Here is a 53,711-nt window from a genome sequence, read left to right as displayed (position 1 = left end):
GATTTATAACCCACAGTCACTCTGGATGGGCTGCTGAACTATAAAGCAACGTTTAGCCCAGAAAAATAACCTGGACCAGCCTGCACCTACACCAGCAAACACCTGCAAAGCAGAGTGATTGCACACAAGCTGCCTACTGGGAACGGCCACTGCAAATGCAGCTAATTAAGTCTGATTCAGCTAGGAGAGGAATTCTTGCCCTACTTAAACCCTGTGTAAATACTCAGCCTGGAATAAAATGTGCCATGTGAAAATCTGGAGAGAAGAGGTGAGTACTATCAGCAGAGCCTGTGGCTGATCTGATCTGGCCTCCTTAGGGAAATCTGTAGCATAAAAGAAATCAAACTGAGTACCTCCAAGGAAAATATTCAAACAATTCCGGCTGTAGGCAAACCCACATCTAATGCTTCCTTCTGTGGCTGTATGTAATTACCTGCTGACACTTCCTGGGTAAACATGACCTTTGTCACCCAGTCCAGTGTGACACCTTTACCTGTTCATGTGTGTGTGCAAGTCAGAACTGAGAACAACAATTAAGGGCTGCCTGGGACGCACTCAGTGAGCTCAAAGGGAGGGTGGAGCCCTCACAGCAGCCCAGAACCAGTGCCAGTGAAAGCCTCAGCTTTTTCCTTGAGCTCACAGTCTGTCCTAACTGACTGTGAAAGCAGCAACCAGCTCTGAATTCTTGTCCACGCTGAAATGGGCTGAAAGCTGAAGTGACCTGATAAATATTTATGCAGCAAGGCAGCTATGACATCCAGAGGAGATGGAATACCTCTGGAATACTTTTATCATTCTCACCGCCACTTTCTACTAAAATCAGATGCTTAAAGCAGCCTGTTACACAACAGCAGACGCATCTCATGAAAAAGTTAAATATTTATTTCTAACTGTTAAATATTTATTTCTAACTGTTAAATAGCTCAGGAGAATGAAAATTATTCCCTAGAGGGAAACAATTACATTTATTGAATAAACACTTCCTAAAAAGTACATAACTTCTTTGCCAACAAGGAGATCCTGGTTTCTTTTCCACTGCTCCCATGACCTCGTGCCTTTGCAGAGCTAATGGTTCTTTTATTCAGCAGAACATTTCCAAGAGAGACTGCTGTCCTTTTTTTTGCAGTTGTGCCTCTCATTATTCTTCATTTGGAATAAATCCTTTTGCTCTGTCCAGTTTGTCCAGAACCTCACTATAAAGACCAATCATCTGGAGAATATAAGCACCAGAGTTGTCAGCAAGGATGGATAAAGCTGTATCATTCAACTAGATATAACAAAGTGACAGGGAACAGAAGCAAGGGAATAAGTGGGAGCTTCTAAACCTGAAATATCAGGTTGATGTAAAGATTTTGGCTCAGGTTTAAATACAATAGCTTATTAAAAAACAGTTAAATCAGTGCAACCTAATAAAGGTGTCATAAAGAGTAGTTTATATCTGAGTCTTACATCAGTGAATAAACCTATTCACCAAATCACAGAAGTTGGGAGTTGATGTTGAGGTTGGAAGGGAGTGATCTCAATTTCCTACTGTCTTGATTGACATTTAAAATGGTCTTAGATTTACAGCCAGCCCTTGATTGCCCAGACTGTGCATAAGAGAATGAAAGGTGACACCAGTCAGGCTGTGCAGTGTTGCAATCTAGACAGGAGCACCAGCCAAAAACTGTAGAAAGAAGCTTACTTGTGACAGACTAAAAAAAAAAAGTGTCATTGCAAAGTGTCATCTACAAAGGTACTGGCTCTGAAATTTCTCCCTCACACAAGTGGCTAAGCTACACCTGAAAAGATGAGCTTTAAGGATTTCATTCACATCAGCTTAAACCTCATTTATAAAACATTAGATTATACCAGAAACCAAGATTCAAAGTATTCATACAACAGCTGACTTAAGTAAGCTGGTACAGCACCTTGACTTTAGTTAAAGCAGGCAAAGGTACAAGGGTTCTCCCATGGCACAAATGAAGTTTATTTCCAGTCAGCCACTTAAATCATCCTTCCAATAAAAGGACATTATATTACTCTTTCTATTGTCTGTCAAAACCTTTCTGGCCTCACTTTGAAAAAATCTTCTAGCATCAGGCTCCCCCAAAATATTTAGGTACCATGCTTCTCCTGAAACTCTTCAGATGTCATCACTAGTGGTTTCTTCACCCAGATCCACATCTCAAATTCAGGCCAGACATCCAATCCCACATCCTCAGATCCCCCTGTGTACACTTACATGGCCCTCATAGCTCTTCTTCAGAGATCCTAAATGATTGAGGAAACGCATTCCCAATCCACACCACTGCTCAGCTTCCTTGTATTTACCAACAGTATACTGAAATATTCCTGTATTCCAGGCTCTTGTCATCAACCAAAGGATCTCCATCTCTGGGTAAGCATTCTGGGGTGGCAAACCAGAAACAGCAGCTCATCAGAAAATAGAAACTTCACTTTAAAACTGACAAGTCAAGAGTGTGTTAGAGTTCAGTTTCAGAGTGGGAAAACAGTCGGATTTTTTCCTCCTAAGCCAAGGGCAATTCCTTGGGTAAGAAATGCTTTTTGAAAGAAAGATTTTACTCTCCATACACCTGTCCTCACAGAAAACAAGGCAAGAGGTACCACAAGGACTGACAGCACAGGAATCCAGTTCTTGGTAATTTAGAAAAAAACAGTAACATAGTAAGTTCCCAAATACATTTAACAAAAAAGAGATTAGAAAAAAAGCAAGACTGGTATCCAAATTTTAGATGGTTTAAACTGATCTGAAAAAGTAATCTGCATTTAAAACACATACTCAGCATAAGAACGTAGAAAGCAAGAGGAGTAAAGATAGATCTTCTAGCTCAAGATGTTTCTAAAATAGCCACTGAAAATTTGGCCTTAAATATCTCTAAAAAACCCTTGCAAAATCCAGGGAAATTTGTAATGCAGTCATAAATATCCAAGAGACATTTCTTTTGAGGTAATTTTGGTGTATCTTTTACTGAAGAAGTCTTAGCAGCTCCACATGTAACAGTATAGAATGTTCATTTTACTAATTATTCTCAGTCTCATGAGAATTTTTTCCAGTGTGCTCAGGATCATCTCCCATCTCTTGGCTTCCTGTTCAACTTACTGTGCTGCTGACTACACTCAGAGCATCTTCAAAGTAGTCCCACACCTCCTGCAGGACACAGGTCTCCAAGTCTGTTAATCCAGTCGGCAAAGAAATATTAATCAAGCTATGTAAGCATTTGCTGAGAATTGAAAGAGAGCAAAAGAGGAAACATTCAATACCATGTGCACAAAACAGCTACTTTTTAGTATCAGCAGCACACTGTGTTATGGCTCTGTGATTGTCAGACAGACATGTCTACCTTGGTGCTTACTACACTCACATTCTTGTTGCAGAAACATCCATTTTCCTGTATCAGATCTCACTCAAACAAACTATGCAAAAACAGAGCCAAGAGAGGCAAGCAGTACTTAATTATTTTCATTGCTGGTCTCTAACACAGAAGGAAACCCTCAGAAAATCAAAACCAAACACATGGCTTCTGAAAACAGGTCTGTCTTCCTCAGTGTGAAGTGAGAAAGGCAACATTAACAGTTGCCTTTGCCCAGGGGTTACTGCAAGGAAACTGGAAAGGAGGAAAAAAATCCTTTGTGGGACACAAGTGAGAAAGAACATACACCAGGTTGTCTTTCAGATTGCATAAGGAACAGCTGTCAGAGAGCCAGGTACCCAGCAAAATAAATCTCAAATGTACTATGGCATCATATCACTAACTTTCAACTCAGGGCTCTCTTAACCCTTAATTTCTCTTCACTTCATTGTCTTTGAAATACCTAGTTCACTGCTGCAGAGTAACATTTGAAATGAACATCTTCCTTACAAGAAACAACCTCTTCTAGATCCAATTTTCATTTTTCTTCCTCAATAGATTTATTTCTTGGAAATAAGACTGTGCCAGAGAATATGCCAAGTAAGCAAGTTGCAGTTAACACATCTATGAGACAGTCATCCTTCAGAGCTACATTGCTTGGCCAGCAAGAAGTAGAACCTTGCACATAAACTACAGTCCACCTTTTTCAAATTGCAGGCTTAATTCCCTGTCAGCATTTCCAGTCACAGGCTCATGGCAAAGCTGTGTGATAACACTAACCTAAATTTCACAGCATCAATGACAGTCTGCTTTCTCTGAAGGTTTAGTGCACTCTTGAGAGCTTTCTTACACAGTACAGGATACCGAGCTGGAGATTCCATTGCTAAAGCTGAAAAGTACAAGAAAATAGAGAAGAACATAAAAAGGAATTACTGAAGTCAGGCTTTAATCTCATAAGGAACTAAAATAAATTACAGCACGTTGCCAGATCCCTTGTGATAAACAACTGAGAAGAGATTTGCTTAATACCTGGGCTGGCCACAAACCAGTGCTTCTCTACTTCTTTCTTACCATGCACATCATCAAAGAGGACAAGGCAGAAGCACAGCAGGTTTCATAATTTACAAGTACTCTCACTGCTGTTTACCTGCAGTGCAGTTATCCAAAAATACTGGGGTGGGGGAACTGTCCAAAGTAAAGAATTTTGTTTGCCTCCTTGAACATGAAAATCTGGAAAAATTAGGCAGGAGCAGGATGTCAGTTTGGTGTCTCCAAGGCTACTCCCTTAGGACAAAGGAGATCAGAAGGTGTTTATGCAACCCTACAGAACACCCTCCAAAGATTTGCCATGGTAGGTCTAAATGTTAATCATCTTTCTTGGTTCTACTCTAGATTCTCAAGGATTAGGGTCTAGAAAGGAAGATTGTCATAAATTTCTGGTTCGCCATCCACGTGATATGGTATTTCAAAATACAGATTTCCTAATGTTGTAGAGATCCTAAGCATCTTTGCTTCAGGACAGAATATATATATCATTAGACCCATTTTCTGCATGTTGGGCAATACATGATAATACTGGTCACCCCAAATTGATAGGAAAGAGAAACAAAAGCTTTTTCCTGTGACTTGAAGACCTATGAAAGTACAAATGCAGTCCTTACATGCAATGATTTCTAGTGTCTTGATCTCTATTTGTGGTTGCTCCCAAACTGACTCCATAAAGTTGTGAAGTGATGGATCATTCAGTTTGGATCTTGCTTCAAATTCATAAAGCAGCAACAATGTGTCTGTTGGGTCTTTACCAAAATCTCCTGAAAAAGAGACAGAGCAGCCTGTACGTAATGATGAATTTTCTCAAAGCCTCGTGGTGTACTATAAGGTATAAATTTTGCTTCCAACAGGCAGGAAAACCATTAAGATTTAACAACAGAGCAACTGCTGTTTTAAAACAGAGCAACAACAGGAACTCTGAAGCACTCTTGGACAAAAATTTTCATGTCCAAAGCATAATCCCCCCAACCACAATGCCTTCCCTCCCCACCAAATAATCTGAATTGTCTGTAATTGGCTAAATTAATACAACCCTCCTAGGCAAGGTAATAGGTACTAGGGGAGCCATTTTCACAGGCAGGTAAGAGAGAGAACAGAAGGCCACCAGCTCAGGTCAGCTTACAGAAGAAGTTACCATCTGCTGCAAATTCTTCTACAGGACTTGACCCCTTTCTGGTAGAAAAGCCCTCAGGAAATCCTTAAACAGGGCAGAAGGGTGGGAGAACAGCAGAACTGTGTCAAGTAAACCTGATACAAACACCAGGGTCTAGTGAAGAGGTGAAGGAAGCACCAGGCTGCCAACTCACAAATGTCTGTGGGAGAAATTCCACTGTGTTCCTGTTCCTGAGACAATCAACCCTTTGGGAATTTGAGGATGGCAGATTAAAAGGGAAGAAGTTTACTACCACAAAAAAAAAAAATGTGAAGCATGCCTCTGCTAGGCTAACTTGGCATGTCAGCTGAAAGCACGTCAGTCTCCAGTAATATCTAATTTAAACTGACATGGAATAGTCAGGGAACAGAGGATGGATTTTGGCACTTCAAAGTGTGGTCCAGGATCTTCTGCATTCTGAGATGCCTTATGTGGGAAAAGGGTAAAACCATTAGAACAGGGCAAGAGTGACTCCACTCTAGAGTAAAAAGCTTGGAATTTCTTAACATCTAAGCCAGAACCATCAACCCAACCTCACTCTGACAGACTGTTCCACACTTCACAGCACCTCTGCAATAAAAAGCCTGCAATGACAAACAAAAAACAGTCGTTGGCTTTGCCAATTCTTTTATCATATTGTCATCTATCTGCTTCCACACCCTTCAGCTGAGACAGCATCTCCCTACACCCTGTATTTTTCACAAATATAGTGACTAATTCTAAGAGTTACATGTGCTGAACAGCCACACTTCATAGCTTACCTGTTAATTTCAGAACCTTCCAGATCTCCTTGCATGTCTGAAGATGTTGAAGGGCCTGGCTAAAAAGCTCCATCTATTTTACAAAATTTAAGAAGACATTTTTTGTCACCGTTTTAAAAGCAAAAGGAATGATTATGTCACAACTAACAACACCTTTATATCTCATTATAAAAAAAAATAAGAATCAGCCTAGTTAGTAAATCACCTGTACCAGTTATTGTTTTTGGGGGGGGGGTTCACTTTTTCAAGGACCTCCACATCTCAGACAAACACAATGTTCCACTGGTCCAGAAAGAACCACACATGTTCCTATGGGGCCTATTTTTTTTAATCTCCCAAGCATAAAACAGTGCTAGTGAGACTGTGCATCCCTCTCCACAGGAGTTTTATAATCACTCCACACCAGACTTCAGTACTTCCTTCACAACCCCTGGACATTTTCCTTAATCTTCCTACCACAGGGAGCACAATGCCCTCCCCCCACCAAAGCATGTATGCATAAAACCAAAAATAAACTGTAAGCTTTATCACAACCATACTGGCTTTCAGCAACAGCAGTAATTGTCTGACCAGCCCACGTTTAGCAGCAGATTCCTCACATAATATACACAGTAAATTGAAATTCATGTAAGAGAAGGTACTGCCATGACCCTTTGCTGATATAAATCTGTTCAAATCCACTGAAGTCAACAGAACTGATTTACAGAAATCCAACATTTACAATTGTCTGGAAAGGTGCATTGATTCTAATTAACTATGAAATGTTCCCTTGCTTACATCCACAATATCCCATTCTGAATGAAAAAACAGACTCCAAAACCAAAAGAAAAAAAATGCTACACCAGCACACAGAGAAATATTTAACAGAACTTGCCCTACCTGTTCTGAAGGTGTTACTTGCTGTCTTCCCATTTCCAGATCAACTGCAGCTGCCATCAACAGGCATGTCTTCTGAGCAATCAGAACAGCTTTGTCAGAGGGACAAAACTGGGACAACTGACACCAAAAATAGGAAAAGGTAATGAGAATTTTACCCTTATAAAGCAATTTGCTCGTGAACAGATGACTGCTGACTCTTCTCTGTGACACTTTCTGGAGTTAGTCACGAGTTGTATATAGTTATATTGCAATTTTACTTGTGCAATTACACAAAAAGATTATTTAAATATAAAGTGTAAAGCAGAGTTGGAGTTTCCTCTCTACAAACACATGCAAAACTGACAGTGTTGGTAAGAAGTTCTGCATGGAGATTAGGATTCAAGTACTTAACATTTTGTATTAACGATACAGTTTCCAAACATCAGAATGCATTTATTTCAGAAAATTCTCATTGAAGTCTAAGTTTCCTATTACATTTTTAAGCAACAGAATGTAAAATTATGACAATAATGCACACATTTTGTATTACAAGTCAATCTCCTTCAGAGCATACAAGCATGTCTCCATGGAGATACCCAAAACATGAATGTGACTTCTAAAAGAATCAGACAGATGAAAATATTCCTCAATTAGAGACACTATCAGCAAAAGTACCTTGAAAGACAGTACAAAAAACTCCCTCATCTTTTCAGGGCTGTCCTTGAACTGTACAGCTAAGTTCCAAGCTAACAAAGACATAAAAAATAGAGACTAGGATAAAAATCTTCACTGTTACATGTGTGCCCATCAAATTCTAGCAATAAGCAGCTCACATTCTACAGTTCTATTTCTTAATCAAAATGTCATCAACAGCTCATTTAACAACAGTAAGAAATACTGTAATTAGTGATTTGTTAAAATAGCTTGTTCATGCTTTCAAACTTTGTCTTGATAATTTCATCACAACCAAGTATCCCACCTACCACACACCCTGCTCACAAGAGCACGAACTGGAAGAAGCATTTTCTTAAATTAGTAAACTAAGCTAGCATATCAATGAATGCAAGTGTTAAACAATATTCCCAAGACAAATAAAAAAATGAAAAAAACCCCACATCTTGAAACATTTTTCATTTTACCCCAGCAAGGTCAAATACAGGGCAATTAAGCACACAGCTCTTGAGTAGTAAATGGACGAGCATCTAAAGACAATCAAATGATTTATGTATGAGAATCTGACCCAATTAAATGCTCAGATTCTACAGTAACTCTCACATTAATTTATCCACTAGGACATGGTTTTGTAGTCTCCAGTTTGTTTATTCTGTGAGTAAGAATGCTGTCTTGGAAAGGTCATGGTCACCACAGATTCCATTCATGCTCATGGTCACTGTATTTGACCTCTGCTGCTTCTCTCCCCACTTTGCTCCTCTTTACTGGAGCACGGTTACATTGTGAGGATGTGTGTAAAAGCAGATGTCTTCTGTCATTGATTTCAGCTGTTTTCTCTCCTGTATGTTCTGATAGAAGAAAGACTCTGAAAAATTGGTTTTATTTATAGACAGCAAGCACACTGATTCTTTACCAAAACACTGTAACAAAGACTACAAAATGAGGATCCAGAGACAACACTTTGGATAAAGCTTAGTACAGCTCCATGGGAGCTGCATTTTCCACTAGAAAACACTTTATCTGTGATAATATTTGCTGTTTAGATTTCAGACACTGTACTGTAGTTCAAGGCAAACTGCAGGACTGCTGATTTAAAGGACAAATGAAGACTGTATGAGTGGCAGAGATAAACTCAGCCTGCACCAACCATACCAGTGCACTTATCTGAACTCCATAATTCTTATTTTGCCTACATGAGAATATGCATAGTCAGGATCAGCAGTAAGGGTTGTTTTGGGTTTTTTTTTTTATTGCTCTTAGCAGCATTTATTTTCAGACATTTAAGAAAAACATTATTCTTTCTATTTTCCTGATTTTAAATTTTACCCCTGTAACAGAGTCTTGGTAGAGAAGGTGTAACTAAGAGAAAAGTGGTGAACTGTGAAGAGTGGTACCATGGACATATACAACAACTCCTGTAGTGAAAGGAATAATGCATCAGCTACCCCTTCAGGCAAACACACCTTGTGTGAGCATTTGTCTTGATAACTGACTTAAAACACAAATCATGTCAGATAGTTTCAGAAAACAGAAAATGCAGCAGGAGAACTTTAAGACCAGTTAAGGCAGCAACTGCCAAAGGTGACAAGTTTTATAAATCTACTACCTCTCTAAACACTTCTTTCTTCCTTAAGGTCTGGTTAAGAGGAGGTAGAAGAGATTTAGTTTAGATTTTGAGAGTGCAACCTACCAACTTTTCTAAACCAGTGAGCTTCAAGGATCCTCATGTCCCCTGCAAATTTGTCTTCCATGAAAGACTCAGCAAGTCTCTTGTGAGCTGCAGAAAATGTATTGTTCACATTTGTATGTTCAAAAACATTTCCAAGCCTAATCATTACACTACAAAACAGAGGTTTCCAAAACTCCCATGTAATTCCTGACGAAGACTTATTCTCACAACTTAAATCTCATATTTTTCACCTGTAAGCCTTATTAAAAAAAAATCAAAAGGTGCCTCAAACATCATTTTATAGAAGATGCCAACAAGTACATCAAAGTTTACTGACACTGAAATCTTATGCAGAGAAGTTTTACTTAATTTCACAAGAAGTTGAGGGCTTTTAAATTTAATAACAGGTTTGAGGCCTTTCCTCTAGGAACCTTTAATTAATTTAATTCTACTCTTCATTCTCTTCTACTTGCAGTAGTACTGCAAGTTTTCAATAGCAAAATCCTGTAGCACTGAGATCCAACTTCACAACACTGTTGAATGTCCAGTTTTAGTTTTCACTGATTTCAGTGGGAAGTTGGGAACTGGGACTGACAAAAGGAGTCCAAACATTTTGTTGGTATGGACCTAATCATATCATAAAATGTTCACATATAGAAGAACTCCAGAAAATGTAAATTAAACAAAAGCATACCCAAGTTCAAGTAAGTCAGTATTGAATTGATATCTTCATCTCTAGAACGGGAGAAAAATTAAGTTTCAGAAAATTGATTAGCTTTCTCACAACAGAACACATTATTTATGTTGGAATACAACTCCATAATTATGGATATATTCATTCTTCTCACCCAGAACTTCTGAAAGATATCACATAAGTGTCAAAGTTACAGAGATTGCTTAGCTCACATCCTCCATTAGAAATACCTGACAGCCTGATGCATTCATTAGAGAGGAAGGCAAAGAGCAAATATTTAAAGAAAAGGTTATACAACTAGAAAATATGTTCCTATGTGATGTCATTAGGTCAAGCTGGGTGGACATTTTACTAGCATAAAAAATGATCTCTTGATTAGCCTGCAGGAAAAGAAGCCCAGCAAGAAAACATTACACCATTTGTACAACAAGAAAATGTTTTTGCAAATGGACTCACCTTTTCTCTTCCTTTTCTGCCATGACTTTTGATAACATCAGACGAACCAAACATCTGAGAAAAAAAGACAATGAAGAAACAAGATTTTTTTTTTTTCAACAGTGTACTCTGTCCTAATTTTTTCCAGAAAGGATCCCTCTTTTCTTCCTTATGCTATCAGCCCGTGGAACTCACAGAAGAATTCAAAATGTCAAACTGAGAATAAGATTGTGCTATTTCCCACTCCATTGCCTTGTTTTGTATATCACTTTGTTAAATCATGTATTAGTAAGCAATCGTGTAATAGTAAGTAAATAATGTACTTTAAAATAAATGTACTTTAACAAAGGCTTTAAGTAAATATTGGAATAAATACATGTGTCTCACAATATTTGTTTTTATAAACAAGATGGAATATTTCAAGAAGATGCCACTTTATCAGAGGACATAAGCTAACTGGTATTTTCACCAAAAATATTGCAATTCCATTAAAATCACTGTTGGTCACATGTTTGTTCACACCACAATGTAATCATAAAATTCAGAGAAACTAATAATTTGCTTGGGAGAGACTTGCAACATCCGTAGATATCAGGAGTTGAGGCTTGAGGTACATCTGCAGCACCAAAAAGACTGCTAAATAACATTTCATCCAAGCACTTTTCCATTTTCCTCATTATAATATTTTTCAAAAAGAAACCAGAACAATTTCTCCTTCCTTGTAAGTACACTGAATTCTTACTTTAAGGCTGCAAATAATTGCTGGTAGTCTTGTAAATGTTCAGACAAATACTCCAAAGCTTTGATAGCCGCAATTTGCTGGTCATTCTGAAAAGAAATTAAAACATGTTTTGTATATACTGCACTACCTCAGTCACTACAAAAAATAACCAAACCAAACCAACAACAACAAAAAAACAAATAACAAAACAAAGCAACCCCAAAGCAGCAACATATTCCAGAGGTCTGTGCAGTCTATGAGCAGGAAAAAGAACAAAGGATTCTGCACAGAATTGCCTCAGAGTGCAGAGAAAACTCTAAGGAGAGATCACACGACTCCATGCACAGAGAGCCCATGGCAAGAACAGGACTAGCACAGGTTGGTAAGGCTTTCATGCCTTACAGGGCTATGAACAAAGCCCTAATAGCTTAAAATACAATCAACCAGTTCAGACATCACTCAAGTCACCAACCAAGAGGCAAACAGGAGGGACAAAGGACTTTTCATTCTTTCATTGTTGGCTTATGTGTGTTTTGTGCACAGGTTCCCCCTCTCACGTCAAAGATCAAACCCCGGAGGCAGAAGACGACGTAACAATTTGCTAAGGAAAATCTTACAGAAATACACCATGTCATTTCCAGTTGCCAACATTTATAACTCAGAATCCTTTCTTTCTCTGCAGAAATTTTAAAAGATACCATTTCTTTCTATGTGAAATTAATTTCCACTTTGCATTACACAACACAGTGGAGTGAGACCTTTGTCGCAGAAGCATGAAATACTTAGAAATCCATGAAATACAGAGAAATATTAAAAGTAGGCCAGGTTAAAGAGGTTACAGCTGTCCTACTTACATCAACAAAGCAAAGTAAAGGCAACATTATCTGCTCTACCTCTAATGCAATTTGGGCAGCCAAACTCAAGAGGTTAGTGCCTGTATTTTTATCCACTCCCGGCTTGTCTTCATTTTGCAATGTCTTTTCTGCCAGCTTCCCCATCTCAACCACTGCTTCCACAGCTGAAAGATACATAGGGAAGAAATAACATTTTTTATGGAAGCAATTGGAAGGTGAAAAGTTCTACTGTTTTAATGACTTCTGGAAGGCTATAATCTTTCTTTTTTTTTTAATGAAAAACCAAGACAAGAAAACCTGATCATACCAGCACTTTTCCACAAATCTGCATTTCTTCCTAGGGAGGTGCCAAAAAGCTTTCCAAGCTGCTAATCTATGGAAATAAGGATGCCATACAAATGATACTCATCTCACATCTTAATTTTTGTTCTGCTAAATAACTGTTTGTCACCAAAGACAGAAGACTTTCTCTAATACGCTGTCTGGGCGTCATTCCAAGCTCCCACATCTTGGCTCATGCTAAGGGTGCCACTGCTTTTATGTTCACACTGTGCTGTGGTTCCCACTCTATATTATGTGAACAAATTATGCTCTCATTAAAAGATGTATAGAGGAGAATTTATTGGCAGAGAACTCACTGGAAAATAAGATCTGCGTGTTATTCTGTATTCTAAGTAAGCAGAGACTGTGTTTCTCAATTTTCATTACTTGAGCTCAGATTCTCGTTAAAATACGAAATAGCAGAACTCATTATAAAAAAGAAAGAGGCTACAGAGATATTCTGCAAGTCATCTCAGTAATTCATGGGGTTTTTTGTAATTCCAGGCTTTACTTGTCCAGAGGAATTAAGAGCAGTCATAATGGTTCCCTTAAGGTTCATTTAGCTCAGTACCCTTTTTTATATTGTATATGGATACGAAAATATATGAAAAGCAGTGAACATACAATGCTTCTCACCCTGGATTGCTACTACAACTTCTGCCCATGGTAAGATTAGAGACTTCCTAGCCAGAGGCTCCATCCAGACAATATCAAATACAGCAATGGACTCCACATCTCACAAGCTCTGTGCAAAAAACAACCCACTCTGAAAATTTAAATCTGCAGCCTGACAGTTTCAATGACTTCAGAGACACTTCTTCTAGCAACCCTCTACTGTGTCTTTCTCAAGATAAACAGTCCAAATCTGTTTAGTATTTTCTAACATATTTAGAACATATTTAGCAGTTCTTCTCCTTATAGTGGACCCTTTATCTTTCAAGTTTTACCTTTATCCGTGTCTTTCTCCATCACTGCAATCTTATAGACACTGAATTTAGTAAAGATGCTGTTTGGATCACACCTCTCTGCTTCTCTAACTGCCTCTTTAGCCTATTCACAGAAAAGATTAAAGGAAATCAGTAAAAAAACATCTTGAAACTAGTAGTACATAATTTGCAACAGAAAAGGGCTAAAAAGATATGGAAAATGTTATGGTTACATTGTTGATTTTTATATAATTACTCAACAAGTTTGGTTTGGCAACATCCTCCCTTGAAAGAAAAGTGATGAGACCAGAAGATGGCACTGAAGGCTGACAATGACCAGAAAGGTAAGAGCCAATTCCTCAAAATCAGAGCTACAGATTCAGAAAGCAAGAGAAGCCCTGAGAATCCTGAAATATTAAACTCCCTTCTGTCACTTTGAACTGTGAGGTTTAACACCTCCAAACCAAGAAAGCCTGGATGGGTACAGCAGGTGCACTTCTCTGCAGATGTAAATTTAGTCCCAATGACATAGCTACAAAATAAAAACAATGCAAATAAATACATAAATATGCCTACACATGTACTAAATATACCTTGTCAATTTGTTTCAGATGAAAATAGCAAGAAGCCATGTTCCTCTGCAGCTTGGCCAAGTTCTGATCTATCTGCCTAGGTGTGTAGAAGCTGACAGAATAATTGTACCAGTGAAGGGCTTCAGAATAGTTTTTCTCCTAGGAAATATAAAACCAGAACAAAAAAAAACCCACATAAACACAAACTTATTTGGGTGATTAAACTACCTCTGTCCTCCCAATTTTTATTTAAAAAAAGGTCATAGAAAATGAAAGATTGAGAGAGTCAGGTATATTCTAATGTAACTTTTCCCCCAGAAGAACCATGCTTTGCCTGATGCCCCCCCAGGACAAGGTTGCCCTTCCTGGCTGCCAGGGCACTGCTGACTCATGTTCAACTTGCCATCAAGCAGGACCCCAAGGTCCCTTTCCATGGCACTGCTTTCCAGCTTCTCATTCCCCAGTCTGTCTGTACATCCAGGTTGCTCCAGGTGCAGAATGTGGCACTTGCCTTTGTTACATTTCATACAGTTTGTAAGTGCCCAGTCCTCTAATTTGTCCAGATACTGTGAGAGACAGTATCCAAAGCTTTACTGAAATCCAAAGAGATTACATCAGCTGGCTTCCCAGATCAACTGGGTGGGTGACCTTGTCCTAAAAGGAAATTAAGTTTGACAAGTAGGACTTCCCCCTCCTGAACTAGTGCTGGCTGTGACCAATGACTGCATTGTCCTTCAGGTGTTTTTCAATAACTCCCAGAATAATCTACATAATTTTACCAGGCACTGAAGTGAGACTGACAGGCCTGTAGTTTCCAGGGTCGTCCTTCTTGCCCTTCTTGAAAATTGGGATAACATTTGCCAGCCTGCGGTCAACTGGGATCTCTCCAGATCCCCGAGACCATTCAAAAATCATTGAGAGAGGCCTCACAATGACACCAGCCAGCTCTTTGAGTACCCTTGCATGAATCCCACCAGGCCCCACAGATATACAGGGATCCAGCTGGAAAAGAAATTCTAGCCACAACTTCCCATGCACAAACCTTGAGATGAGGCTACCTGAAACTCGATTTTGTAACAGAAAACAGCACCCAGATGGATGAAAATAAAACTAGTGCCAGCTGGAACAAGGATCTTAGTAACAGTTTGCACTTTAACCAAAAATAGATGTATCAAAGAGGTCAGAAAGAGATTTTCATTTTCACTGATATAAATAAGAACAGTAATGTTTGGTCCCAAACCTCGTAATGTTTGGCAGCTCTGTCCCACAAGATGATGTGCAGCTGATTCAAGGTTTCAGGCAACAGCTGTTTCCCAGTATAATGACCTGAAAGGATGCTACAAATCATCACTTTACAAGAACTTTAACACTGAGAAGCATCTAAGAACTATCTGAGAAAGACTGTCCCATAGCCTACCACAAAAAACAAAACATAGCACACAGCAATAGTTTCAGTCAGGACCCAGTGCTTCATTTTTGTTCCCGAAAAAAACAATTACCAAACAAAAAACCCCCACCCAAACAAACAAAACTCCAAAAAAAAAACCCCGTGGGTAAGAGAAAAATATTTTCAAGCTTGAACAATGTAAATGTGGCTCTTGCTCCTAGCTTGATGCTCTGTGAGACAGGATCTGTTTTACAGCAGATCTGACAGTCCAAAAATATTACAGTGCTACAGGTGCCACAGACATGAAAAATAAACTGCTATTCAGCTGCTCAAACAAGGACATGCAACCTGTTTTAATACTGAAAAACAAAAATACATTGGGCTGGATGGACAAAGTATTAATATTACACAGAATTTCTCGTAAATGTTTCTAATCCCACATGTGGCAGTCACACAGTCTACACTAAGAAGGAGGAATTGCTGTAGCAAATGAATTTAACCCTGAGCTTTATCATGATTGTCATTCATTACGAAGTTGAGAGCTGCCATGTAGAAGAAACATAAGGGAAAACAGACACAAAGAGAAAGAAAGATGAGAATAAGCAAAAAAAGTGAAAATTAAAATTCAAGACCTTAGCCAACCACATCCAGCTTTCAGTAAGCAGCAGCAAAAGACGGATACAGACCTATAATAATTTCTTCAATCTTCTGCTTAGCAAGCAGCTCCCTCTTATTCTGCAACAGGAACTCGATGTGGAGCAGGGTAATTTTTCCAAGGTCAGGTGAAGATTCAAATCGTTCAGGAACAGATTTCAGAAAATCAAGACCAACTGATTCCCTATTCAAACAGATGCATTTTTAAGAGGCTGCACCAGAAGAGCTGTTAATTTTCCATTCTAGATATTCACATATTCATGCCGTGCAGAATGTTTCTCATTCAATCACACTGACAGAATGAATCAAGGTATGAATTTATTACAGTTCATCTATTCAATGGCAGCTTCCTATTAGCGCTTACTTGTTCCACCGTATTCACAAGGGAGTTTACTCCTCCCATTTGCTTCAAGACAGAAGCATATACATAGGTAATTATGAGGGAGCATTCAACAGGGGGAAATTTCATGCCTCTATTTATTTTGCTGCAACTTGTTCATACTTCTACTGCTTTTCACAAGAATGATTCTAGGACCCCAAACTCATTCTGAGGGTTGTTTAGAAAAAAGATTTCAGTCAGATAACTCCAGACATATATTAAAACTACACAGGGAATCTTAATCATTCCAAAGTAAGGCTACAGCACTGCAGACTGCCACTAAACTTATTTTACTCCCTGTTTTGTTGCTGTCATAATCAGTATCACCTGCTACAAGAATGACAGGCTCCCTCTCAAAACTGTGTACCTTATCTCAGTGAGCTTTTATTTAAAATAAAGCATGACTGTATAATATGATGTTCTTTGCTTACAAAGGAACACCTACAAACTCCAAACATTGTGTTTAGTCCACTTAATGATGCTTTCCTACCTTCCATGCTCCAGCAGCAGTTTGGCAGTATTCAAACAGAAGTCTAAAGACATCTCCAAGTGCAGGAATTCTGCGAGAGCTAGACAGAACACAAAACACTTGAGATTATTTAATCAACTTTGACACTTAACTACTCAAACTACCATTTAGCTCTTACAGCTTCTTTCAAAGACAGAAATAAAATGGAAAAAAACAACTACAATATAATAGATCTAAACCAAAAGGAAGAATAAAACATGTCTATTGTGTTTTGACTTTCCCAGTACAGCTAATGTAGTACTACAGAAAGGTGACAGACTGATAGCCCTGGAATTCTAGTCCTCCTTCTTTAAACAGGAACAGCAGAGGCTGCATTAGTAGCACAATCTTTTGCCTCATGCTGCCTTCCATCAAAATATCCCGCCCTTATCCAGGAGGAATGACTTGAGACTGAGGTTAGTGCCCAGGCTGTGTGCAGGATCATATTGCAAACTGAAATCAGCATCTGGATAACTCCTTTGTGAACACTGACCACTATGTCTCACACTCCAAAACCAGAACGACATTTAACTAATGAAGATTCCAACAAAGCACACAAGAAAGGATTTTTTTTCCCATGTACAACACAGTCTTCTTGGATACGGAGTAATAGGACCTTACTATGAAACCTAAACAGAGGTGTGATACCTGCATTGATATCTTCATCTGATGCTCCACTTTTAAGAAGAATTTTAACTTTCAAAAAAAACCCTGCTGGATGTGTATCCTCCTGCACAGTGAAAAACAACACATTACTTGGACAGCTCTTTGCAGAATACAGATCCTGTGAGAGTACAGCACATTCATAACACAGACAAATATTAAAAAATCACATACTCCCCACTGTACTCTTCAGTTCCATTTTAATGACTGAAGCAAGACGTAGGCAACTTACGTAATACTTTCTTCCTAATTGCAATGTGCATCTTTATTATTTATTCTTATACTGCCAAAGGCCATGAGAACAACTAAACAAGAGATGTATGATTTTCATTTTGCTGTGGCCTGTTGTTGATACTTTTAAATAGAAGCTGAACAATACCCAATGATAGAAATATTTCCTTCTTTCCTATGTGTGAATTGGCTGGATTACTTTAGAATTAATACGAGTAGAATTCAAAGTAGCTTAGAAGAAGAAGAAATTTAGGAGGGAATAACAGTGGAAACAACTGGAAATAATGAAGACTGTATACTACAGCTCTCCCTAAAACTACACATTTCAGGCTCTAGAATAAACATTTTCTTCTAGTTTTCCATACCCTCATATAATATTAAAATGTACATTTATCAAAAATCATGATAAAACCACGTTCCATCTCAAAAAGTTTTGTGATAATAAATACAACAGAAAAAGACAAAGGGCTTCTATACTGAGTAGCATGTTATTTGAATGACTAAAATACGCTGCCTTTTATCCTGATCTCATGAGCACATGCATCATGATCTGTCTGAAAGTTCAAAATTTTATACTGAAAACTTGTTTTTTATGTAACAGATAATGAAAATTTTTAAACTGCCAACCAAAGACAAATAGGAACGTTTCAAATTTTATTTACACTAACCTGAACAGAGAGAAGCACGAAATTAATTGAAGTCCTTATATGGGAAACAGAATTTGTACAAGGTCAAGATCCCTCACTGTAATGATTGCTTAGAGACATAAGATATGTTTCTTCAGGGTAGCTGGTGTGCTTATGCACCTCATTTTTCAGGTTCCAGAAGAAATACAGTCGTGTTAGTAAAGTGCAATAACTAAACTAATTGTTTGAAATAAAACTGATGTAGCACAGCTACAGCTTTCAAAACAGAACTCTGGTTCTGTACAAATATTTGTACAGATGGGACCTCAAAAAGTAGTATGGACTTATCCATTACAACCCAAAGCAAGAAAAGAGGGGCAGAAAAACTGGTATAAACCTCAGGTGGCCCACGCTGCAGTTCCTCTGTTTGTATGGTTCTCATGAATAGAGGTGTTGGGAGGAAGGGGTCACAAAGCAGAAGACTGGTGACTGTAAATGGCTCCAGTGACCTTGCAGGTGATAAGCCCTGATAAGCCCGTGTGAACGGCCTGTGATCCTCTGGCATGGCCCCAAGTTAAATTTGCCTTTCTGTCCTCCCATGTGCTTCTGCCTGGGTGTGGCCTTGGGGATCCCCCAGTTAAAGAGGTAACAGAAATAAATTCTGTGTGTCAGCTGTGGGTTTGTGGCTGTCTCGGCCGCCTCTCTGGGTCGACTCACACGACATGTCAGAGAAATCTTAGTCATGTCATCATCAAAGGGCCTCACTGTTAACAGACAGGAGGCAGTAAGGCAGATCTACACCTACACACAAAGAAGTGTTCCTCTACAGAAAGAGCTGGGAACACCAAAACGTACTTAGGAGTATGAAAAAGTAAAGAAAACTACACCTCCATCTGTTGTCAAGTGTTTAATGTGGTCCATATTATGTTAAATGCCTGAGTTTCATCTATTGCAATCCATAAAAAGAGTAACAAACACATTATACCTGATTTGCCAAGTTTATGGCTTTCAATGCCTTGTCAAGGTGCAGAGTGCAATCCCACTCGAAATAGGTTGTGGCTAACAAACGTAGCACTTTAGCCTGGAAAGGAAAGAAATAGCCACATACGAACATACATACGAATAGAAAATACTTAAATTCTAAGGTCATGAAAAATAAAAGCTCTTTGAGTCAAAAAATTGCCTGCCTGGTATCAGGCATATAAGTTATGAAACATATCCAGTCTTAAAGCACTGCAGTACACACAGGACATGAATCAAACAGAGTTCCGAGGAGAACAGAAGGGTAGCAAGGAAAATCAGAGACCTGGAAAAAGCAGAGTGAAAGAAGAAATTGAAAGAACAGGAGGGACACACTTCACTGAAAGAAAAACAAACAAAGAAACAAATAAAACCAAACAAGATAAAGACATACATTATAATGGCTTTCAAATACATAAATTATTTATATAAAGAGGAAGAGATTAAAATCTCCATATCCGCTGTGGGGAGTAAAAGGATTAATAAATTTCTCAATGAGGTAGACAAACATCTATCAGAAATGACACAGCTGTAACTGATGATGTATTGAAAGAAGGGGAAGGGAAGAAGAGATGGTCTTTCAGGGTCTAGATTCAAATGTGATTTAAGGGCACTCATCAGTGATTGAGCTCTCAGACTGATGCTCATAGCAACTGAACTTGCAACTCTGCCAAACTTCAGAGCAAACTCTAAAAAGGAGGCCAAGAAATCACTGATCAGGTTTGGCACATAAGAGGCAGATGATACACTGGGGTCAGTTTAACAAAATCCTTCTATTTGAAAGCAGATATTTCTCTATTTCTTACCTGCATTTCTTTGCCAACAGAATATTTCATGTCCATCTTCCCAATGTCATAACTCTGGCTGTCAATGATAAGCGAAAGTCAGAAACAAATGGGATAAGAGAGATAAATTCAGTCAGTCTTCTGATAGGCACAATATTCCTATTCTTAACCAGTTAGAAACCACATAAATCGCACAAACTAAGTATTCACACATCTCAGCACTCTCTTTTACCAGAGAACAGGAAATTTTGTTTCCTTTCTACCATTACATCAAAAATTGTACTCAATTTCTTCAACCTGTTGCAGCAATTTCTTCAACCTGTAACATCTACATTTCAGTAGGCTTTATCAGTTTTAACCACAGAGATTTTGTAGAAGGAAGTGTTCTCATTCTCACCTGACACAGAATATAGTCATACACAAAAGCTATTCATGACTGGTCTCAAGATCACAGCAGATCAATAGCAGAGTCAGAACCTGGGAGTCATGATTCCCCGTTCACCTTCTAAATGTTTAATTTAGAATTCCACAAAACCAGATTCTAAATAAAGAACTACTAGAAAGAAAAACAATAACTGGGCATTTGTTTCCTGATCTAATATATTCTCAGATCAGAGAAATCTTAACCCACTAGATGGAGCCACATCTCTTTCACCAGATCATTATTTTCACTTTGCAAAGCTTTATTTCCCCTCAAATTCTGTCATCGGGATTTGGTATTTCATTTTCCACAAGAATAAAACATAACATTATCTTCAAAGCACTATTTGTAATTAATTCTAAGCATTTCTACAAATCCTCTGCAACAACATATGTGACCACAATTATTTTGGATTTTTTATGCTGCCACTGATTTTCTTTTGACCATTTAAAAGAAAAAGAACAAGAAGACATAAACCCAAATTTTCTGTGCTGAGGCTGTGACCATTGCACGAGGATACTCTTCCTGATAGCCTACCTTTTCTCACCCTTACTACTAATAGTACCACAATAGTTATTTGGATCCTACCCAGCCCATCTCTAATGTTTCCTTTTTCACCTTGTTGTTTGTGTTTTTCATCAGTCATGGATTTGCTCTCAATGAAGCACCTCTTCATGAGAAATTCAAATACTGTTTAAAACAGGTCAGAAGGATGCATCTACTCTCTTCCAAAGTTTTCAAATCCCTTCACTGTCATTTATGAATGGCACAAGAACTGGGAACAGCCTCTTCAGGAAAATAATCTTTTTTGAAGAAGTCTTAGGGAGAGAATTGATGAGAACCATGGAAAGATTTAATTCTAATGACCTGGAAATCAATGTGGGAAGCAGACATATATTTTAGGCAACAGAGTATGATCACCACAAAGTATCTGCTCAGCTAATTTGGTTCAGCTAAAATCTTTTATTCTCACATTTTTAATTAGGCCTCTACTTTCCCTTGTTCTCCCCTTTCCTTCACATATATTTTTACATCTCAAAAGCAGGACTTTATTTTGTTTGTCCCTGCACATTACCTGAGCCAGAAGGAGCTCTCTTCATACCTCTTGGATTCATAGGTTTCCACTCCAAAATTGTAGCAGAGGATTGACAGGTAACAGGTCTGCAATAAAAGACTCCTGCTTCTATAATGTTCTTGTAAAACATCATTAGATCTGTGGAACTCCAGCCTCATGCTCTTTAAAATGCATTTTATTTCAAAGAAATAACCACAGTTATCACTTCTGGCCTTTTACAAGGGGATATTGAACATGACTAAAATGGAACTATAATTGTGTGGGAAAGGGAAGCATCATTAACCAGTCCAGGACACACGAAACAGCAGGATCTTGAAACACACAAGGAACACAAAGTTCCTCAATAAATCACACTGAAAGCACTGGAACTGTGTAAAGTAAACAACAAAAATTAAAACTTGAGAGGAAAAACTGGAATATTACAACCTCATTTTTTAAAATGACAAAAAAAGTTTAATATATTTAAGTGAAGAGGACTCTACCTCTTCCATGATAGGCTTCTTCCCAGCATGTCTCTTTGGGGTTAAAAACAATCATCTGCATCAAAAGTTTTAGGAGAAAACCATTTTTGAATGCTTGCTTATTCAGAGCACTGTTGCTTTCTGCTTTACCAATCAGCCCTGGCAACATCTGTTCATAACAACTTGTCTTTCCTTTGAAATTATTTGCAGATGTCATATGTCACCCAAAGAAGAGACAGAAAAATCATTTTATATGCTAGCAGGCTGCCAATATTTACATCCATTTTGTCTCTGCGGTAACTTTTTTTTTTCCAAGTATAAATGATGTTTCTTGCAAGTGACTCAGGCAAAAATGAGAAAGGTAGCACAACATCTTGCTTCAAATTTATTATTTCTTTGCAAAAGCACAGACTCAGTAAGCATAAACACAAAAAAAGATGTGAGCCCCTTATTTTTCATAAGTTCCCTTGTGAATGTTTTCTTTCCAGAACAAAAAGCTGACTGTACTGAGTACTGGTTCACAGACTACTGATGATCCACAAGCTGCAAATCCTCTCCAGCTGGTCTGGGGTGCCACACATCACTGTAGCACAACGATTTCCTTGGGGTACTCTCCAGGTGCTCTCTGGTGCAGTGGGACTCTGGCAGAGTTAAGGACTGACAGCTACCCAGCAATCCAAAAGTTTCACTCAGCAATCATTAGCTCTTTCCTTTTTCTTGTTTCTCTCTTTAAACCAGAAGTAAATTTTATCTCTCATGATCAGAAACCTTTCCCTCATCTGCATCAGTGCTCCTGGTTTGTGAAGACAATTTATTATGAGAAGTTTAATATTGTTTAATGAAGGAGATCAAGCAGAAAGGATTAAATTCAGTTTATGAGAAGTTTAATATTGTTTAATGAAGGAGATCAAGCGGAAAGGATTAAATTCAGTTAAACGAGAGCAGGAATGCCAAGACCCCAGTGAGCATTTTCAAGAATTCACAGTAAGAAGCTCTGCTCTTATGATTCAAATCAAAGCCAGACCCCTGCAACCACTCAGATGCATGTGAACAAGGCCTGCGGATCACAAAACCCAATTTAAAATCAGTTAAACTGATTAAAAACCCAAATAATCTTCTACCGTATTTCCCATACTTCCCTTTCAGGATTTGCATCTGCCTCTTTGAATTCTACTGCCTACAGAGACAGGAACAAAGTGTTTCCTAAGTACTGGGAAAACATGTAAGCAGAAGAAAATAAATGTGGGAAAGTTTATTCTGATATAAACATATTAGACTTTTATCTTTGCCAACAAAGAATTAGCCTACATATGATAGTTTGTTTTATCTGTGTCACAAGAAATACAAAAAACCACAGTCTAGTGCAATGGGAAGCCTCTACAGTTTCATGAAAATTAAGATTAATACTGAGGGTAGTAATAGACTTGCATATCAAAAACTTAGTAACAGCTCTTCTCTTGTCCCATCTGACCCCAGGCAAAAGTTCATATGGGTACAAATGAAGATACAAGATCAAGATGTAAAATGCAGCCGGTTCTGTAGAAGAGCAAGTGGCACATTCAATTCAGAAATCTTTTTGCCTTGCTTGTGGATTTGTCTTCTCATTGTTTAGGAAGAGTTTATCATTCTATTTCAAATTCTCAATCACGAGAAGCAAGAAAAAAAAAATCACTTGGAAAAAAAAAGCCTGCTGTTTTCACACAAAATTTTTAGTAAGAAAATTCCAGAAGAACCAACCACAAGAGACACACAGTTCAGAGTACTTTTCAAAATTTTATATGGCACATGTCATTCCTTAACAGATAGAGAGGAAAGCAGGTTCTTGAAGTTTGGAATGATAAAGAAAGGATGATTTCACTTACTTCTTTTGGCAATTTCATCAAAATATCTTTGCAGCGCTGCACACACCTCATTGCTTTCTGAAAATCCCCTTGAGCAACAGCCTAAGAAAGCAGCAGAGCAAGCCAATAAGCTGTTAGTGTGCTACTGGTCTTTAAAATTCATTACAAGACTGGTTCTTTAAAATAAGACTTGGGTTGGGTTTTTCACACACAGTAAAGCAAAGTTGGGGATTAGATATCTGTCCTTACAGTGCTGTAATAATTCTGTGTATTTCCATATATATTGCCAGATGACAAAGTCATCCAGAAAATCACTGCAGTCCTTAGGTAGTGTGCAAAGGCCAAGTGCATGGGACAAGATCATTCAGATGCTAAGATGATACAGCATTTCAGAAAATCTTACATCACCTCTCCTTTTTGTCTCCATGACCAAACTAAAAATTCTGGGCACTGTTTTGGCCTGTTTAGGGCAGCTCCTGAGAATTTTGGAGATACCACTCCCCTTCTAGATACTGGGGTCAGCAATGTGATCAACAAAAGCAGGAAACTACATTTTCTTGTATTAACACTCCTATGTCTCTCATACTCTACAGCATTGATGAAGGACTCAGACACTTCAGTCAGGCACAGCAATTCCTCACAAAGCTTAGAATTTCTAAATTACATACTTGGAATTACTGTAATTTGTCTTGTTTATGCCCTAGAAAACCTTTAGCACTTTTTCAGACCTCTCTCATATTGCGCCAGGCTTGTTTTCTTAAAAACTATCACCATGACTCTTACCTCGCTGTACGATGCCAGAGGTTAAGACTTTAAACAAAATATCAAACATCATGGAAATCGCTATTTCCAGATCTTGTAATTTTGTACTGATTCTCCCACTGCTTAAAGCCTTCATATGTGGAAAGTAGCATGTATGAGGTCATGGAAGAGAGGGTATTCATGCATAGCAGGATCTCTGATGGCATATAATATTAACAGCTTTGAGGATGTTCATGAGTTTGCAGAGTCATCAAAGTTGTAAGTTGCAGAAGACTTTGTACAAGTGCAAATACTTGTTAGATATGGACCTTGGCTATGTGCTGCCAGGAATACCACCTTCATACACCTTCATCAGCCTAATTGCAAATATAAATGCAGTATGATGAGTGTTCTAAGTGACTACACAGCAAAAGTGTACATGTGACATAATCTCAGCTTGGGGGAGCCAGGCTCCACACCAGTCCTACCCCTCTTCTTCAGCCATGCACAGGACACTGTTGGAACTGACACATTTATGATTCATACAGGCAGCTGTTTATTTTACAAACAGCCTTGCCAGCCAAATCATAGAGCAACAAATCTGAACTGGAAGATACAAACACCACGGCAAAAACGACTGCGATAAATCAGGGGAAATTAAAAATCATTAAAAGATTGCAACACTGAATGCAGGCACGAGATCTGCTATCTTACATCTAAGTGAAGGAAACATATCCCTCAGCAAGTCTTCAGTGCCAAGCATTCAGGTATCTAATAACTGGGTCAGAGTTTCCCTCTATACCTCTCGCGACTTATAAGGAAACCTGTGAAGAACACGTACTGATTCAGCTTGATAAGAGAGTACTTTGAAAAGGTTATTCTCCACATCAGCTCTGTGCTCATGAATATCTGCTTCACCATCGCTCCCCTTACGTAACTTTGCATACAGCTTCTCTATGTTCTGGAAAACAAAGCACAGGCATCACCCAAGGAACTTACAAAGAGGTGTGTATGTAAGAAATTAAAACTGGAAATTAAAACTTACACCCACGGCATTCTCTAGAAATCCATCAGCAAGATCAGCTTTTCCAACATCTATCCATCCTTTCCCAGTTTTCATAGACATCTGAAGGAGAAAATGGTAAGTCCTTTGTGAAAATACAATCACTTTCAAGAAAGGCAAGGTAAGATCTCATTTTCTTAAGGTGTATCTAACACAGCACAAGGGTATTTCAGCTCTGCAATTTCTGACCAGCAACTCTCACTTCTGAATGAAGTCCTGAACACTTCGATGCAGCATAAGAATTATGGTGCCCTCCTCAACAGTACTATAACATACTGAAATAAATGAACGTGTTGCTCATAACACATTTTGCCCTGTGAAAAGATGTGATGCTAACCAGACATTCCTAACTCCACTGTCTCAGCAAGGTAAAATACAGATCCCACTTCAGCCTGTACTTTGTTCTCTTAAAAGGGAAAAAACGGGATCATCAGTCTTATCTTTCCTCAAGTGGTGAGAAGAGAGAGTCAGCAACACTCCTGCCAAAACACCAACCACCCTTCCAGAACTACACATACATCTCTACTCCCTCTCCAAAACAAGCATCATAAGATTTGAAGACTTCCCTGGGGGATCAACTGTACCTCATTGCTCACCCACAATTAGCCTTACCAAAATCTGCCTTCGGATGGTTCCCTCGGGAGGATCTGGGCCCTCACAAAGGCGGATCAGTCTGCAAGCAACAAACCGCACTGCAAGGGAACAGTGCAGCCATTCATCAGCTTCCTTTGCACTTTTGCTTTGGCTTTGGGTTTTGTTTGTTGGTTTTTTGGGGTTTTTTTTACAGAAAGTCAGGCCCTGCCATATCTGAAAGGCTGTTTGGCATTTGAAATTAAAAGAGAGAACAATTTGAAAGCTTCGGGAGTCAAAGCAAATCTGAATTTTAGCCAAGATGATTAAAATTGCTATTCGGGCAGTAAGGAATAAAAAAAATATTCTCATTAAAATACCAATTAAACAATTTTGAGAGAGTTTAAGGTAAATACATGGTATTCAAAGACTTAATTACATTGCAGGTGCTGACAGTAACATGTCTTGAGAGCCTCAAAATAGCCTTGAGCAAAATAAGGAAATTAAGTTTAATAATCTTTACAAAGAAAAAAGCAAAAATATTTTCAGGCCTTCTTTATACATCAGGGATGGAAAAGACACCACTTAATGTATTTAAAACAGCCTCTCCCTGGCCCTTCAGCTGTGATCTGAGAGCATTACACTATTTTGTGTAAACTTACCCTTTTCCCTTTACCTGATACAATTTATATGATGTAGATTATACATAATTTTGACTATAATCCCTCAAGACAAGAATGTAGGCCTGATACTACAATCCCATAGAACCACAGAAAGAACACATTGAGGGAAAAGATGAAAAAGCCCACTTCTCCTTTCCCCCAGCCCTGCTCCAGGCTACCAAGAGAACCCACCATTTGTGTACCCAGCTAAAGCAGGTCAGTAAAAAGAGGATTTAGTTTTTCTGTATATAAACATTGATGAGATGATTAAAGAAGTGATTTCACTTGATATAAACTAAGTGACCAACAGCCTAAATTTTACATCTGTTTTATTTCCATATATTTTGAGATTAGAACCATGGCATCACAAGGTAAATTGCAGCTTCCTTGTGCTCTGGCACAGAAATGAGGAGTGATAAAAATGCCTGCACTGATTGTGAGCTACAAGAAGGTACCTATTACACCTCCCTGAACAGTTTATACAAGCCCAACTGTACATTCTCCTCTCTCTACACCCTATCTGCAAAGCCCCAAACAAATCTACAGCACCACATATGTGCCTGTCAGCAGAGAGCTGCTCACTTCCATGCTGCAGCACGGGCAACACATTTAGGAAGGTACAGAACATACGTACGTTTGGCTTTTTGCTCATCATTGACAACAGCACCCGTGTGTTTGGCCACAGCCCAGTTCCACAGGCTGACTGCACTCTCTTCAACCTGGATGGGAGAATTCCATGAGGTTTAATTTTGTCCTGCACGTGAGTCCCATTGAAATTTACTACTGGAAAAAGAACCATCTTTCACATGTACCACAGTAATGACCAGGTCTGTGCAACTCCCTCTGGCGTTGCAGTCAAAGGTGTGAGTTTTCCATAAAACTGTCGCACGATCCCACAGGGACATCTTGAACAATGACCTGAAAACAGGCATGCTGAGTGGACCATACAGCATTTCTTCAGCTGTAAGTATGGGTCATTCAAGTATACACAGCTGGCAGGAAGCACATACTCTTGTCACAAGCACATTTCATAAGACACAGTCTTACAAAGGCTATTTCACACCTGAAAACACGAGAGCACTTCTAAGATGAAGCAAGGTAAGACAGAACATGACTATGTAAATCCAAACTAAAGAGAACTAATTAAATCAGACGGCAAGCAGCACATATATGTCACATCATCCATCAGTGCCATTGGCTTCAATTAGAAATTCTACATGAAAGGGAATTCTATAAGGGAAGTGCCAGAATTAAGATGCATTCGAATATGTTCCTAAACAAATGCCATTAATTGAAATGTCCTAACCTACATTTCTACCAAGTCCAGACTTAGCAAAACATGACCTCACTCACCTCATCCATCTGGGATGCAAATTTCTCAGAAACACTCAGAGAGAAAAAAAATTTGTGCAATTTCACATCACCATGTCCAAAATACAACTGATTCCCTGGTAGCCTTCAGAATATATTATGTACACTGAAAACAGATTTAAGATCTGAAGGGATTGGAAAAGAATTGTAAGAATCTTATCAGGTTTGAGAAATATCTGTAGTAAGGCTTCATCTCTTTTACGTATCAAAAAGAAAACTGAGTAGCTAATTATTTTAAATACCTACATTAGGAACCTTTTGATATTAGCACCTGATAAACTTATAAATATAGAAAATGAGTACTTCCCACTCTAATATTATGTACTGGGTTTACCAGGCAGCTAAAATGGCGTGCTTGCTTGTTCTCTTCTTCCTCAAGTGTCTGCTCTCATACAGGATGAAAAGGACCTCTCCTCTGATCAAGTCCCAAACTGTTAACGCATCAGTGCTCTCTGCTTGCATTTTTACTTGAAATGACAGTTAGATATCACTAGAAATTTGAAATAATAAAAACCTGAACATCACCAGTAACCAGTAACTTTTCCCATTATTGTCATAGAACAGTTGGGGTAGGAAGGGACCTTAAAGACCATCTTGTTCCAACCCCCTTGCCCTGGGCAGGGACACCTTCCACTAGACCAGGTTGCTCCAAGCCCTGTCCAATCTGGCCTTTGACACTTCCAGGGATGGGGCAGCCACAGCTTCTCTGGGCAATCTGTGACAGGGCCTCACCACTCTCACAGGGGAGAATTTCTTCCTAACATCTAATCTAAATATACCCTTTCAGTTTGAAGCCATTCCCCCTTGTGCTATGCCCAAAGTCCCTCTTCAGCTCATTGGGTGCACCTTTAGGTAGAGAAGAGGTTTAAAGTTCTCCCCAGAGCCTCCTCATCTCCAGGCTGAATACCCCCAACTCTCAGCCTGTCCTAGGAAGGGTGTTCCAGCTCTCTGATCATCTCGGTGGCCACGCTCCAACAGATCCGTCCTTCCTGTCCTGGGGGCTCCCGAGCTGGACACGGCATCCAGGTGAGGTCATTGCAACACACTTTTACATTTAGGATCGACATTTCCCACTGATTTTTAAAATGTAACATTTCCCACTTTATTTTGGGCTACCACGACTCAAAAATGAACTGGTTTGTGTAGTGCCAAACACCGATCTTCGCCGCCGGGCGGTGGCGATGGGCGGCGGCAGCAGCGGGTGTTCGCAAGAGCTGCGGCACCAACCTGGGCGAGGCCCGCGGGGTGCGAGGCACACGCACCTCCCGGGCCCTCAGGCGGGCCGGGAGCGGGGGGCTCTCCCTGCGCCGCCCCCCCGGCCTCCTCAGGGAGGCTCCCCGCCGCCTGGAACAGCTCCTCGGTGAGCGCCGCGATTCGCGACGGCGCCTCCTCCCTCAGCAGCTCCCGCACCAGCCCTGCAACACAGGAGGAGAGCGGGGCGTGACACAGAGCCGGGCGGCGTTTATCGGGGACGGAGAGCCCGCGCCCCACGGCACCTTCCAGGGCGGCCACGCGCGGAACCTCCATGACCGGGGCGGCCCCTCAGGGGCGGCTCCGTGAGGGGGCGCGGGACGGTGGGAACGGCGCCGCCGCACTGCGCGTGTGCGGGCCCGGGCCCAGCGGTCCCGGCGGGCCTACCGCGCCGCCGATTGGCTGTTCTGCTCCTCCGCCCCGCCTCCCCACCCCGAGCGACAGCTCTCTCAGCCAATCGCGCGGCGCAGCGCGCGGCTCCTCCCCCTCGCGAGCCGCCCGCGCGTTCCGGTGCGCGCGGTCCTTCCGGAAGGGTCCCGGGAGCGGGGCCGGGATCGGGGGCCGGGATCGAGGCCCGGGCGGGCGGGAGGGCGCGATGTCGGGGCTCCTGCACACCACGCTGAGCGGGCTCAACAGCGACTCGTACTGCGAGATCAGCCAGTACCGCGACCAGCACTTCAGGGTGCGCCTGAAGGGGGCGGGGAGGGCCGTGTCCGGGGCAGGGCCGGGATGGAGCGGGAGGGAGCGGGTCAGTGGGAGCGCTGACCCCGCCGCGTGCGCCTCTGTGCCCGCAGGGCAGCAGGCAGCTGCAGGAGAAGTCCCTGAAGATCTCCTCCACGCTGTACGTCGGCAACCTGTCCTTCTACACCACCGAGGAGCAGATCCAGGAGCTCTTCTCCAAGTGCGGGGATGTCAAGAGGATTGTCATGGGTCTGGACAAGATCAAGAAGACCCCCTGTGGCTTCTGCTTTGTCGAGTATCCTTTCTCTTCCCCTTCTGTCAGCCCGTGTGTGGTTACCACCTTTAGTTCCAAGCACAGCTGTGCTGCTGGTACTGGAAGGCAGACACAGCCAGGTGCTTTCTGCCAGGCACATCCCTTCCAACCTTGCACCTTGCTCTCCCCCACCTTAACTGTGAGACAGACTGTGCAGTGGTGCCCCACATCACAAGTGCCACCACTGCTATTCTTTCTGGAGGTGGCAGAGAGCTACTTTAATTTATTAATCTCTTTCATGGTTTTAGGGCCAAAAGGAGAACTGAGTCCTCAGTCTGAGGTCTTCTGTGGCCAGAGAACATGTTGGCTTTCTCACCTTGGCTTTACACCTGAAGGAAGTAGCAGCATAAGCCACGGGGGCATTCCCAGGCACAGGGTACACGCTCGTACAGGTCATGCCACGAGCTGTCTGTGCAGAGCTCCCCTTTTGTTCTGTTTCAGTCAAGTTTCACGTGGCATAAAGAGGCATATTACCTATTTCTTGCCCTTAGCAAGGCTTTAATGTTTTTGTTTCATCTTCTTGTTTCTGCAGGTACTGACATTAAAGTACAAAATCCTCTCAGAGCGTTGGCCGGTTTTAGTGCAGTTTTTGATCCTGTAGGGAAGAAAAAGGCTGGAGGGCAGGGGTGGGGCGGTTTTTTGCTTTTTCTAACATACAATAGTTTTCTTTTTTTTATTTTCCCTCTGCCCAACAAAAAAAAAGAAAAAAAAAAAACAGGCTTAGATCTCCTTATAGAGTGCCCCAGATACTACACGAGGGCAGATGCCGAGCACGCCATGCGGTTCATCAACAGCACGCGGCTGGACGACCGCATCATCCGGACCGACTGGGATGCTGGGTTCAAGGAGGGGAGGCAGTATGGGAGAGGAAAGACTGGAGGACAGGTAAAGGCAATACCAGTTCACCCCCTGAATCTGATCCCCCCCAAAAGGCTCTGCACTTCTTTGCTTGTTTTGCCTCACGCAGACTGTAAGGACCTGACGGCGAAGTTTAGTCGCTCCCGGCTTGTTTTGGTAACTGATGCTTGGTGTTAAAAGCTGGGAACAACTTAAGGCCGTTTCCATCTAGGAGTCCAAACTTCCTGTAATGCAAGCAGGATGCTCCCAAATCCAAACCAGTACTCTTAAAATGATGCAGAATTTGTACGGAGGGGGACAGTGTAGCTGCCAGGCCAATCTCAGGACACAGCAGTTTGCCCCAGGGCAAAGGTGTGAGGTTCCTTTGCAGATTTCCAGGGTGGAGGGGATAAAACGTTCTGGGGGCCAAGCTTGGCAATTCAGAAAATTGGGCTGCAAAGCTGAATGAAAATATTTTGGAGTCTTCGTTGCTTATCTGAAAATACCTCGGCCATCAGATATATCATTATTTCTCATTTTCACCACCTTTTTGGTGGATTATTTGAAGAGATCTCAAACGAGTTGAAGTGCTTCTAACCTGAATTCAGTTGCCCACCAACTGAACAAGGAGTGGGTGATGATTTTGAAGTCCAGGAGGAGACAGGAGTGCAGGTTACTGACGTGTGTGTTGTTGCTGTGCCCCAGGTGCGAGATGAGTACCGGACAGACTACGATGTGGGAAGAGGTGGCTTCGGCAAGATCATTCAGATGCAGAAGGCAAATCACCAGCCTGCAATCTATTAACTGCTGTGTGGTTCCTAGGTCATAGAGGGCTCTGTCCTTCCAGAGCTAGCCCTGTTGTCGCATTTGGGATCGGGGTATGGAGTGAGATCCAAGTTCCAGCAAAAGGTGGCCCTCCTTAGACTGTGGATATACATGTATTCATTCTCCCTTCCTTCTGAGCTAGAGAGGATGTTCTGTGCTGATACAGGGCAACAAGGGGAAAAAAAAAAGGACAGCTCTGCAGGATTCTGGGCAAGAAGAAATGCAGCATGTCACACACACCTTATGCTATGACATCCTCTTCATGTTGCAGCTAAAGCAGGTGGCTTCCTCCAAGCTGCAACTGCAGCCATGGTTGCTTTCAAATGGGATATTTTAAGAGCTTAGCACCATCTGAGCCCTCCAGGTGCTTCGTGGGGATGCACAAGAGATTCAGGTTTCTGATTTACCACCTCACCTGCTTAAAAAGCAGTATCACCGTTTGGATGAGAGACGTGGAACAAGTCTTATTATCCACTTGGAGGTGCTTGTCTGCACATCTAGCCCTTTGTTTGGTCAGGGCCTGCAGAGCATTTCTCCTTGTGATGCCCCAGCACTGCCTGGCTTTTCAGATCCTTGCTGTTCAGTGTGATTTTGTTAAAAAGTTTCTGTTAATTTTTTAAATAAACAGTTGTATTGGCTCTGGCTGAGGTGAAGGTAATTTTACCCCAGCAGTCCTCATGGACCTGTGCTTTGTATTGGTAGCTAGAAAGCTGGTTGATAACACACCAGTGTTTTGTCTACTGCTGAGCAGTGTTCCCACAGCATCAAGGCTATCCCTAACATTCCCCCCTCAGCAGCAGGCTGGGGGGGGGCAAGATCTTGGGAGGGGGCAGAGCCAGCACAGCTGACCCAACCTGAGCAATGGGATATTCTGCTCAGCAATAAAAGCTAAGAGAAAGGAGAAGGGGGACATTCCTTATGAAAACATCTTTCTTCTGGAGCAGCTGCTGTGTGTACTGAAGCCCTGCTTCCTAGGAAGTGACTGGACATCTCCTGCTGGTGGGAAATCAAGAATAAATATTTAGTTTTCCTTTGCTTCCACAGGCGACCTTGCTTTTGCTTGATTAAACTGCCTTTATCTTGACCCACAAGTTCCGTTTCCATCTCACTTTCTCCCTGCCCCGTCCTGCTGAGGAGGGGAGTGACAGAGCAGCCTGGTGGGTACCTGGAGTCCAGCCAGGGTCAGCCCCCCACAGTCCTGTTGGTTCCCAGCGTGGGGCCTGAGACCATGGCAGTTCTGTGTCAGTGTGCTATAGCTGTAGTATTTACTAAGCAGGCAGCTCCTGTCAGGTCACAGTTTGTTGGCTGCACTGCTTATCTCTCTGCTTTGCTGGGCTTGGGAACATGTTAGTACAAAACACTGCTCTGTGCTTTGCCCTGCACACTGATGGCCTTGCTCTGCTGGGGGAGCTGTCTCGTGGAGTGGATCAGGGAATACATCTCCCTCTCCCTAGCTGGGACTGGTGTGGGTGGCTTTATTGTGCAGGCTTGTGAGGTCTCTGCTCACCCTTACGTGAGCTTTTTAATACTACTAATTAACACTGCTGGCATATCATGGGGTCTGTATAATCTGGCGTCATCCTGGTGTAAGAGAAGGCAACTTTTGGGTGAGTCAGTACTAAAATGTGCCCTGGGGCGGCTGGTCCGTGGGTGGCAGAATGTGTGGAAGGATTTGGGCAGGTGCCTGGGCAGTTATCACCTCCCATAGCCCAGGACTTCACACCTGAACAGGCATGTAACCCTGGCAAACTCACATGCCTCCTGACAGAAGGGGCCCCCAGTGAAAACCAGCAGCTTCTGGCACTGTGCTGGGCCTTGGCATGAGCCTGCTGAGCCACAGTACAGTGCTATCAGAGGGCTGTGGTTAAGTCAGGGACCCAAGACACCTCTGAGAATATCTTGACAGAGGCTGGGGTACATACTACATCTGAAGTCATGATAGTAGAGATACAAGAACACAATTGCCCCAGTCGTGAAAAACAAACGGTGGACGTGGTGATCAATTATTAAGGGAGGAGGAGAAAGAAGGATTCAATCAAGAAGCTGGCTCTTCAGCAAAAAGGAACGAGGGAATTCAGACAAGAAGTGGAAACTACCCAGTCTGACTTCACCAGAACTTTGAGACATGCAGAAAGATTACAGACACCAGGCAGGTGTGTGGGTTCCTGACTGGTTGTCCCAGTGCTGGGGTAACGGGGGCAAAAGTCAGCAGGAAGACAGGTAAGCCCAATGGCTATTCAATTCTTGGGAATAAAATGACCAGATGGATGTCATCACGTCCCTGTGGATGTGATCAAGGTAAGAACTATGCTAACAACAAGGAGGAGACACTGGCTTTCCTAAGCCTTGTGGGATTCTGAAGAATGCATATTCCAGGTTATTGTCAGCTTGTGAGCCCACTCTATCAAGTAACCCAAAAAAGGTAGTTCCGAGCACCCTGCCATGGGCAGGGACACCCCTGAGGAGGGGATTGGTACAAGTGGCTTGGTGGGTACCTGGCATCCAGCCAAGGTCAGCCCACCCCAGCAGTGAGTCCTGTACCTGTTGCAGTTTGTGTGTCAAAACCACTTCCTCTATAACACAAACTGGGGTGGGGGGGACACGTTTCCTGTTGGTGTCTTAAAGCTGCTGCCACTTGCAAACATATAGATAAACACTGAAAAGGGTGCACGAGTCTCCCTGTGTTTCTCTGCACTTCTGTCTTGGTGCTGGTTTTTCCTCTTCTGTTGTGCAGCAGCTGTTCCTCCTGTCACCTGTTCCACCTGCTAACTGGAGTAGCCTGTGAAGCATAACAAATGCTCAGTGAGCACTTCAGAGAGGAAGGAACCAAGAACTCCCTTCCCTGTGTTTCTTCCTATTTTAAGAAGGCCATGGCTGGCACTCTCTAGCCTGTTCTTATGTCCAAACAAGGGACCAGAGGAGATGTAAACCCTTTTTGGTCTGTCCCCAAGAACCTCTAGGCTAGGGCAGGTAATTCCACTGAACAAGTTAAATTCTGCCTGTAAATTTGGTTTCTATTGTGTAAATAATAGCAGCTGCTCCCTGCCCAGTAATGTGTCATCATGATTTTTCATGCATTATCTCGTCTGGGGTGATAGAAACTTGCACATCCATCTGCAGACCAGGCATGTAAGTTAAATTAGTTTAACACTCACGTGAAGTCTTAGTAACTGAGCTAGAGGAGGTGTTACATTTAGTTTGTTGAAATGTCTCCTACATGTTTGTTTTGCAAATCAGGTTGCTGTGCCCGTACAACTGTCACAGGTCTTGAAGGAACTGCATGTTTATTCTTCATCAGGTTTAAGCAGTGACAGCACTGAGTGGCCTGTGATAAAGGCTGCCCCTGAGATGCAGTGAAAAGGAACAGGACATTGACTTAAGAGTGAAAAATACAAGCAGTCATCTGTCCAGCCTTGCAAAGCACCACCAGCGTAAGATCCCTTGTGGAGAATATGAATTACAGAGGGAATAATTGCCTGGGTAAACACAGCAGGAAAATAGGAGAACTTAAGGAAGATGGAGAAGGGTAACAGCCATAAAATGTAGGATTAGCAAAAAATCTCATGTGTGTGAGGTAGGGAAACATAAGGCAAGCTTTGTACAGTGTCATATAGGGTCTCACACTTTGCACATACACCCCAGAGCCAGATGCACCAGGGCTGCCATCGCAGTAGATGAGAAGGACCATCTCGTCCTCCCTCCCACACAAGAGGCAGACCACCCAGCAGGTCACCGTCAAACCCTGAGAAATCACTCCTCTTCCCAGCCATCTTCTCTGCTGCCAGAGCTGCCATCAGCTTCATGTGCAGGCACCAGCATGGCCTGTGCAGCCTAAAAAGGGTGTAGTCATAGCCCACACTGACCAAGGATGGGCCCATGTGCATCACCAGCCTCCCCATCCCATTGCCAGCACCCTGTGCCAGCATCAGGAAACTCACTTGGATCTTCTTGACCCCCTTCACATAGACTTTGCCATGGTGAAGGCAGTAGGTAGTGGTGGGGATGTGTCTTCAAACACCAGCACACCCGTGCAGCCTGTGGGGATCCTGATGGTGGCAGAGAAGCGGGAGCTCATCAGGAAGTGGCCCCACTGATGGAAAACCGCCTGTCTGCACCATAAATCTGCTGCTTGCACTGCACATGCTGCCTCCGCCCCCTCCTCCCCACACCACTCACTCAAGGGCTCACTTCCACCACGGTGAGGGTATGGGTGCTGTTGGGATACACTGTCTCATAAGAGAGGTACTCCTGGAAGCTCTGAGGGATCAGGATGAGGTCCTGCCGGGGGCAGGCGTGGTCACAGCATGTCATGAGCTCCAGGACAGACTGTGACAGGAACCACCCTTTGGCTGGTTGCAGTGTGGAGCAGGGAACACGAGTGGGAACCAGGTCACCAGCTGCAGCACTAGAAGAAAGGAGAGTAAGAGAAGAGCGACCATCTGGCAGCAAGCCATCATGCCAGGCCTGCAAAGGCAAAGCAAGGCGAGCATTAAGCCTGCATGATTAGAGAGCTCAGGGCCAGGAGGATTATCGGATGCACACAGCCTCCTGCCAGCTACTGGGTCATGCATGCTTAATCTTACCACAGAAAGCAGAAGGGTTGGGACCTGTCTGGAGCGAGGTGAGTGAGGAGTGATAGGAATCTCACCGGCTTTGATCTCCTGGAGCTCTTCGAGGCCCAGCAGCCACCGCTCCGCCAGCTGATCACCTGCAGGGAAGGGAATCTGATGGTATCCACTCGCTCACTGGTTTTACAGGGAAGAAGGTGGCACATTAACTCCTCAGATTGAAGCATTTGGTGTCACAGAGCAGAACAGACTTGCCAGCCTATTTTAACTCCTAACCAGATTATTGTACCCAATTTAAAATTTAATCTGCTGCTTCATCTCCGTGTGCCAGGGCCACCCCCTTTCTGGTAGGGGAGCAGTGCAGGGGCAGCCTCTGCAGTGACAGCTCTTCCTCCAAGGACTCAGTGTCACAGTTCCCCATCTCCACCCTGCCTCCAGCCTGTGTGGCCACACGGGCTCCTCTCAGCAGCCCCCCGGAGGTGGCAAGCAGCTGATGTGCAGAGAGCTGCTGCGATGGCTCCACCAGGAAAGCTCTGTGTTCCCCACAGGCAGCTGGATACGAAATTAAGAATGCCACGGGATTAGGGTGGAGCCAGATGGGGAGGGAGGCTGAGAGCCACCCAGTCTCTGCACCCCTGGCACCCTGACCCACCAGCACTGCACCCCTGGTATGGCCTGTGGCCAAGGCACACTGTCATCAGCCAGTGACCACAGCCAGACCTCCACTGCAATGCTGCCCCAAACTCTTGCCTCCTCACCACGGCTTGAACCAAACACAGCAGGAGCCAGCAGCCCTCCAGCTCCCCTTTAAATCCAGGGGGATTTAAATGGCAACAGGGAGATCACAAACCAAGCCCTGGCTGTATCTCCCAGGGGGATCTGTCTGAGTGTCCCCCTCGGCACTACAGCCAGCAAGGCAGCGCTGAGCCAGGAGCCAGCCCTGCTGCCCCTGCCCGCGATGGTGCCCGTGCAGTGGCAGAGGCACAAACAGGGGAGGGCTTCAGGTGTGTTTGGTGCTCTGCCAGGCCTGGAGTTGCCCTGGGGAAGGCCCATGGCTGGGCAGCAGGAGGAACACAGCCTGTGCTGCCAGCCTGGGTGGAAGTGCCTAGGCTGTCAGGGCAAACCGCAGGCAGCTGTGTGTGGGGCTGGGCGCTTCCTTCCCCTAAAGGCTGGGTCGTCACAGGCCCCTCAACACCAAGACCAGGATCTGCTTTTTTGGTGAGTTTTCTCAAACCAGAAAATGGCCCCTCCCTGACTGGCACAGGAGGGGAAAGCCTTGGGTAACAGCACCTGAAACCAGGGACACGAGTGCCAGGGGGTCTGCAGGCTCAGGGCTCAGCAGGGCCCCATGTACTGCCCCTGGCCAGAAGATACCCACAAGGTGGGGTGGTGAAACAGTGTGGTACACCAAGGCACCAGCTTGACTAGGAGGGCTGGAAGCAGCCGTGAGGAGCCAGTGCCAGGAGCCGGCTGCCCCTGGGGGCTGGAGCCTGAGGTTCTGGCAGGGCACCCCAGCCCAGGGCACCGGGGCAGTGAGTGCCTGGCCTGGGGTCAGAGTAGGTGCTGCAGCCCCTTTTACTCCAGGCAGGGCTCACAGCTCCAGCCCAGGGGCCAAGCACAGCTGATGGTGTGGGTGCCTCACTGCTGACCGTGCAGTGACCCTGTGCCATTGCCAATAAACAGGGAGAGATGCCAAAACCAAGCACAATCCATCTGCCTTAAATTAGTTCATCTTGAATAATAATGTCAGGTCTGATTTAGACCAGACCAGAATCTGGAAAATCATCATCTCACATGGATGCAGCCCAGCTCCTGGCCATGCTTCTTCTGCAATCACTGCTGGCATCTCCAGGAGGTATTTTCAAGGTCTTTACTGCATCCGCTGCTTTGGGACCTGGTGACACAATCCCCCACAGCACAGGGCCTGCAAGGCAGGGCCATGACAGGATGCTGTCCTGCCCCTAGGTACCAGCAGCACTGGTTTGAGCTGGCCTGGAGCACTGCTCCACAGCTCCTGGCTCACAAGCTCACTGTCCCCTCCCAGGGGCGGGTGCAAGGGCGGGTGGTTCCAGCTGGCAGATTTCGGGCAGGGAGCTCACCCAGCACAGCCTAGCTGGAACCAGGCATTGTTCTGCACTGGCACCAGCCTGGTACCCACCTTGGTAGCATGTAGGGACCTGCTCAGGGGCCCATGACCACAGGGCATTAACAGGAGATGCAGCAAGATCAACAGAGACAAGAACTTAAAAAATATTTATGAGGTATAAAAAAACTGGCATTAAAACGCAAACTGTACAAACACATGTGAGGTTGGACAGCAATACAGCTACACTGGGGACATCTTCACGGACACTGGAGCTAAGCAACGTGGCCAGGGCGGCACAAGGCTCAAGTAGAGGATGCAAATCACAGGCCAGCTCAGTCCTGTGCTGGCAGGGAGTACCGGTCTGCTGGCAGTACCGTGAGGATCAGAACAATTCATAGCAAGCCCCTCTGCCCAGCTACAGACATGGATGCCATGTACACAGCTGGCACTGAGAAACCCCAGAGAGGAGGTGGTAAACACAGCAACGTGACGGGACAAGTACCACTGCACCACTGTACCATCATGTAGGGCCTCCAGTGCACAGGGAAAGCAGTTTTCGTGGTAGGAGGGCCGTACCATTGTTGTTGCTCCTCAGCAGGACAGAGACCAGGCCTGGCCCACCAGCACTCCCACCCAGCCTGGAGACCTCTGCTCTGTGAGGGGAAAGGGCAGCACATGACCAAGCTCCGCAGTCCTGACTCTGGGACTCCCTATAGGAGAGGGGATGGATGCACTGTGCGGATCATGATCTTGTCCCCAAGCGGGAACACTGGCAGGGGTCCATGGAGTGTTTGTGCCTAGTACTTCAGACTGCAGCAGCCCCGGGGCTGAGGTCCAGTCCAGGATGGTGAAGAGGCTTTTCTTCTGCATTTTTCCCTTCCACACTGTTCCGAATCCCATAGCCAAAGTAAATCCCGAAACCTGCAGGACAGTTTCCATAATGAAATGCACAATGGTGAGCTGCCAGCATTAACATCCCCCCAAGGAGAGACCTGCAGGCATCGTGCTCCCTGCCACAGCACACCTACCCAAAACCATCCAGATGGCAAACCGTATCCAGGTGCCAGGACTCAGCTGTACCATCAGCAGGATGTTCACAAAGATGCTGAAGATCGGCAGCAATGGGAGGAAAGGTACCTGCAAGGGACAAGTTGTGCTGTGTCAACTGTGCCTTGAGGGACCAGGCTGGGTTTGAGGATGCTGGTGGCCACAGAGGGACCCCATCCCCACCACACCCAGAGGATACCCGGGCACTTCCACACTGGGGATTGCACCTCAGAGAGGTCTGAGGGCACTGGGCCTTCTTGGTAACTGCCTGGCAGCAAGCCCTGGCAGACCCTGCAATGCCCAGATCCTGTTGGAGCCCATGGGGGTGCAGATGCCAAGCTGCAGGGGGCTGCACTCACTTTGAAGTTTAATCGTGCGTTGCTCTGCGGCTGCCTCCAAATGATGATGGTGGGAATGAGCAAAGCCACAAGGAGCAGCACCAGGACCACGATGCAGCCCACATTGGTGTCCTTCAGAGCAGCCACACTGAAGGTCAGGAACACGCAGAGGCCTGTGACCACCGTGGCTGCAAGAGAGGGCTTAGTCAGGGGGCTGCATTGCCTGTGGCCTCCTTGGGACCCTGAGCCTCACCAACGGCTGGGCTGAGGCACCTATTCCTCTTGGTCAGGTAAGGGGCCAGCACCTGCTGTCTCCAACATCCACCCCAAAGCCTCAGGAAAGCGCTTTGCTGGAGGTGCTTGCCAACTCAGCAAGCTGCATGGAACCTGCACTCAGCTGGGCTCAGATCCAGCTCTGACACTTACCCAGACCTGGCTGAGCCACCCCATTCTGGCTGCACAATGGAACCACTGAGGGACAAGCCAAAGCAAACCAAGCCAAAGCACTCTCAAGGGGTTGGGGACCACCTTCACTGGTGGCCAGCATGGGCCAGGCTCATCGCAGGGATCTCCCGTGACCACCCACACATGCTTGGCTTAGCACCCATGTCCACCAACAACCCCCGTGCACCCCAAAAACCACAGCTGTACCCTGCACTTGGCACCCTGCTTAGGGCAGGTGGGTTCAGCACTCGCTGGCACTGCCAACAGCAGCTGGCAGCCTGTGCTGCCTGGCCCCTCTCCTCCGCCTGGCCCCTCTCCATCCCTTCCCAGCTCTGCAGAGACGCGCCAAAAACACTCCAGCCCCTGGCAGGAGGGGACATCAACTGCCAGCTCCCACTCACTCACCAATGACCGAGACACAGACATAGACGATGCGCCCCGAGAGCGCAGTGGGGGTGTCCGAAGGTGGGTTAAAGAGTGTTGAACAGGACAGCGTCTCTTTCTGCTGGGCACCGGCAGCAGTGACGGTTGGATTCATGATCACCCTCTCCTCCTCGTTCCCATTCAGCTCCAGCATTTCCATGGCCTTCGGGGAGTTCAGCTGCCCAGACTGGTACCTGAGCAGGTAGGACAAGATTGCAGCAGAGCCCACAGAACTTCGTAGCCCAGGGGGACAGCGGGCAGCACCCTCATATTCCTGCTGCTCCAGCAGTGGCCCCAGGACAGCCACTACAAGGATATGCCCAGAGACACCTCACAGGCTGTCATGAGCAGCCTCCACCTTGGGGGCTGGACACTTCCCCAGGCTGCATGCCCCCAGGAAAAAGCTGTGGCGAAAATCCCCCGGGGTCAGTGCAAGGAACATCCACCCTGGGCACCACCACACAGAAGGAGTCACCCACCGGAGGATGAGCACACACACTGCCACCAGGGAGTAGGCCAGCAACGTGCCGATCGACATGAGGTCCACCAGGTCCTTCAGGTCAAGCAGGAAGGCCAACACCGCTGCAATGAGGACACACAGCATGAGCACAGCTCCAGACCACTGCGGGGCCGAGTGTGAGGCGGTGGCCAGGAGCCTTACCTGAGAAGAGCCCCGAGGTGATGGTGGCTAACAGAGGGGTCTTTGTGCGATCGTTGATGTTGGAGAGGGGCTTGAAGAGCAGCCCGTCCTCTGCCATGGCATGGATCACTCGGGGCATAGGAAACATGGAGCCCAGCAAGCTGCCGTGGGGAGAGATGGCTTAGGGCCTGCCAGGCAAGCTGTCCACACCCACCACCCAGACAGGGATGGGACCAGCTGTGTGCCAGGAGCAGGAGAGAAGCTGGGCAGAGCAAGTCCCCAGCCCAGCCTGGAAGCATGCTGCCAGTCCCTGTGCTGGGCCAGGCAGTGCCAGGAATAGGGCCAGTCCTACCTAGTGGAGAGGGCACAGAGTGAGCCGACGGCAACAGCATAGCGGGCAGGCTCCCAGCCAACTGCCTTGAAAGCCTCAGGCAGAGGGCTGTTCTTGTTCACAAGGAAGTAGGGCACCATGAGAGTCAGGGACGCAGAGACCCCGAAATAAGCCACAAAGCAGATGAAGAGGGATACAATGATGCCAATGGGGATCGAGCGCTGGGGGTTCCTGGCTTCCTCCCCTGTACAGAGAGAAGAGAGAGCATGTGTCCCCACTCCATGGCACAGCATGGGGCAGCTAGCCCCAAGTCATGGCAGCATGGGACTGGGCAGCAGCAGGCAGGGGCTGTTGGAGAGGAGGGGTCCCCAGCCGTGCTGCTGTGCTGGCAGAAGCTTTGGCACTGCTGAGAGCAGAGGCGTGTGGCTGCAGCCTTGGTTTCCAGGGATGCAGCGGCCTGGCAGCCCCCCTGACCATGCCAGCTCTTTACCCCCACCCCTCCCTGTCCCTACAGAGCCTGCTGAATAGAGGTTCTCCATGCACCTCGGCTTTGCAAAGATGTGCTGTGCCACACTCCCAGCAAGGGGCTCGGCAGTGGTGTAGGAGGAAAGGAGGCGGCTGCTGGGCAGCCCCTGGGGGCAGGGAGGCACAGGCAGGTCAGGCAGAACAGCCTGTACCAGCCACCCACTAAGTAGATTTCTGGAGGAATGAGAGGAAATTAAGAGGGCTCCCTGTGTTCCAGGAAGCAGCAGTTCTGCACGAACCCAGTCATTTAGAAAAAGGTTGCTTGAGGCTGGGAAATTACTAGGAGGCACTAACAATTCCCAGGACTGTTGCAGCCTCGGCTCAGCAGTCAAAAGGCTCCCTGCTGCTCCGGGAGCTGCCTGCACAGGCAGGGTGCAGCCCTGCTCCCACCATGTGGTGTAATGAACCCCTTTTCCTGCAGCAGGCCAGGCTGTGAGCCCTTTCGCCTGGGCCAGCTGGAGATACTCTGCAGGGAAACCTCCCAGGGGTGGTGGGACCAGCTGTTTCCCACGCCATGGAGCATCCTCCCCAGCAGATCCCAGACAGCTGCTGGCTGTGCAGGGAAAATGCCCACACCACCCTCAACCAAGGCAGTACCTGTAGTGGCAATGCAGTCAAAGCCCACAAAGGCATAGAAACAGGTGGCAGCGCCGGTCAGGATCCCTTCCAGTCCAAAGGGGACAAACCCGCCAGAGCCAAAGGCTGTTTTCCTGAAAAACAGGGAGGAGAGCAGCTGCTGTGGGGTCCATGGACAGTGGGCCTATGCCTGCCCTGTGCCAGACCCTGGCCTGGCACAGTTGCTCTCCTTACATGTCACCATGTGGGTCCGGGTGCGTGAGGTTGACATAGTCCTCCTCCGAGAGCTGCCAGTTCTTGATGTCCCCCTTGACGAAGCCAGCGATGATGACAAAGCTCAGCACCAACAGGTTCACCGCCGTGAAGATTTTGTTCACAAGGGCAGATTCGCTGACACCAAAGGCCAGCAGTGCTGTGGGGACAGAAGAGGTGAGTGGGGACCCACTGGGCCTCCCAAGCCACCACCCACGGTGCCACGGAGCCACTCCTATGCACACTCACCAGTAAGCAGCGCAATCAGGATTAGTGCAAAGAAGTCCGGGCGCTCGGCCAGCACCCCCGGCAGGTGCAGTGCAGTCTTGTTGGCGAAGAAGGTGGAGATGTGGTTGCCAATAATGTTGTCAAATGCTGCACTCCAAGCTCGAGCCACACTGGCCGTACCTTGTCGATGGCAAATCCGTGCATCAGTCCGAGCCCAGGCCAGAGTGGCATCGCCCACTCCCACCTCAGCACCCACCTCCCTGATGATCCCACCCCACAGCACCACAGGCCACCCCCAGAAACCTCCCCCCATGCTGACAGCACCGTGCTGAAAAGAGCCCAGGCACACATGCCAGCACGCTGCCTGGCCTCGTACCTATCACATAGGAGAGAATGAGGTTCCAGCCAGTTGTAAAAGCCCAGATCTCACCAACGGTGACGTAGCTGTAGAGGTAGGCAGAGCCGGCCTTGGGGACACGGGCCCCAAACTCTGCATAGCAGAGTCCAGCGAGTACCGATGAGAAAGCAGCTACCAGGAAGCAGAGAACTATGGAGGGACCGGCCATCTCCTTGGCTACCTCCCCAGCCAGTACATACACGCCGGCCCCCAGCGTGCTGCCCACCCCCAGGGATATGAGGTCCAGTGTGGAGAGGCAGCGGGCAAAACGCGTGTCGTCGGAGCTCAGATCCACCACGCGCCGGCGGATCAGCTTCTTCCCAATACTGGTCATTTTTTCCCTGAACATTTTGTCCTCTCCTGGGCGGTGCTCAGCTGCTCAAAAGCCCTGCAAGAGAAGGGACCATAGGAATGTGAAGCTCAGTGTCTCTCAGGCAGCAAGACCAATGCTGCAGGGAGCAGGGCAGGCAGCGATGCCCAGAGGGCCCTGCTCACAGCTGACCCATCAGCACCAAGCCCCTGCCACGCTGGTAGGGCAGACACTCTGGTGGGTCCCTCCAAGGCACTGTGGGGCTGCACATACCCCACCTGCACAGCTCCTGCACCAGAACAGTGAGCCAGGGATGGACCCACTGAGTCCATGGTGGGAAACAGGCTCATTGCTCAAGCACTGTATGGTCCCAACCACGGGGCCCCTGGGCACGTCCCAGAGCTTGCCCACTGTTTTCCAGCAACTCCCCACTGATTTGGCAGCCTGTAGATCCTTCAGCCCAAACTCGACTGCGGGTGCATCCCTTCAGCCTGGCGTGTGGGTGTGCACATCAGCAGTGGTGAGGAGACAAAGCATTCCTCCGGCAGAGGATTTGGCAGGCTGGGCTGACTCACTGGGATGCAGCCATTCCTTTTTCACTTTCAGCTTCTGCACCACACCCTTAACAGGGACGTGTAACCAGACACAGCACAGGCCCCCAGAACAAATCCCCTGCCTATCGACAGTGCTTGCCAAGCTGCCTGCAAGCTCTGCAGGCTCTAATCACCCTGAACGTCTGAGCAACAGTATCCTCTGGCTCACAGGAGCCACCCATTCCTGAAAGGCTCTTAAGATGAGCACCTTGTGAAACAGGCATCCAGCACAGGGTGAGAGGAGCCGCAAGGAAAGTGACTCCTAGTGCCCATCACTGGACCATCCACCCACCAGCATCTTCTCCCTGCTGGCTTCTCCTTTCATTGAGAAAGGAAACACATCCCAACCAGGTGCCCAGGGCAGCACCAATGCTGCGCTGCATGGATCAGTGTAACTACAAAAGGATAACTTTGTGACTCTTTTCCATAGAGGGGGGTTATCAGTTAGGGTCACAGGGGCAGCCACCAGTGGCTGCTTCCTCATAACTAGCCAACCTGCCTGTTTCGGAGAAACCTCCTCCCGAGCTCACACTTCCACAGAACCATTTCTGAAGAAACCTCCTCCCGAGCTGGCACGTGTCACATTCAGCCTTGGCCCAAGGAGTTGTCCCAGCCTGCTAAGCCTCTGGGAATAACTGCCCCAGCACTGGCACCCTCCCCAGCCACTACCTGGAGAGCTCTGGCTGCCTTCCCCAGGTCTGCTCGATTGTTCCAAGGATTTCTGACACCAGAGTGAGCTCCGGAGTTGCAAGGAAGGGGCTGGTAGCAGAAACGTGCTCCGCCCTTATTGCGAGAGCACGGCCGAGGAAAAAAGGCGCGAGTGGCACCGAGGAAGATGGGGGGCAGCCTCCCCTTCTCCCGCCCTGCCCGATGTTGGGAACGCGCTGAGCATCCGGATGAGCACCAGTCCCTGTCAAAGCCGGCCGAGGGACAGCGCTCGGCGGGCACCGGGGGAGCCGCGGCCCACGGCCGGAGCAGGCTCGCTGAAAGCCACGTTGTCACCCGACACGCTCACCTGCAGAGAGCGCGCAGCGAGCAGCGGGCGGGCAGAGGGGCGGAGAAGCAACGTGTTGGGCTACAACAGGAGCCTCCTGCTGCATCCCAGTGCCTGCTGCATCCCAGTGCCTGCTGCATCCCAGTGCCCACCGCATCCCGGTGCCCACCGCATCCCGGTGCCCACCGCATCCCAGTGCCCACCGCACCCCGCCGCGACTCGGGGCAGGTGCCGGGGGCCGCCAGCCCCCGCTCGGGACCATTCCCCCAGCCCCCGCGGGGGCATCTCCGGTCCCGAGGAGTGCCAGTCAGGCTCGGTCCCGCCGGGGTGTCTGGAGCAGCCGGGGTGTCTGGAGCAGCCCCGGGGACGGAAAAGCCCGAACGGGGCGCGGCGGCGGGTCCGCCACGTGCGGGCGGCAGCTGATGCAAGCGCAGCACCGGTTCCGCCAAGGCCCCTCCCGGCGCGGCGGCGGCGCCCGCCAACACTCACCGGCGGCGCGGCTCGGCACGGTTCGGCACGGCTCGGCACGGTACAGCTCAGCTCGCTCCGGTGCGATCCCGTTCAGTTCAGATCAGATCAGCTCTGCTTCGCTTATTCTGGGAACAAGCCGCCGGGCGCCGGAGCTGAAAAGAAGGGCGGGACGGCTCCGCCCGTCTGATGACGGCGCGCACCAAAAGGAGTCATTAGAAATGAGACCCCTGGCAGCCGCCCCTGCTTCTGGCAGAGCCGCCGCGGGGCAAGCAGCGGGCGAGCTAGAACAGCTGCGTGCCCTTTGCCGAGAAGCCCGTGCCCTCCCAGCCCCACGGGTGCCCGGTTGCCCACCACTGGCCAGCCGGCCGCCCCTATCGTCAGAGTTTTTAAAAAATAAAAATTCAAGTAATAAGTTGTAGCGGGGCGAGGACCGGGCACGGCTCCGGTCGGCCGCCGGGAGTGTGGCTGCTGCGGGCGGCAGGTCCGAGAACTGGGCAAGGTGCCGTGAGTCGGTGGCGTCAGCCGTGTTCCCTCGGCAAAGGCCACGGAGGGGGCGGCTGAGGGTCCCCGGGACCAAATGTGCCATGACGGCAGAGCCTGCCCCGGCCTTGCCCTGTCGGGGCTGGGAGCGAGGCGAGGAGGCGAGGCCAGCCCTCCTATGGGGGCTGCGAGCGGAGCTCAGTCTAAGGCATGGAGAGGGACTGTGCTACGATCCCTGTATGCTCCGCAGGGAGCGGGGCCCGGACAGCGCTCCGCTACAGCCTCCTTAACTCTGGAGCAACAGGCATCCCTAAGAGATGTCGGGAGAACCGCTCCGCTGCCGGGCCGGCAGCCCTGAGAGAGGCGGAGCCAGCACCCTCCTCGCCAGCACGCAGGCCGGTACCCGCCGCTCAGCAGCCCGACCTGATGCAATCCAGTGCTCGCATGTCGTGAGCACCCATTCAAACTGGCAGCGATGCCAGGAGGGTGAAACAGCCCCTCCCTGGCATCATAGGCAAGGCTCTGCTCTGGCGCCACTGTCGAGGCAACAGGTCCAGCCGCTTCTTTCCTCGGAAGACGACCTCGGGATGACGGAAATGCCACCGCAGCAGCTGCGATGACCTCACGGTGATGAAACACCAACGCACTCTGCGAACGCCACTTCCAGGCAGACTGTGCCCCTGCCAGTCCTCAAGGTCCCTTCCCTTTCCGGCCCCATGACCCCCACTGGGAACTAAGTGAGCTCAAGATCAAGTTGCAGAATTCCGTTTCCTTGGGCTGTTAGAGCCCAGATGCTTCCCGCTCCTTCTTGAAGGCGAGGACCCAGCTGGGCAGCACCATCACCGAGGGTGCTCCCGGGCAGGGCTGGCAGCACCATGGGCACAGCAGGACTCCAAGGGGGGACACCCTGGCCCAGGCAGATAGACAGACAGACACTGGGTGGGTACCCAGAACAGTGAGGGGGTGGATGACACCAAAATCATCCTGTTCCCAGAAACCCTGTTGCAATAGCACGTGCTGGGAGATAGTTTCAGCTTCACAGTGGAGCAGCACTTGGCACTGAACATGTCTTCAGTTCCCAGACCTCACAGGCAGCTCCACATCTGTCTTCCCAGTACCCTATTCTCACCTCCCAGTCTTACCCTTCTCCACCCCTGTCATTCAGGGCCCTGAGCCAGCAGCACAGACCAACGGCTGGGAGCAGGCAGAGGCATGGAGCGACCTAAGGGCACGTCCCAACAGGAGCAGCAGGAAGGCAAACAGTGGCAGGGCATATGTTGCCAGCATAAAGGAGGGTAAGAGATGGCTCTAGCCCAGAAAGGGGGCCAAAAGCCCTGCAGAAGCAGATCCCTTGGATACCCTCATTACCTTCCATGACTGAAGCATAGGATATCTCAGGTTGGTAGGGACCCATAAGGACTATCAAGTCCAGCTTTAGAAAACTCCCCAGCTTTGCCTCTCTCCCACCTGGAAGCACCAGGTTTGTCCAGAAAGGCTTCCCCAGAGCCCTGCTGTGCCTCCATCTGCCAGAACCCAAGCTCCTCCTTGCAGCAGACCTCAAGTCTCTGGCTGAGCAAAACAAGCCACAGCTGGGCACAGACCTGCCCTGTCTGCCCAGCATTTGGGGAGCAGTGGGCAGCACTGGGCACTGCCCCTACCCCAGCAGACAGCAAGCACCACTGGAAAAGACATCTTTATTTTATTTCTTTTAAATACAAGCAGTTAAAAAAATTCACTCATTCGACAGTTCTACAGGTATCACTGGCCCAGAGGCTCAGGCAGATGGATATGTGCCCATGTGCCAGCTGTCAGTCTCTCCCCAAGTCACCACCCTTGAACACTGCTGCATCTTCCACACAGACTCCTGGGAAGCAACAGCAGCGTCAACCTGACCCATGGGAAAGGCCACGAGCTGTGTCCCTTCCACCTGGCAGCCCTCAGTTACAACAGCAAGGGATCACCAGAGCATCCCTGCAGCCTGCCCAGAGGTGAGGGCTCACTGCAGTGAGGGCACATACCTGCTGCTCTGAGCTGAGCCTGCAAGGAGCAGATTGTCTGGTGATAGGCTTCACACTGGGCAGTCTTGTCAGCTGCAGGCAGGAGGCAAGAAGGGCTGTGCTCAGCCCACCCTGAACACCTCAGCCCCAGACCCTCTAGGACACCAGAGATCCTGCTCTACCCCCTAAACAAGAAGCCAGCCCCATCCCCACAGAGCTGCAGGCTGTGGGCTCCAGGGAGGAGCACAGGGGATGTCACCTGGATTGTGGGTGTCCTGCAGCCCTCAGAACAGCCAGACCCACATACCAAGCTCCCTCTTCACTCGCTCGAGCTCTTTTTTCACATGCTCCAGCTCCTGGGACAGCTGATCACCTGCAGACTGGCAAGGGCAGGATGTAATTGTGATGCAGGGAGTGGTCACCCCCACGCAGTGACCAGCAGCTCAGCCACAGCACAGCCCATCCACTGGAGAAGCACTGCAGCCCACCCAACACCCCAAGCCCAGCACCCTGGGGATCACTTCCACAGGGTGTCCATCACAGCAGCAGTGCCTGGTGAAGGAGCCACGGTTCACTTAGCAGTGAGCACCTGCCAGCACCTGTGTGTAACAAGAATGCCTTCGGCAGGTCGCAGCCACAGAGTGAAGAGCCCTAAAACTGCTGGCAAATGCACAAGCATATTTTTCAGGTAGAAAAATTCACAGCTTGGGAGCTTCGCCTTGCTGCAAGCTCTGCTCACTCCATCCTGGGTACATGTCCAACATGTCAGGAGGTATAAAAGCAACAACACAAGCCATAGGAGGTTTGCATGTTTCAAAAGGCCCTTAAAAATTTAACTGGAAAGAAGCCTGCAATCCCCTGAGCACCGGAGAGGTGGTAAAGCCATGCAGTAAATGAACATGGGTTTGTGTAAACCCTAGGGAAAGGCTAAATCAGCTCATGTGCCATCCAGGAAATTGGCAGCCCCAGGTCCCATCATCTTCCACCTCTGGCATAGCTGGCCCCAGCAACAGTGTTGAACAGTGCTCTGTGCTGCCAGGACATAGCTGGCTCTTACCTGCTCAGCAGGGACTGAATCTTCACACCTTGAAAGCTCCTGTGTAGTTGATCCTGAAGGGAGGCCCAGGAAATAAAGCAAAGAGCATCAATTCCTGCTCAGACAGTGCCCTGACTGACGAGGGCCACTCCCTGTCCTATGGATGAGCTCAAGCACCAGATTTGCTCAGTCTCTTTGCTGGGTGCTTCTCCAGGGAAAGGGACTTCACCTAGCCTTGCTGCTCCGCATTTCACCTCCCCTCCTCTGAGCCTAAGTACACTCGATCCCCTCCAGTCCTTTCCCCAGAAACAGCTTTGACCCTGTAGCTGAGATCTGAATGTTCTTCCCACGGCAGCAGCTCCCCCTCCCGCCACAACTCCGCCACCTCTGGCGTTTCTGCCAAGACTCACCCGTACTGATCCAAAGGCGCTGGGATGAAGCAGCTCTTCCCAGAGGCCGCAGTGAGGAGCGGGAAGCCAGGACAGGAATTGCTGTCGGTAGTCTTGATGAGGGCTGTTTGTGATCCCCAGCCTTGACAGCAGCTATAGTGAACAAACATTAGGCACAGAGGCTGCTGCTCCGAAGCAGCCACACTGCACCACTCTTCAGGCAGCATGGGGCTTAGCCAGGCTGCCTGTCCTAGGCCCACGGGCACGACCACCACAAGACCATGGGGTGAGGGCTCCAAAGCCAAAGGGCTGCTAGCCCACATTGGCAGAAGGCCAATGTTAACATCACTTGGGGCATGAGCATGTTACCTAAGCTTCTTCCTGCGCTGCTCCCAAGGACTCCTCGCTCCTCCTTCTCTGTCCTTGGCCATGCTACAGCCCAGGCCAACCCCCTTCTCCCCTCCTGCCGCAGCATCAGCCCCCCCATGCTTCCCCGCTTCGCATGAGGCCAGCTGACAGGTGTGGAATTACTTTTCATCTGTGTGTCCCGCGGGGCGGGTTCGGGAAGGGCGGAAGGTTGTGCCTTTCTCAAAGCCCCGCCGGGATGCTGAACCCTGGACCTGGCAGGCGGCATCCCCTTCAGCCTGGTATCTGGGGGAGAGAGGGAGGGTTCAGCAGCGCCGGGCAGGCAGCGGCCGTGCCGGGGCTCCCCGCGGCGACCCCGCTTACCTGCGGGCTGGAGGAGCCGCTTTGGGCAGGCCGAGCCCGCCGTGCCGGCCGAGGGGAGCTGCAGCCCCTGCGAGGCCCGTGTGCGGGTCGGAGCGAGCCTGGCGCGGCCGCGGCCCGGGGAGCGGGCGGCGGGGCCGGGGCGGCCGCCCGAGGGCTGCGCGGCACCGCGCCGGGCCCGGGAGAGCGGGTGGGCCCCGGGGCCAGCGCCGGCCGCGGGCTGCGGGAGGCACACGGGCTCCGCTCGGGCCGGGCCCGGGGCCGCAGCGGCCTCGCAGGTGCTTGTGCCCGAGTCCGGGGCGCGCCCGTCGCTCGGGGCGGGCAGCGCCGTGGAGGTGACGGGCCCGGCGGGCTCGGCCCGCGACTCGTCGGCCTCCCACGGGTCCCGCGGGGGCGCGGCGGCCTCGGCGAGGCGCAGGCGGTCGGCGATGAGGCGGCACTCATCCTCGAAGAAGCTGAGGTAGACGGGGGAGTCCTGCGAGAGCAGCGCCTGGGCGTGTTGCAGCAGGTCCGGGCAGCCCGGCAAGCCGGGGCTGGCCCCCGAGCCTGCCCACGGGTCCGGCCGCCACATCGCGCTCGGGCACCGCCGCCCGCCCCCGCCCTGCGCCCGCCCCGTCCCACCCCGCCGGTTCCCCCGTCCCGCCAGCCCCCAGGACCTGGCAGAGGCTCGGCTGCGCGGTCCTTCTGTTTACTCATGAGAAATCTAGCAGGGCACCTTATCTAGTCAACGCCCGTACTACCCGCACCAAGTTATGTTCACCGTGCACAGACCCCATGGCAGAGCGCTCTGCTGCGGATCGTGCTGGCACTGGAGCTGCCCCAACGACCCAGTGCCCAGCAGGGGTGGGACACAGCTGACAGAGCTTCCCTGGGCAGCCACCCCTGCACACACCCCAGGGCAGCTGCCCCGGGAAGGGGTGGGGGCTGCCTGTGCCACTCCGGGGCAGCCAGGAACACCAGCCAGAGGTAAGAGGGGAGCAGGAGCAGGCCAGCCTTCCCAGCCCAACCTCGGGGCACTGCCAGCTCCAGACAATGGGACTCTCCAGGCCTTCTCCCAGACACACGAAGCAGTGCAACAAGGTGCCTGCATCAGCCTACCACACAGAGAAGGCAGCAGGGCAGGGCTTCCAGTGCACTGAGTCCCAAGCGCTGCTTCCCCAACACCTGCCCCCAGTCGCTGATAATAAAACAGCCCCCAGGACCAGGCAGAGACTTGGCTTCACAGTGGTTTAATGCGAACGGCACCGGGACGTTACACTGGACAGGGTGCAGACAGCTGGGTGGATGGCAGCCCCACACAGGGCAGGGGAAGGGGCCGCCCCGAGCGCGACCGGCGGCATCAGGAAGGCGGGGACCGAGCCCCTCTGCGGGCACGGCCGCCTCCACTGGCACCGGGCTCCAGCTGCCCCATGGCCCTTTTGGGAGTGGCTCCCTCTCGCTTTCCGCAACTTCTTCCCATGAGCCACCTCTTGATCAACAGTGCCAGTTCCTCACCAGGAAACGAAGGAGACATTGGGAAGGCCTCAGGGAACGTGCCTGGCAGGAAAGGGAGGGCAGCCACTGCAGGTCTGTGCTCCAAGAGAGGCTCAACTGTGTCACCACGAAGTGACCAAGCGCTTATAAACCAGCCAGCCCTGACATGAGGAGGCCCCAAGATGAGGCTCAACCTCACTCATCACAGCTGTGGCAGCCAGGGGAGCCTCCAAAGGACAGTTCTGCTGCAGCAAGTCACAGCCTCGTGGTCCCCTCAAGCTCTGAATGCTTCCCTGATCAGTCGTGTGTTCTTGCTTCACACAAGCGACTGCCTAGCTCACTGCAGAACAGGGGAGAACACACCAAGAGCCATTGTCACTTCTGCTTTGTAAGCAAATGTCTAACCTGGGACTGGCTGACCAGTTTTCTACCATCCTTTTCTGGAGAAGTGGCCTCACCCCAGGCCCCACTGCTGAGCTCTTCCTGTGGCAGCCATTCATGGATGCACCCTACAACTGCTTCCACCAGCCTTCTCTTGCTCCTCCTCAGCCAGACACGCCTGCTCCTCCCTGCAGCTGGGGTGCAGGATAAGGGCACCAGGTTCAGCCCAGTAGGGTGCTGCAGGGAACACCAGCACAGCAGCCCATGGCACCACAGACCATGGCATTTCTGAAACCCTGGGCCAAGGCATCACAGCACACATGGCTACAGCCCAGACTATCCCATCTTCCACGTGCCAAACGGCCCACACAGAGCATCATGAGAATACACGGCATGGAAACCCCTCAAGCTGCCAGCAGCACGTTAGAAAGGAGGGGGCACAAACACACCAAACAGGTCTGTAATGCAGGAGGCTGAGTGCGGGGTTCGAGTAGGTGTTGGGTCTCAGCACTTCCAGACAGTGAAGAATGGGGGTTTCATGCAGGGTGAATGGGGTTGGATGAGAGACCGACACACCCAGGCACCTACTCACTGGTTTGGAT

At 47.4% G+C, this 53,711-nt stretch overlaps 4 protein-coding genes across 7 annotated transcripts; 1 reads left to right on the top strand and 3 right to left on the bottom strand.

The window, feature by feature from the left end:
• Positions 1 to 912: 912 nt before the first annotated feature.
• Positions 913 to 30,111, bottom strand: TEX11 (testis expressed 11). Of its 2 annotated transcripts, XM_051785419.1 has the most exons (29): positions 29,994 to 30,111; positions 29,725 to 29,912; positions 27,761 to 27,845; positions 26,507 to 26,586; positions 25,877 to 25,957; positions 25,673 to 25,792; positions 24,112 to 24,192; positions 21,789 to 21,874; positions 20,314 to 20,371; positions 19,473 to 19,568; positions 17,616 to 17,697; positions 16,950 to 17,028; positions 16,113 to 16,264; positions 15,280 to 15,365; positions 14,061 to 14,198; positions 13,489 to 13,591; positions 12,260 to 12,384; positions 11,388 to 11,473; positions 10,667 to 10,720; positions 10,211 to 10,251; positions 9,538 to 9,624; positions 7,851 to 7,921; positions 7,197 to 7,313; positions 6,318 to 6,390; positions 5,015 to 5,164; positions 4,134 to 4,242; positions 3,104 to 3,224; positions 2,225 to 2,389; positions 913 to 1,210 (listed from the first exon to the last, which is right to left on the bottom strand). In XM_051785419.1, exons 1-29 carry the CDS (start codon positions 30,022 to 30,024, stop codon positions 1,139 to 1,141), a joined length of 2,817 nt encoding a protein of 938 aa, XP_051641379.1. In that variant the 5' UTR covers positions 30,025 to 30,111; the 3' UTR covers positions 913 to 1,138. The 2 variants fall into 2 exon arrangements, with proteins under 2 accessions (XP_051641379.1, XP_051641385.1); XM_051785425.1 differs by lacking the exons at positions 913 to 1,210; positions 3,104 to 3,224; positions 4,134 to 4,242 and having other exon boundaries at positions 2,299 to 2,389.
• LOC127470207 (nuclear cap-binding protein subunit 2) lies at positions 30,008 to 33,046 on the top strand. The gene is made up of 4 exons (XM_051785445.1): positions 30,008 to 30,430; positions 30,543 to 30,724; positions 31,489 to 31,627; positions 32,285 to 33,046. Exons 1-4 carry the CDS (start codon positions 30,023 to 30,025, stop codon positions 32,381 to 32,383), a joined length of 828 nt encoding a protein of 275 aa, XP_051641405.1. The 5' UTR covers positions 30,008 to 30,022; the 3' UTR covers positions 32,384 to 33,046.
• Positions 33,047 to 35,136: 2,090 nt separating this feature from the next.
• Positions 35,137 to 36,870, bottom strand: LOC127470197 (serine protease 23-like). The gene is given in 6 exon segments (XM_051785433.1): positions 35,137 to 35,183; positions 36,042 to 36,123; positions 36,125 to 36,413; positions 36,416 to 36,490; positions 36,493 to 36,813; positions 36,816 to 36,870. Coding segments are annotated over 6 exon segments (843 nt in total). The 5' UTR covers positions 36,862 to 36,870; the 3' UTR covers positions 35,137 to 35,153.
• Positions 36,871 to 39,212: 2,342 nt separating this feature from the next.
• Positions 39,213 to 50,530, bottom strand: SLC7A3 (solute carrier family 7 member 3). Of its 3 annotated transcripts, none has more exons than XM_051785628.1 (12): positions 50,162 to 50,530; positions 44,239 to 44,647; positions 43,884 to 44,042; positions 43,617 to 43,794; positions 43,404 to 43,516; positions 42,303 to 42,525; positions 41,972 to 42,111; positions 41,790 to 41,892; positions 41,293 to 41,504; positions 40,465 to 40,631; positions 40,087 to 40,195; positions 39,213 to 39,979 (listed from the first exon to the last, which is right to left on the bottom strand). In XM_051785628.1, the coding sequence occupies exons 2-12, from the start codon at positions 44,606 to 44,608 to the stop codon at positions 39,864 to 39,866; spliced, it is 1,890 nt and encodes a 629-aa protein (XP_051641588.1). In that variant the 5' UTR covers positions 44,609 to 44,647; positions 50,162 to 50,530; the 3' UTR covers positions 39,213 to 39,863. The 3 variants fall into 3 exon arrangements, with proteins under 3 accessions (XP_051641588.1, XP_051641578.1, XP_051641596.1); XM_051785618.1 differs by lacking the exon at positions 50,162 to 50,530 and adding an exon at positions 46,646 to 47,052; XM_051785636.1 differs by lacking the exon at positions 50,162 to 50,530 and adding an exon at positions 45,832 to 46,133.
• Positions 50,531 to 53,711: the final 3,181 nt, after the last annotated feature.

The sequence above is a fragment of the Manacus candei genome, unplaced genomic scaffold (genome assembly GCF_025592945.1).
Source record: "Manacus candei isolate 608988 ecotype Guabito, Panama unplaced genomic scaffold, ASM2559294v1 h1tg000003l, whole genome shotgun sequence".
NCBI lineage: Eukaryota > Metazoa > Chordata > Aves > Passeriformes > Pipridae > Manacus > Manacus candei.
The sequence above is the reverse complement of the archived record's forward strand: the minus strand, read 5'-3'. Positions and strand labels throughout refer to the sequence as shown.

Coding starts and splice junctions, on each gene's coding strand:
- LOC127470207 (XM_051785445.1), top strand. CDS start 30,023: ATGACCGGGGCGGCCCCTCAGGGGCGGCTCCGTGAGGGGGCGCGGGAC. Junction 30,431..30,542: donor ACCGCGACCAGCACTTCAGG/GTGCGCCTGAAG, acceptor CTGTGCCCGCAG/GGCAGCAGGCAGCTGCAGGA. Junction 30,725..31,488: donor TGTGGCTTCTGCTTTGTCGA/GTATCCTTTCTC, acceptor AGAGTGCCCCAG/ATACTACACGAGGGCAGATG.
- TEX11 (XM_051785419.1), bottom strand. CDS start 30,024: ATGGAGGTTCCGCGCGTGGCCGCCCTGGAAG. Junction 24,193..25,672: donor TCTCTTATCAAGCTGAATCA/GTACGTGTTCTT, acceptor CTGCTTTCTTAG/GCTGTTGCTCAAGGGGATTT. Junction 17,698..19,472: donor CCATAAACTTGGCAAATCAG/GTATAATGTGTT, acceptor TTCACTGTGCAG/GAGGATACACATCCAGCAGG.
- SLC7A3 (XM_051785628.1), bottom strand. CDS start 44,608: ATGTTCAGGGAAAAAATGACCAGTATTGGGAAGAAGCTGATCCGCCGG. Junction 42,112..42,302: donor CTCTGTGCCCTCTCCACTAG/GTAGGACTGGCC, acceptor TCCCCACGGCAG/CTTGCTGGGCTCCATGTTTC. Junction 41,505..41,789: donor GTGTGTGTGCTCATCCTCCG/GTGGGTGACTCC, acceptor CTACCTGCTCAG/GTACCAGTCTGGGCAGCTGA.